General features: G+C 46.9%; 1 long non-coding RNA gene across 1 annotated transcript; it reads right to left on the bottom strand.

The window, feature by feature from the left end:
* Positions 1–16,145: 16,145 nt before the first annotated feature.
* LOC140214203 (uncharacterized) lies at positions 16,146–68,066 on the bottom strand. Its single transcript, XR_011891125.1, has 3 exons — positions 67,910–68,066; positions 31,318–31,715; positions 16,146–16,308 (listed from the first exon to the last, which is right to left on the bottom strand). It is a non-coding gene; the product is annotated as an uncharacterized lncRNA (long non-coding RNA).
* Positions 68,067–72,089: the final 4,023 nt, after the last annotated feature.

The following is a 72,089-nucleotide window of genomic DNA, read 5'->3' as shown; positions in this document are numbered from 1 at the left end:
GGATCGTTCAACGACTAGGCGACGTCGCATACGAAGTGATTCTTGAAGGAGAAGACACCACTGGCCGTTCCCTACGCCCACGTCTGTCCGATGTCGTTAATGTCTGTAGGTTGAAGCCATACTACTCTCGCTGACCGCAAAGCTCTACGCCTCTCTCCATATTTACGTCGTCCTTGACAGTATCACCGTGGCAATTTTCAGCGCATCAGTGTTCCGCATCGAGACGATGCTTCTAGGGAGGGGGTAATGCCACGACCTTGACACAACTGACAGCCACTCGGTGCAATTCGGCGCCAATTCGGCATGTTGGGTGGCTCCCAGAAGAAGAAGACGACGAAGGTGCCAAGACAGCTTTATAACATACCTATAGTGTCGACCGAAGTCTTTTCTGGCTTTGTCTGTTACAATATCAACAACCTCCGCACGATTTTGCTCACTTCGTATACCGAAAAGCTGATGGAGAAAGTAGTACTTGCCAGGCTTACAGCCTATTTGAAGGAACACGATTACATTCCACACACCATGTTTGGCTTCAGGGAGCACCTATCCGTGCAAGACGTCGGTTGCAGCTGAAGATGGAAGTCATTGACCCACCCAAAAAACGCAGTAGTCATCTTATCCCTGGAAGTCAAAGGCGCTTTCCATAATGTGTAGACATCAAAGATCCTGGACAATCTTCGGAAGGCGCCATACGGAAGAAAGACTTTTGAATACGTCAGGGACTTTCTAAAGGAGAGAAAAGCTCATGTAAAAATTGAAGAGGTTAGGTCCCAACCTGTCCCTGCGGGCACTACGGGTGCGCCACAAGGAGCTTTCCTCTGCCCTCTGCTCTTCAATAGTGACTCTGTGAATTTGCGAGAACCACTCGATCGCAGACAGGGAGTTCGACATGCCCTCTGTGCTGATGACATCACTGTCTGGGTAAGGAAGGGCTGGGTAAGGAAGATGGAAGAGGTGCTCCAAGAGGCTGCTTCGACAGTCGAAAATTATGCCGAGGAGTGCGGAGTGTGTGGCTCTCCGAAAAAAATGGGTGCTTCTAATCATGCGCAGTCGAGAAGATAAAGCCGCGGTCAAAATTAGGGTGCACGACGCCGCAACCTCTGAAGTGGAGACAGTTCGTATCCTGGTACTTTTCTCAAGGGCGTCAACGCACCAATGACTAATAAGCTCCGTATCGCATGCGAACAAGTAATGCGAATGATCACTCGTACGAACAATAATAGAGGAATTATGGAGAACGTCACTCTTCGGCTGGTCCAAGCTTGTATACTCAGCTGTATCGTGTACGTGGCTCCGTACTTTCATACGAAGAGGTGCGATCTAAACAATTTTGAAGCCATGCTTAGAACAGCATATAAGAAGACGCTAGATGTGTCCGTCAAAACATCTACAGAGCGTTTGTTGCAGTTGGGGGTGCGCAATACAACAGATAAGATAATTGAGGCCCACCTCATAAGTCAATATGCCACAGTTGCAAGAACGAAGACGGGACGCAAGGTGCTGGAGGACCAAAATATCAGCTGTCCATAGCAGACAGCATCAAGACATCCTGAAGGAGTGGAGGAGAAAATTTCCGGCACTGCCCCTTGCTAAACACATGCACCCAGAGCATCAGCAAGCAAGGAGGAGGGCATGAGCCACGAAGATGGACGGGATCTATTCTAAATTAGAGGGAGCCTTCTTCGTGGATGCTGTGGGTCCGGTAGGAGGAGTCGCCACAATATTTGGCCGGCATCAAGAGCAGGCGGTAAGTGGACTTCCTGTTCAGCATGGAGAGACAGCAGAATTTGAAGAGTTGACGATTGCCCTGGCAGCTTAGCATCCTAATTCCGGATACGTCATTATAGACTCGCAAACTGCACATAGAAATTACACTCGGTACCGAATTGCTCCGCAAGCATTAAGGACTCCGAAAGAACCTGTGGTCATCGCTTCGCGCAGAGCTCATTTGGTTGCCAGATCATGGGGATGTAGAGGGAAATGCGCATGCACACGCTGCCGCCCCAGCTTTTCTCCCCCGGGGTCCCTCCTTCTCCCTCCTCGAAGACTCAGACTTCCCGTTGTCATTAGTAACATAGGCAGATGCATTAAAGCACTTGCCCTTATCGCGACGAAAATACCGAGCACGGCCAAGTGCACGGCCAAGTACATAAGGCAGAGAAATGTCATTTATAGCGATTGCAAATCGTGTTTTTAATATTCCAGTCAAGCTACGTTCTATCGAGCCACAATTCTTTTCAGCCGAATGTAAATTCTGCGGCCAGAAAGGAGAGCTGTACCGTATAGCATGGAGCTGCCTGACTAATAGTGCCTTAAACTCTATGCAACAGCCAATGTGGGAAGCATGGAAGGCAACCCTGTCCCGTTCAACCCTCGAGTACCAGCTAGCCCTCGTGGAAAGAGCCATGGCGGCGGCCTTAGCCAACGGCACTCCGAAAGAAGAATCCCACCGCCATTCTCCTAACTCACCTATCCTTTTCCTCTCAATGAAACGTTTTCATCATCGTCACCTTGGTTGACTGAAGACAAGTGTTGGCCTTATTCTATTGGAAATTATTTTTGTCAATACCTAATACAATACGGAAAATAAGTTATTGAGCCGATATTTTTTTTATTTTTCAACATCGCCTTTTTATTTATTAGATTTATGTTGGCATTCTTCCAGCTCTCTAGAAACCTTGAAGTTGCGAGATATTTCTTCTCAAGGGCCGCAAGTTTTTGAAGCATGAGATTTCCTCCATGTTTGATTAAGTCGACTGTTATTCCATATTCTCCTGCCGCCTTTCCCGGAGTCATGTTTTTGCAAGGCCTTCCTGACTGCGTCGCTAGGCATCGAAGGAGCCTCTGTATCCTGTCCATTACTACTTTGAATGGCTAAAGCGTGGCTGCTCTGGGTGCTGTACACGTTAGTATGGAATTCTTCAGCTGCTTTTACTCTATCTTCAAACTTGCGCATGATACTACTCTGCTTATGTTTCAGTACATACACCTTCGCTTGTCCTATGCCTAATTTTCTACTCACTCATTTCATGCTGCGTTCATCTTTTACTGCTTCCTGAGTCTTTCTAACGTTATAACTTTGGATATCGCTTACTTTCTCCTTGCTGATATATTTTGACAGTTCTGCGAACCCTATCTGATTTCTTGAGTTCGCACTTTCATGCTTTGTCGTTTCTTTATTAGGCCCTTTCTTATTTAAGAGAGCTCACGTACTGGTTGCCTTGGTGCCTTACCTACAACTTAAACTGCTGCTTCTGAAGCCAGCTTAGTTATGCTTTCATTCATTAATTGTTATTAATATTGCTATACCGAAGCAGCTTCCTACAGTAAAAATAATTTCGCACCTAATTTCTTTATCGTGAGGAAACAAATCCTTTTTCTCCTCCACAAGCCAACCCAGAATTCCACGCTGCATTGTACCTGTATGATACTGCAATGATCGCTTTCCTCCTTGAACCACGCGAATGTCTTTCTATAGCATAGTACCACAGCAGGCAAATAAAGAGCGGCCACACGTCCTGGTAGTTTATGTGCACTGTTCTTTTTTAGCGCCTAAATAATGAAAACATTCCATTTAGTTGCAAACGCTCTGTGCGATTTTCGCTGGGAAATTTTTATACCGAGAGCTTATTTGCTAAACATTATTTTCGAACACCCTTTGTGAATTTAAATAGCAGGCAAATTTGTATGACTTACAGATGTTGTGGAGTTTCTATTTACTACTAAACCTTGCGCAACATTCTGTAGAAGAAATTTTGGCGTCAAAAAGTGTTAAGCATCCCTCGGCTGCACATCGGGTACCCTAATTAGTTTCAGATGATGCAGCCATTAAAGCTGCTATCTGAATGGTGCAAGAAACAATGAGCGATAACAACAGTACGACACATAGAAGAACATACCGTATATAGGTAAAACCAGGATAGGGTGCATAAAATGACATTCAAGGATTTATTCAGAACATTCAGTGGCGTTTACAATTTCCCATTCTATTGAAATTGCAAATATTTGTCTTAGATTCACTACTCGAAGGTCGTTTTTCTTGAATATTTGTTTTGAAGAAAGTAATTATTTAAACGCCCTTGATACCTGTGATTAGGCAACCACAATAATTACACAGATATTGTGGTGATATTTGTGGTGTGAAGGTATCAGTTATTTCCAAATATGTCATTGAATGTTTTTTTTCATAATAAAACCACTATAGTCGTCGACAAATTAAAGCCTCAGTACACGCTCCACCCACAAATACACAGCGTAGCTGCCCTTCACTTCGGAAAGAGAAGCCATCTGGCTGTTTTCGCTCAAAGCTTTGCTATTCTAAATGCAAGAACCAATTGCAAAATGAAAGGTGTTTGATTCAACTCAAAATAATACTTTTTGCGAAACACTCATGTTACAATCATCAATCAACAAAAGTTGTCGATAACTGTATGTTACACGCTAATACAAGTGCAACAAATAGAGATCTGTACAGAGAAAATTGTCGTTTTCAGTACAGTTCATTCGACGTCACAGCAATGTAGGAGGCTAATTGGCCTTCAGAAATACACAATTTGAGTATGATTTGAACCGCGTACATATATCGTCTTATTATAAGGTCCACTGACTATAGAAGTGCCAGTATAGGCGTAACACACTGACAGTTCTGTAGGACGCGTGGTAAAAAAACATTGAGGCCACTTGTGCTTACCGCAATGCCAGTTGTAAACTCATACTGTATTGCACTTATCCGTCGGATCAGAGGTGGTAGGAATGCAAAAAAGATCACCATAAAGAGGTCGAGCTGGTATGAATCTTCAAAGCCCTTAAACACCCAGCCAGGCATGACGTCAATGCTAACCTGTGAAGAGAGAAAGAATCAAAAGTCAGAGCGGTATTGGAAACAGGGTTGTCGCTGACTATAACATGTTGGTGCAATTGTCGTTGTTATAATAGTAGGACGTATTATGAGTGTTCGAACGAAATCTACGTCTGTCCCCAAATGTAGTTGTGACAGCAAATGGGTACATTATATCAGGTTATTTTCCCTACATAATAAGGCCTACTGTTTTATCAAAATAGAATTGAGCATACATTAGATACGGTTCAAAGGACTCTGAAACACCTGTTCTTTAGCAGTCACAAATGACTTTAACCGCGGGGGGGGGGGGGGGGGGGGTTGCCTCCAGGGGAATACTTTAACGAAGAACTTTTTTACAGCAATATCTAGTGCGAGTAGTGGGAGTAGCAATACTACGAGCAGAAAGTTTATCTCTCTCGTTCCCCTGACCATGCTACGTTCCGAAAGAGCGGATCAATGATGATGGTGATGCCGTTCCTCTGGCCCTACGTGAGAGTTTTGTTTCCATAAACGTGTCAAGTCCAGAATTCGAAACGGGGTGAATTTGGAGAGGAACATAATGCCCACACGGGTACTTTTCATTTCAACATTGTTTATAAGGTAAGGAAATTCTTCGTTGAAACGCCGGCTCACAAAAAGCAGTTACCAATAAAAATTAGGTAAATGCTGTATCTGTTTGAATCCAAGTAAGCCGGATCAACTTAACCAATAGGTGTACTCCATGAAGACCTCGTCAGAAACCTTGAACAAACCCGAACACCAAGAAAACGCTGCCGACTGTCCAGAAGTGTACCCCTACGGGTGAGAAGAAACACCCGTTCTACAAATTTAGCCTTTGTCATCTCTACGTACGATCGCCACTCTTCTCATGCAAGAGAGGACTGTGCCAAAGGAAGAAAATTTAGGGTGTTTAATCTGTCCCACAGTATTGCCAAATCGTCAGTGCAATGTCATTTGTACTTTGCCTGGTTAGCCAAGGAAGGCACTGCAAGAAATGCTCAAATCAAGATAAGCAAAATACTGCCTGACATGTATGCCAATGCCAAATCTAAATTTTACTCCTGAATGCCGGCTGTGATAGGTTATATACATTTTAACTGCAACGCAGCGTTGAAATGCTTTGACGACAAGAGAACACTGACAAAACGTCTCCTGCAGTAGGCTTGACCATGCTGTCACCAGCAAGCAATTGCTAATTTATTCATCCTGCCTAAATTGAATTTATCTCATTACAAAAAAATCCTAATATGGCTTGGATATTTTTTTTCCGAGCCAACTGAAAGGCGCTGTTTTCTATCCATACCTTCGGTCGCCCGTAATATAGTAATGTTTACTCTCATCAATTACACAGGCACTGCTAGCTTTTGTCGCATCGACTGGAATTCTGTGGCACAATAATTATACCCTAATATCTGTGGCAGTCTCTGATGGTAGCTGGATAGAGAGAAGCGTTGTCGTATGCTCGTTTGGGCAATTACGTCAACAGCGCACACATTGCTCTCCGTGCATGCGCTGAAAGAATTAATAATGTCATGTGCTTAAGTCATGATGGACCCAAGAAACACAGAAGACTTAAGCGCATTTGTTGCCGCCGTTCGCGCATTTCGTACTAAGCTCCATTGCTGTCATTGCTCACATTAACCCATGTTGTGGAGTATTTGGACTGCGAACCTGTTGCTACGTTCGTACGGTGTGACAGCTGGAAAATTTCTTGCCTGACCGCCAAGGAAGTAGCTAGTGGGCTTAAAATTGCCTTATTCATTCATTTGAATATTGTTTACTGTATCACGGATTCTCTCCGTGTAGTGGGCAGAGGTAAAGGGAAAATGCCTGACATAGCCTCTGCGCCCCTACAGTTCAAGGCAGCATGACATATCATTCACATACATATTTGCCAAACATATCTTTAACACACTGCACACAGCAACGAAAAATTCAATTATTCAGAACGCATGTCTCCAAAGCAATACTTTTGATTCAACGTGATAGATTTCGAAAAAGCAGAAGATGCATAAGCAATAAGTATTATATAACAATAAAATTGGCTTACATCAGAAATCAACAAAGAAAAGAAAGCCATAGAATCACTGGCCCGAAAATAAATAGCATATACAGTAAATAGATCAGTACAGAGAAACATTTCAGAAAAGAAAGAAGGTTTAGACTGATGTACAATGTAAATGCCGAAATAATGAAAAATATAATTCCCAAGCGCTGAGAAAAATCTGTAACATAACTAAGGTTACATGTGTTATCAGTGATGAGCGCAAGTTACTGAACATGAAAATGCGATGTCACTGCCCACTTATAGGTTTTTACAGTCATTTTTGAAGATGTGGAAGGATTGTGTGTATCGAACATTAAAGAGATCACTGCTTAATATATTAATCGTTCGATAAATCAGTGTTTACCTTCCGTAATTAGTTCTTGTGGCGGGCTTTAGATGGTGTGGCTTACGTATTTGGTATGAGGTGCAACTGTCGACAGGCATTGTGTGCAACCTATTTTTATAAATCAACTGGAGTAGTTTGAAATAATAAACTTCATCTGCTTTAAGCGTGCTATATTCAATGAAGAGCGCTTTTGTTCGGAGTCCGCGTTTGTCACCCGCATAGTTTTCACACATTCTCTACATTTTCTTTTGTACAATGATTAGTGTGTTGTAGTTTGAAGCTGTCGTAGTTCCCCATACTAAAATGCCGTAACTGAGTTTTGAATAGAAAAGTGAGTAGTATAATGTTTGTTTCAACGAGGTGGGTAGTATATTTTGTATTTTATACATGCAGCCAGTAACTCCAGATAGCTCACTTTTTAATTTGTTAACGTGAGTATTCCGTGTAAGGTCCTCTGTAAACCACACGCCAAATACATTTTGCTCTGTAACTTGTTCCAGTAACGTGTCCTCAAAGTTCAGATGGACACAGTAGGGGTCTCTTTTATTTGCTGGATTAAAAATTATATATTTGGTTTTGCATTGGTTTAAACTCAGCCGGTTTCTTTTAAGCCAGCTGGAGAGGTGTAAGAGGTAACTGTTAGCAGATAATTCTATGACCTCTTTTGTAGTGCCAGTGAAGAAGATATTAGTGTCGTCAGCATACATTATTATTTCAGGGGAGTTTGGTATTGACGATATATCATTTATGTATAGAAGAAATAAGATGGGTCCTCAGATTGATGCTTGAAGGACGCCATATACGACTATCAATTTTTATGATACCATATTGTCGGTGCATACATACTGATACCGATTTGAGAGATATGGTGTAATCAAGTTCTGTGCTACACCTAGAACGCCATATGCAGCAAGCTTCTGAAGAAGGATATCATATTGCATAGTGTCGGATACCTTTTTCAGATCCAAAATATTCTCAGAGTGAGTAGTTTGTTCTCAATATTATAAATTATTTTGTCCTTTATGGTTTGTTAAAGCTATTTCTGCAGACTAATCCTTTTGAAAGCCATACTGCAACTTCGTAATTATTTCGTGTTTATGAAAAAATGGCGTAAGTCTATCATTAATAACGCGCTCGAATATCTTGGAAAACACCAGCAAAACAGATATCGGCCTGTAGTTGGTAAGCTTTTTCTCATTGCCACCTTTTAAACCGGGGTGACCTTAGCTATATTTAATTCATCTGGGAACTGACCACGTGTAAGCATCCCGTTTATTATATGGGTGAATATAGGACTAATAAGATGAGCGACATACTTGACAGGTAAGGCCTTTATTTCGTCTTCCCTACCAGCAGCTTTGTTTTCTAGGGCCATGATAATTCTTTCGATTTCAGTATGGGTTGCTGGTATAAGAACAATGGATCAACCTGCCCTGTAGTCATAAAACTGTCCGCTTCTGGGTCTTGTCCACTATATACCCCTGTGCTAACAAAGTGTCGATTCATTTCATCAACAAGCTCTTTCCCAACTACACTGGCATTATCGATTACAATTTTATTCACGATATGCGTTTCTCGCCCTCCTCCAGTTAAATCGTTCACAGTATTCCACAGTCTACGTTGATCGTTTTGAATTTTGTAACATTTTCTTTCGTAACAATCATCCCTTGAATTTTTCAAATCGAAGTTTAACTTATTTCTGAATTTTTTAAACTCAGTCAATATGTCACAATTACGAGAGCTAAGGAAACTGTGGTACAATTTATTCTTTTTACCTACTCTTTTGTATAAGTCCGAAGTTACCCATGGTTTTCTAACTTCTTTATTTCTGTTTTTCTTCTTTCACAGAGGGAAGGCTGTATTGTAGCACTGTCTGAATTTGTCCAAGAAGATCTTGCACAAAGATGCGGGGTTATGCATATCATAGACGGTCTGCCAGCTTTCTTGGTTGATAACGCAGCTGAACAAGTTTAACGCAGTTTCGTTTACCATGCGTAGCAAGAGGTTTCATTCATCATTATGTTGTTCCTTGTAGGATGCGTTTCCTAGGCAAAACACGGGCAGGTGATTGCTGATGTCATTCAAGGTAACACCAGCGGAAAGACCATCGCTATCTATGTTTCTGACGCAGATGTCGAGGGATTGGGCCATGACAAGGGTCAGACTAGTGGGCAGTGTTATCACATTGTTGCACGTGTACTGGTGAAGAAAGTCTTGAAATGTGTTAGCATGTAAGTTATCAGATATTATGTCAATATTCATATCTCCAAGGATCATAAACGGCACATTCGCCGAGCTAAAGAGCAAAGTGAATTTTCAAAAAACGACCGAGTTCCGATACGCAGCCAGAAGGTGGTCTGTACACGGCGCAGACAGTGGTGTTAAGCACTTTCACCGATACGCTCTTGACATTTTCATCCATTCTGCACATGCTGCTTAGTATCTTTCGCAGTAAATTATCTTTTAAGTAAATCGTTATCCCACCACCTCTTTTGTTTTTTCTACTTATGCTTTCCCATTTGTAACCTTGAAGGTAAGGAGGTTTGTTTTCATCTGACAACCAAGTTTCCGTAAGTACTCTAACGGTAAATGTAAGCTAAATAACTGCTGAAACATTTCAAGATCTTGAACCTTATTTTTAAGGCTTCTCATATTTAGATGAATTGCTGAAAACGTTCGTTCGCCTTTTTTGTATTTTTCGTTGAAATGATCACATTCATAATAGTGGCATTCCTGTGGTATGTCTTCCATTAGAGCGGTTTTACACTGTACAGCTTGTACAGTTTTTCTATACAATTATCTGATCGATGTCAGCCGCGCTGCTAATTTTGTGGCTTGTGGTTTGCTCGTCCTTGCGGGCAAAAATATGCCCACCAGTTACCCCACAAAAACTTCCATCCTGCTACTTTTTCTGAGCGATCGCAACAGCCAGAATTATCTTGTTTGAACAGGTCAGGTGCTCGTTCACATAGATGGGTGTGCCGTCTCCAGCATAATCAAGATCTTTTGTAATCATCCTCTGCTTTCTCGCTTTTTGCAGAATTTTTGTCCCGTTTTGTCCCACTACGTTTCATACGCTCACGACTTTACTTACGTCACCACCCATCTTCGCCCAATTTGATCCGTCAGCCCCCACTGAACTTCGCACCGGTGCCTATGGACATGGCATCGGCGCTGTTCTCGCCCAGCAGCAACAAGGACGAGACCGCTTCTTCGCCTAAGCCAGTCGCCTTCTTTCCTCTTCAAAGTGCAAATTTTCAATCACTGAGCGCAGCGCGTCGCACTACATTGGCGGTCAGCAAGCTTCGATCATACTTGTTTGGCCGCACCTTTTCGGTCATCACGAGCTTTGCTGGTTGTCCTCCCTCAAAGATCCGACTAGACGACTGTGTCTCTGGACACTGAAGCTGCAAGAATACAGCTTTGACGTCACTTACAAGTGTGGCAAACTGCACCAGGATGCGGAATGCCTATCGCGTCATCCAGTGGATCCTCCCGACTTGTTAGCACGCGATTCAGACGGCTGTGTATTCGCGATATTCGATTTAACCGACAAACGCAGCGAACAGCTCCGCGATGGCAATTTGTGGTCATTTGTCCACCGTCCACGCTGTCACCACTCTGCCCCATCTCTACAATCCTTCGCACTTCGTGACGGAATCTTATACAGACGCAACACCAGCTCCGATTGCCCAGAACTTCTACTGGCTGTTCCCGAAACATGCCGTGCCACTGTTCTCGAACAGTTTTATGACGCCCCAACCACTGGACATCTCGGAGCAAATGGCACCCACGATCGCGTTCGGCGTCGGTACCTATTTTTCCAGCACATCACATCTGGACAAGCTTATATCATGCATACAACGCGAATCCAATATTTGCCATGACTTAAAAATACCGTAATCCACCTCTTTACAATCAATAAATCTGTGGAATTCATTGCCATCTAGCATTGCCACTATCAACGACTCTCAATCTTTTTAGTCAGCGGTTCACTCGCTTTTTGAACGTAAAGGCATTCTATAATAGCTATCATTTTGGATTCGCTATGGCATGAGGTGGGGGGGGGGGGGGTGTCTTCGCATATTTATTAGGAATTAAACAAAGTACAAAACTTATCCACATGATGCTCTCATCGTCTTATTAAGTGTTGCCTAGATTGTGCTTCGAAAAAGAATATTGGTATTGAACTGTCCACGTGTCTATTAAATCGCCGTATTTGCCTCAATTGTTACTATTTTTTATTCCCTTTTTAACCCCCCCTCCTAAGTAATGCCCTTGCGGGCGTTTGGTGTGTCCAACTAAAGCCTTCAAGATACGAGTGGGTTATAAAGGCACCGGAGCCTTTCGATACGTGACAATATATCTACATTTACAATTTAATCTTATGTGCAATTATATCTTACTTCCTCGCTTGCTTCCTTTCTATGTTGTATTGCGGGTGCATGTTTATTGGGAAGCTTGTTGATGTCAATTTTCTCTCAGGGGTCTTCAGTTATTCACGGTCATTCGTCTTCAAGTGCATAGCCCAGTAGCCTTAGAGTGAGCCTGCCCTTGCTGGTAAGCCTTGGTCACTCGACCTTAGTCTTCTTGTGGGCACCTGCTAGTTCCTCCTAAATATTGTGGATTCACCGCTTCAATACCTTCTCCATCGACTTGGTCGGGGTAAGCGCCAGTGCCGGCTTTTATATATTTCGCACGAGATTGCTTTGCTTGATGCTGTCGCTGTTCTTGAGACCCAAGTAGAGGATGCGATAGGTGAATCCGCTGATGATCAACGGTTTTATTAGTCTGAGCTTGTCCTGCGCTTTCAGTCGGGCTTTCTTTTGGTGCCTCTTCGCATCAGGTGCTTTACTTGGGTAACTCTTCTTTGGCGGTTTTGAACTGTGCCGAGAACGTCAGCGCGCTTCTGAACATAGAGGACGAGGACACAGAGTGTGCCGAAATTGTTTATGGTAACTCTGTTGTAATTGCTTAATTTATTGTCTCCTGAGGAGGCCGCACAGTAGCCCTCTATTTCAGGATTAGGAGCTCGAAGTTTTCCTAGGTGCGCGAGAGACCCGTGTAGGTGTAAGTGTGTAGGTGTAGAGACCGGTGTAGGTAAAACAGTCATGTCGATGGTTTCTTGCAATGCGTCTTGCAGTTCGCCCGCGTATCCCGTACACGTTTACACGATCACTACGTCCGCGTATATAGGTTCAGTAGCCCCCTCATTGCTATAATTAACATTAACGGGGAGATGACTGACCTCTGAGGTATTCCTTTCTGCAGTATTTGTATCGTTTCGGTACTGAGGTTCCCAGGCCTATGGTCACCGTTCGACCTGCCGGCAAGCCCCGGGCGTAGTTGTACATCCTTCGTCCACAGTTATATATCCTTCACCCCATGCAGTGGTGCTTCGTGGGAGACGTCCAACACCACCTTCATGTCGAGCGTCACGATAACCCCCTTATGGCAAGCGCTAAGGCCAGCAATGAAGTGTCCGGGGTGGAAATATGGGGCCGAAAACCGAACATACTGTTTGGTAGGTTTCAGTTTGTTCTAGGCAGAAAGAGAGCGATTTGTGGGCCATGCGGTCGAAGAGTTTACCCGACCCGTGCACGACGTCACGGAGATCGGGCGTGGTCTTATTCGATTTCTGAATTATCGTCACGTCCGCGTGCTTCCACTAGCCCGGTATACTGACGCTTTCCCAACTCTTGCTTTCTGTAATTCAGTAAGCACGCCGTCGCGCCGTTGTCCAGCTTGCGGAAGGTGTTAATTGTGCCCCGTTCTGTGGTCTCTACACTCGTGAGGATTCTTAAGGCTGCCACGATCTCTGCTTTGGTGAAAGGTTGCACAACAACCGGTCAGGGTTCCTCCCCGTAATCCTAGTGAACGACGGGCTGCGCCTTCCGTTGCAGCTCGGCTGCGAGGTAATTCTCAGTCACGACTTTGAGTAGTTCTTCCTCACTAACCTGAAAGCTGTTTACGAGCACTTGGATGTTTGGCCAGTGACTGTCCTTAACTCCGTCTACGCAACAAGTGTGCTTAGGATAGCGCAAGCCTTTCTGTTGATTACGGTTCCGTGTAATTGGTCGCACACTTGATTCCAATTTCTTCGTCGGAGTTTTTCGGCGTGCACTTCCGCTTGCCGAGAAACTGCGGCAATGCGGTTCTTACGTTTGCAATTTATATTCTGCATTTTCCATCTGTTCAGGCGTCCTCATCTGGCCTCCCAAAGTTGGAGTAAATCTTGCGCTAACATTGGTCTGTGTAAAATGATGGTCGCGTCCCAATGCCTCGTCCAGCCTAGATCATTCGACTAGGCTAGTGAAGAATGTCCGAATAGGGCTGGCGTCTCTGGATACGGTGTTGCCAAACGCAGTTGATATTTGAGGATCGGCCCACACAATCAGCTCGTGGTGCTGTGTAGGTTTGTGCATATAGGGGCCCTTGTTCTTGGCTTAGTAGGTCCAAGTGATGGGTGGGAGGTAAAATCACCCACGACTAGAGCGCCAAGTGCCAAATCTTCAGGGCATTAAGATTTCAGAAAAAACAATACGTGCACTACAGTTTTTTTCGCCCCCTTGATCTTCCAGCTGTAGTTCCGAGGACACAGAGTATTCGATTTACGTAGCTGCGCAAGCTTGCAATATCCAGCACCAACTAGCTTTGCCTACATTGAATGAACGTTAAAGAACGCACGATGCATAGTAAAAACCCCAGCCCCATGGTGTGGATCATAAAATGATAGTGGCTTAGGCACATAAAACCCCAGAATTTATTTCATTTTAAAAGGCGGAAATCAGCACTAAATAAAACATAGAGCAGCTCTTCCCGCCCAAGTGGGCCGCACGACGGAAGCGCAGTGCAGTTTCGCAGCGGTGAATATGCCCATAGTCCCCGCTTCGGGACTGAGTGGGGCCAGGAAAATAAGGGTTTTAAAGTTAGTCAACACTCGGTAATCTCTAAGGCACACAAGCCTGCTCACACAAGCCTGATAATAAAGATAGTCTAATTAGATGCTCAACGTTTCACGACTGTTGCAGTCGACTTTGTATTAGATAAGGTCGTCGCCAGAGCACGCGGAGGATAGCGAAATACCCAATTTTGAAGCGAGACAAAATACTGCCCACTTTCTTCACTCACCTGGTGATCCATTGGTGTCTCTGGGTAGTGTTTACTTTGCAGCTTTAAATATTCCTGTTCTATTATCTGCTGATAAGTCACGGCGTTATCTGAAATTATATACAGTTCATAATTATAAACATGTATGGACGTCAGAATCATCTTCTACTGCACTTCCAGCCGACTTAATGGCATCCAACAAAAAATATATATTTACTAACATTTCGCCAGTGGTCATTTTTTTGCCAAAGAACCTTTTCCTTTGACACAGGCGTGACTTCCACGCGGAAACCTTATTAAAGTTGTACTTCGTGTGTTTCTTCCTTTCTTGAACTGCATATTTCCCCGGATCCATTCCTCTTGACTCATTACACGCGGTATAATGCTCCAACGCAAAATTCAAGCCTTAATCTCTTTACTGTTCGCGAACCACCATAACCTTCATAAGTGTTTTCTCTCTTTTTCACAGTTTTGATCGTCGTCGTCGGCAAGTCTGCCGCATCACTACATCCTCCTGGCCTTTAATTACCATCTATTTGGAGATAGTAGTAAAAAGACGCTTGAGATCGACGCCTCTTTAATTTTTCCACGTGATCTCCGATGGCATGCCGTCTTTGAAATATCTTGGTTCTTGCTGCTTCACTAGATATAAACCTTGAAATGACCTACTACCTGCTGCTTAACAACCAGTTAGCCACCTTTGGATTGAGACTTCACTCCTAAGAAAATTTCGTAAAAACTTCTACGTTGATTCAAGCACCAGTGGAGGTGCTGCATCCAAAGATAAAGTAAATGCTAAATGTATGCCAGATCTTTTAACCAGCATTGCCATGAAAACGCGACTGAAAAGTAATACATTACGCTCTTTCTGCCCGAATAAAGTGTCGCAATTTCAAGCATGTGAGCAAAACAGCGTCAGTATAGTCTTGGACAAATTTTAGTTGACTCTAGATTTCTTGTTGTCTTTATCATTATCCAGTTATTGTACCCAATTGATAGATCATATACAACTGTGTCAATTGTGCTATGTTGAAGTCACACAAGGTCGTCGTCCACGTGTTTTCCAAGTAGTGGGAAAGCGATATCTAACATGCAATCATTGCACCGTTGGACCATACTCTGCGTGCAGTCCCCTTCACTACCTGAAACCTCATGTTCTGCACACATTTCAAATAATTATACGACCAGAAATAGTATGTCTGTCAGCGACGTCACAAAAACCTTCTCGGTCTGAACCGCTCAAGGAGGGACAACCTGGCCACCAAGCTGCTCAGACCTTTGCTGCCCGTTAATCGGCGATTCCTCAAGTAGGAATGCTTGTTTGCGACATCCTGATGAAGACCTTGTCATTGCTTACAAAGTCACGAGTGAAATATACAAGCGCAGCTTTGAGGTGGAACGGCGCAATATGTGGGACAAGTCAGAGCACAAACAGAATCCTGATTGGTCGGCAGGAAAAAATATCTAGCCATTCCGGATGCTCAACATGTCGTTATAGCGGGGGCGCATGACCAGTAGCAAAAAAGGCACTCGCGCACAGAGGTCTTTGTGACTACGGGCCCTTGTTTCCACAGTGGTGCGAAAACCATACAACAGCGCCACGAAGACCGTTTGTGACCGTAGCCATCGACTCACCAAAGGACCGTTCAGCCTTCCGGAATGAGCCGAGTCCGAAGTCCGCCCTATGTGCAGTGACGAATAGGACGGGAGCATACAGTGTCATAGCGAGACTTGCCGATTGATTTTCCGGGCCGGACAGAGTCACGCACAATGGTCTGAATAAAACATTGGTGTCGCTCATTAGCTTCTTGCATTTATTAATTACGGCATCTGCGCTGTTCGACGGGTGCAGTTTTACTTGTTCAACTTTCTTGGGCCCATCATTCCTGGCAAGAGAGCCGACATCGGGAGCGCCACGTTCCATCTTATCAAACGAAAGATTTCCCAAGCTGCCGTTGGAGCCACCTAGAGAGAGGGAGAACCAAATGTTGATTTTAAAAAAAAATATTAGGTAACCCATGTGGTAACTCTCGCGAGGTGCCTCTATTGATTTATTTACCGAGATATAGCAGCATTCAAAAGAACTGTGCTATTAATATTTATACAACTTTATGGCTGTACAAAGTGGCGTTTGGTACACGTATTGAGATATTCGCGTTTAATGGGCAAGATCCCATCCTTGGTGAGGACCAATGAAGTTTTATTGTTTGCCGAGCTTTGTGGAAGTAAAGACAATAATAGCGGCGACAAATGACACCAAAAAGTACATTAGACAAACTTTCAAAAGTGTTGTAAAATGCTATTCTAAGATTTTTCTCGGCACCACAGGTGGTCGACCCAGTTCCAACTAAGCTTTCCCTCATCCTACGTGTAGTTGGAGCTAGCTGTCGTGCCCAATTAACATCTTTATAGCCCTCAATTAAAGGCTGTCATGCATGGTACAAAGAATGCATATTTTTAGGGTGTAAAAATTCGTACAGTGTACATAGTCGGTCATACAAAAATTACGCAACAGCTGCAGATTGGCAATCAAAAGCTAAACTTTTCTCAATTCTACTTTGTCCTTTTATTTTGATTTTTTTCTGTGCTATGATGGCGCCGTGAAAGCGAGATGTACACACGTACCCAGCAGCCACGGTCAGGAATGTCCTGAGACGGTTCACAAAAAACATCCACTTTAGAAATTCAATCACAATCTGTTGGCACGGCCCACTCAGGGTCTGTAGGTTTGCAACGGACAGCTGATCATACAGCAACAACGAGGGAACACTGTCAGGAAGCATGCAATAAGAATAGGCGAAACGATGTCGGGGGCGTTCGTGCCGCCAGTTACCGCAGCCCCTGCACCAAATAGCGGCCAACTCCTACTTCACTGTCTAGTCAACCAGGATCTGCCGCATTCTGTTGCATGCGCATTATTGTTGTCAGTGACTGGCTGAGCCTTGCGGGTGCCAAAAACAGCTTGAAGCAAATTATCGTGCTAGCCGATGTCGTCCATTATCAGGGCAAAACGCTGCAGGTCGTGTGGAACATCCGCAATCGCTATCTTACCACCTGGGAAACACATTCTGCGGCAACCCCCTTCGTTATGAGCTAGCCGAGAAATTGTAATTTGATAACTGCGTACAGACTTCAAACCGAAGGTAACTTATGGTATCCTCAGCTAGCCGGATCTGTAGTCGGTCTCTCTCCGCAACAGGGGCACAGTGCCTCAGCCTAACGCATCTGAGAACAATGTCCGCAAGCAACTTCGACAGTTATGCCAATGTGGCGCCACTCAAGCACAGACCTGAAAAAACTGGCGACTCCTGCTTTCGCCGCTCCACAAACCGAAGTGGCGGTGTCACGTGATCGCAGCTCAGTGAAATCGCGGAGCCGCTGTACATGTTTTGTTTTGCCTGGCAGTTACCAGCTTATCTTGCCTTTGTTTTGCCGCGCGCTGAGAAGGTGAGCAACTTCGGAGTCGCCACATTCTACATACTCTTGCAGTTCAAGTAGAAGAATTCTATGAATACTAGAAACATCGCAGAGAGTTTTCTCAGTGTACTGAAATGTCTAAATGGTCAACGGAAATGAAATTTCAAAACCACATACGGGCATCTTTTCGACGGTGTGCGGGTATCGTGTCAAGAATGTCAATTGCAAAATTAGCAAAAAAAAAAAAAAAAAATTCCTAAACTAGCTTACGGCAGCATTACACGCCCGGTAATTGCAGTCTCTCTTTTTCAGAACCGTAGGTGCCACGGAGCTTAAATTCATTTAACGCAGGCAAATATATTAGGGTGGACGCGTGAACAACATTTTAACGCTTCCGTATCATGTAGCAGTTTTGCACATAATCACTGAATACCCACCTCCTGTCCATATTAACGAATTCCGCGAGGCGCGCAACGCATATCCGGGTCTGCTCCGTGAACTAAATGAGAGACGTTTTATGTATTTCATGAAAATGATGTACCAACAGCGCAAACTCCACACAATAAGCCGACGAAGCGCTGCGCACTACCAGAATGTCAATGAGGGTGCTGCAAAAGCTGAAGAGTAGTGCATGGATCACATCCGAAAGCCCACTTAAGAGGCTCACGCAAGTGCTGGTTAACTCAAGGCTCCTCCACCGTCTACCTTTCTTGCCGACCTCACAGATCCAGCTGCACAAACGTGAGTGTTGATCAGACGTGATTTCGCATCGCTACAGGGCTGTCGACGTCCGCCTATACATAAGAACTCTGCAGAACAAGTATACTGGTTCCAATAGGTGGCTTCGCTGAACCTGCACTGCAAACCCAAAATGAGCGCCTCAGTCTCTCATGTGGGAAGATATATAAGAAAATAAATGGCGCTTTGACCCGGTGGCCTTCCGGAAATCCTACCCGCTTCTCCGCCATAGCAAGATATCATAGCGAGACACTACAGCGCTTTTCCAAAAGGGGCGGATGCACCCTCAAAGCGTCAGAATATGATCAGTGGCGAACAAAATAACTGAACTGCTTACCCCGAGAACTTGTCTACATGGACGCTTTGTGCACGCGAGAACGTTCCGACACAGTGGCGCTTTTCGAACTTCAGAACCGGAGAGCCCTTCCTCACTAACAATCACAGAAACATGCTGGCAAGCTGAAACAATTGAGGGGTGCGCCACCTCGGAAGCGTAAACCCACTAAGCACAAAGAGAAAGGTAAAAAATAAAGCTGCTCACGTCTCCACAGACTTTCAGCAAGTTATCTGAATGCTCCGATAATGCTTTAGACATTCGCCAGCTGTATCTTTAGCGAAGTCTCGCAACTTAAACAACAATCCCTCTAGGTAAGAATTCATTTGATTCCGGGACCAACCGACATGGCTGGATATGAGCTAGCTCGAAGCAAACCGCAAGTTTATCGGCCCACACCTACGAAGTCAACTATGAAGCCAAGCTTCGGCACAAGCGAAATCAAAAACCTACTATAAAGCAAGCAGAAAGACAGTGCGCGACCACCAAGATCAACCCAATTCTAAGAGGTCCTACTCAGAAAATTTCAAACGAGCAGCTTTGCCGAAATTCCAGTGCCTCACAAGATCTACGTGACCCGATTTTCTGGCCTCGGTTGCATCCCTGCCACACTCAAGCAACCACGACAGATACCCTCAGCATGAGCCAAATTTTTTTGACAAGCCCAGAAGCTTTTATAAGGTGAACTCAACATACTCTAACCCACTTACAACAAAATATGGTCGAAACAGCCCACTCAATGTTAAAAATCCTATAATAGAGCCCGACTCACCATCTAGCGCAACCTTTGCGTTCAACCGCCATGCCCTCCCCGGCAGCAACGGGTCTTTCAATCTAGCCCGTTATAACGAAAGTATTTTTTACACAGTGGTGAAGCTAGCTGATAAGGGATAGCACGTGGAAGACTGCCAATAAGAGTATTGTTTACTCATTCATCCATTCATTCGTCCATTGAAGTAGTAGCTTAGCGCAAATAAAACCACGGACACAAGGAAGACAGACAAGGACAAGCGCTAAGCTACTACTTCAAGTATGGACAACCAACTAGCCCAACAGTCCAATTCGTCCAAAAAGGCCAAGTGTGAATGTACCCGAACTGTCACTCCGGCCTCATTCTTTTGCTTGCACTTCTTCTTGCTGGTCTGCTGTGGCCCGTCAGACGGCGTTTTGCGTTTGCATTATATGACCTTCATCTACAAGGGTAAAAATTTGGTTATCAGGCAGCGCATCTCTCCCGTCCTTTCCCTCCAAATTTTATTTGCGCTGTTCCCCGTTTCAGTGTTTGGCGCTCAGGGTGATGATCAGGCAGACGTGAAGGTATGGCAAGTTATTAAACTGTGGCCAGGTGACCTCTTCATCAACAGTGGCTTCAGAGAACAGGCCGACTTAAGGGTACATTATCACAACGAACACAAGCAGATGTTGTGAGCGAATGGACTCGTATCGTAAATGGTACGGAAAAGTGAAATCTTTTATGTGGAATTGATCATAAATAAATATATATACCTATCATAATTTATCATACATACACGCATATCGGCCTGCTCATGGGAGTGTTCGCGCCTATTCCAGTGTCAGCCAATATCTTCTGGGGGTTACAACTGCGAACTCCTCGGCTTACGTCTTGAAATGATAAGAAAATTTAATGTTATTATTACTGCAGTAAAAGTAGGTTAGCTTTACAAATCCCTCTTTCCGAAAACGACGGCGATATTTCAACGCCAGCAGCAAACATATTAAATAATAATGTTGTAGTTTAAAGTTATCTGTGCACCACCTTTAATGGGCCTGAGTTGCAAGTCACCCTTTAAAAAAGTTAACTTCGTAAGAAAATGGAGAATGTAGCATGCTTATCTGTGCAGAGCAGAAAACTCTCCTTCCGCTCAATTTACAAAATGTCATTAATCCCAATGGCAGTCGTGAACCCTGTTAGGCCGTAACCTCCCTTGACCTCAGTTGTACCCAGCAATTAGGCAACTGGAAACTTCGTGTTTCTGGAACTGTTGTACACTTCAAGACGTTGCGTATATTGTGAAGTGATCGTAGAATGCCCTCGTTCTGCCCGGCCCTCGCTATCGCTCCACTATTCTACAGCAAAGCTGTATATAGCTAGGATCCCGATATTTTCGCGTCCGTCGGCAAAAAACTATCATCGTCAATGGCTCAAGCACCATCAGCCTTAAGTACTCATACCCATTTAGGCGAGTAAAAAATATGCAATGGCTCATAGCCCCGTAAGGCCGAGGCAACAAGCCCTGAGCAAAGCGAAGCGAGTGGTGCTTACATGCTTTGGAATCGTGCATAAAACATACGGACAGCATGCGTTTCAATAAAGTCACAAAGCAAGCAACCGAACCAGTTAATTGATGATGATGATGCGCTCGTGATAGCCACGCAAAGCACGTAGCGTTCCCCCTACACGTTTCCCGGTAAGGATTTCGGTTACCGAAGCTGACAATGTGACGGCAGCTTGCGACGGGAGGTATGACGTCCATAGCTTTTACTACACAGGGTGTCCCAGTTAACACGGACCAAGATTTAAGATAAACACAATACCTCTAGAGAAATTGCACTGACTGTTAGTGGCAGCAGCGTGTACTTACAGCCAGTATTTTTTTTCCGTCACGAAGTATTATTAATAATTGCTTTTAATTATTAACTGTTTAATTATTGCTTGAATCGCAAACATGTCCATTAGAATGTTGTAGGGCGCCTTGAATACCCTCTGAGTCAAGCATTTATTTCGTGCGGAAGTGTGCCTGCTTCTTTTGTTCCGAGAAATAACAAAAGCCCTTGAAATACGCGAAATATGAAATAGATGCGCACTCACGCGCCCCTGCTTAAGCGCCTCCAAGCAACTTTTGAAACATATGCGGCTACATTCGTTTATCACAGCATTTTACAAGCCTTCGTCATGTAGGATGGCTCGAGGGGTTTCGCGACCTACTTAGCGTGGTGCGATAAGCGTCAGCATCTGCCGACGCAAGAAAGTTGTAACCCATAATGAGGCACTCGGTATAGCCTTAACGTTCGCTTGTCATGTAACAAAGCTACAAAATAAATACAACCAATTTTAAGGAAAGGGCGCGCCAAAGAGCACGGAGAAAAAAGGCAGCTCTCGGAGGAGCAGGAAAGAACTACTAATGAGTTTATTTCAATAAAAAATAAACCAAAAGCACGTAGAGAGTCTCAGTCGCTCACAAAGAAAGATCCAAAGGTGCAACTGGTTTAGCCATTTACCCTTCCTGTCTCTTCAACTCCGGAAAATAGGCGAAACGTAGCAGTTTTCTACCTATTTCTACCTTGATCGTAAGCTATCTTTATACAAGGATAGCGTGACATGAAGATGCGTTAAACAGTCCAGTTTTACACCAGTTTTGAGCGGTTACTTTGCACGGCCACTTATAGCATGTGCTCAAACATGTCACCGTCTGAAGCCAATGCAGTACTTACTTCTTTCCAACACTTGTGCTGTTGCAGCTTTGACCGACGACGTTGGAATATCGCGGCAGACTCTGCTTATTCTTACCTTTAGGGCGTCCGGTGTGGTAGTTTCGCTGCTTTACACGCGATCTTTCACTTGTCGCCGTAAGAGGAAGTCCAGCGGTGGCATGAGCGGCGACCTTGCAGGCCAGGGTTCAGGTACGTGCCCACCAATCCACTCTCAAGGAAAAAGTTTGTCAAGCCACGCTCGAGGCCGACTACTATTATGCGCAGGAGAATCATCGTGTTGAAACCACATGTTCCAAAGTTGCGCAAGTGGAACGTTCCAACAGATGTCGTTGACCGGGACCTCGACGATGTCGTTGACGCAGTCTTGCGTCGTTAGTGTACTGTCAAAAAAGACGGGTTCGATAATGTTGCCCCAAAAAATACCACACCACACATTAAACGACCACTGGTATTGGTGCCGTGTTTGTGCCAGCCAGTGGGGATTCCTATTACTCGAGTAGTGCACGCTGTGAAGATTTACTTGTGCGTCTCTGGAGAAATTAGCCTCATCGGTTTCTTCTTCACCTTTCGTGAAAATTCAATTGGCAGTCAAGTCTGTTTTCCAAACCTCGGTCAACTTTTCAATAAAGATGTACATGGTACGGTTGCATATGACCTTTTTTTTAATATTCGCATATGACCTTTTTTAGCTTCGCACTGACGTCGCGTACACTACCGTGAGGGTTAGCAGCAAAGAATGCCAAAACACACGTTTCCTCTTCTTGAGATACGGTCGCAGTACTGTGTCGCTTTCTTCTGAAGCTACCCATCTCGGAAAGCACTTCGTACGTTCCAAGTATTGTAGACGGACTAGGGCGCCCTCCACAGTGCCACATACGGAATATCTCGGCTGTCTTCCCCTTATCGCTTCAGCGTGAATTCTCGTGATGGCTGCGCTTTCACTCGCGTCGATCGCCAGTAACCATTGTAATGAGTTTACGCTTTCTCAAAATTCACCTGAAAGGTTAGTTATGAGCGCATAGCACGTTTATTTTCTGTGATGGTTCGGCGATTCTCGCACCCGTACGCCTAACGAGACGCGTCCGCGTAGCAACAGCCGGATGGTTGCTAATGGAGCGTCTTGGCTTGGAAACGTTTGGCACGAGGCGCCAGACGGCGCCCTGTTTGATAACGTTTTCTTAATATTTGTGCTTCCGTAAGGTAAACTAGAAGACTTGAAACGGCATGCACCGTAACGTCCCGCAAAGGTGCTTACGTTTACCGTACGTAAGACGACAAAGGCTATTCTAAAACTGTCTATTATCTACGCACTGGCATGCTGTCCATACAAATCATCAAAGCGCGTTAGATGGACATAGCCTGCGCAAGGTTTGCTTCTATTGCTAATGGAAACAAAAGGAACATATGTTCCTGGTAGCCCTGTCCAGAGAACAAGGTGAGTACCCAAAATTAGTCCCAAGTACGCCGTCATGGTTTCGAGGCTTCAAAATCCCCCCTCCCCCACTACGCATCCACTACGTTTATCAATGCGTCAGCGGAGCGTTCTCATGATGCCGCGACGATCCTGTAGCGTTAAGCCCTATATCAAGCTGCTGCCGCTAGTAAAGCCGTGTATCCGTGCCTATTCGCTTGGGAGCGCTTGAGTAGCGGCGTGCGAGCGCGTATCTATTTGGTACTTTGTATTTCTCACGCATTTTTTTTTTCTCCGAAAAACCAATGAGCCAAAGCTGGGCACAAAAAATGCGTTATTCGGAGGTTATTTGAGATGACCTACAACTTTGTAATAGGTACGTTTGCGATTGAAGCAATACTTCATATTTTCACTAATTAAAAGCAAAAATATAACTACTGCTTCGTCATGAAAAAATACTTGCTGTAAGTGCACACGACTGCAACTACCATGAAGTCGGTACGATTTCTCTAGAGCTCTGTGGCTTTTTTTTATTACTCTTGGTCCAAGTAAACTGGGACAGCCGGTTCAACATGACCGGCCTACCAACTGATTTCAATGCTCTTCTAGCACCACTTTGGGCGGCGGCGTGCTGTCAAAATTATCATTACTCCCATTCCCCACCATTACTCATGTTTGGCATTACTACCATTACTCTAAAGCCATGAAACATGGCGTAATCCCCCCAGCAGTTGTAGTGGTGGTTTTCAATAGCCTCGATAGACGTTCACTTTCACAGGGCCGGGATGGCAAGTTTCATGCATGCTCTCAGCGCGCTCGCCTGCCAGAGATTGCCACCAGCACATCTCCTGTTTGTGAAAGCTTATTTCCCACGAACCTTAACTGTTCGCTCTGTAATTGTACGCGTGAATTTATAAGCCAGTTGGTACACATTTAAAACAGAAAAAGCGAGCAATAACCAAAACTCCAAGTTCCGAACGCCCCCTCGAAGCTGTGATCCAAGCCCGAACCACGAAGACAACACCAACGTCGCCTAGAGTCAGCGAGCTAGCCGCAGGCTAAAACAACTGCTACTGTAGTACGGGCCTACCACTACTGCTAGCGTAGTACGGGCCCGAGAAGGCCACAGTAAATAAGGCCAAGCCAACAACCGCAATGGCAACCCAGGCGTCCCCCATCGTGCTGCTTGCAGGGGGAACGTATGTTCCCCTCTGCGCCCGTGCCAGGGCATCGCAACACTGCAAGCCCCAGGGAGCCACCGATCTGCCGCGGATCGTCATTCGAAGACCCGAACAGTTGGATGGAAACGTGAGAAAAGGTCGCTGCGTTGAACAACGGGAACTACGAGGACCAGCTGTGCCATGTCTGGTTTTCCATGGAGGACGCTGCTCGAACGTTATATTAGAATCGAGAGTCAGCCCTCATGACACGGGACCTATTATGCCGCACCTCCTTGAGCACCTCAAGGAGCGTCGTGCGAAGAGAAAAAGCCGAAGCTCTGTTAGAAGCCTGCATGCAACTGCTCAACGAAAAAAATCGCAATTTTCACGCCGGACATAACTCGCCTGTTCAGACACACCAGCCGCGACGTGCCACAAGAGAAAAAGTTCGCTTTTGAATTAGGGGTCTCGAGCAAGAGCGCTTTGTTGGATTGATGCGTGAGCCACCCAAAATTGTCGCTGAACTTGTTTCCGAGGCCAAAGCCATTAAGGAGACGATCGATATACGGAGGAGGTAATACAAACACCGAACGCAAACCGCAAACTGTAGTGACGTTCAAGCACCCGGCCCCGGCGACCAGCACAAGATCATCAGAGCGATCGTTCGTCAGGGAGTGCCTAGGCTCTTTCCAAAGTCACAGCCTCAAGTAGCCTCAGTCGCCGACATGATCAAAGAAGTTCAGCGGTCAGTTGGAGTTCCTGAGTTGCAACCACTATCACGGCAGCCCCCACTGGAAGCGATTACATACGCCGCCAGGGTCACCCGCCGCCAGGTTCCCCCTGGGCGCCAATACCAGGACTCCGAAACACTGCACGTCCGTCACCACCACCAGCACGCCACCATTGGCACGCCAAACAGTCGGTCATCATAGCTTTCCTGGGAAGACCGGCGCATGGCAAGCTCCGGACCACATCCCCCTCTGCTACCATCGTGGACAAGCCGGCCACATCTACCACCGATTACCATATCGTCCGATGGGATTGCGAGCATTCAGCATGAACCCTGAATGTTTACTCCGATCCATGAAGTGACGTGTACGCGTTAAAGATGGATTAGTATGCCGAACAAAACTGAATTTTTTTCTGAATAGCCTCAGGTTGCCCCATTCCGAAAGGAATAAAAGATGGCTGCTGCCGATCGCCCAGGCACTGGTTACTCGCACCTGCCGGAGAGCATCGGCTTATTTTCGTATAATGAAACTTTCAGTGTGGCGGTGTAAAGTTTTCGAGCCCTTTCAGCACGTTTACGACCTCGCTCTGCTAGCTCTTCTTTGCTAAGAATCCGCTTTAGTGGTATATTAAACTTCCGTTGCACGCACCCGCGATTTTCGACCAGCCACCACAACCTAAGTAAAGAAAAGTGGACCAATCGCAGGCGGCGCCACAACCCTTTTCATCCGGTTATCTATATTCAGTGCGCTGGCTCGGCCCCATCGAAGCCCTCTCCACTTGAGCGCGCTCCTCACCCCCTAGAAGCCAATTACAAACGAAGAACCACTCAATGTAGGCAATTTTTTTCGTTTTGAAAGCTAAGAAAAGTTACCTTTAAACTAATAAAGCATTTGAGTGGGCTGTTGAGGCAACGTTGCGGGTCAGCGCCCGATGCTTGCATCGGCGGTTACGCAAATTTGACGTCAGGAGATTGGAATAAAAACATATTAGAATAGTTTTACGTTGTAGGGCCCTGGCCCGACTGTCATAGAACCCAACGGGGACGCTCCCGAGTAAGCAACTGCAATTTTGACGTCCCCACTTTCGTCACGCCAGCCTTGGCAACAAAAATTTTGGGCAAGTGAGCAGGCCTTTTGTTAACCAGGTGGTGTTGGCCGGGCCCATGACAATGATAACAACCACGTGACATCAGCGACTCCATTGTAGCTACCCAAACGACTTTCCCATTCGCCGTCGCCTGGTCGCTACCTTTCGCCGCACTGTTCACCTTACACTGGTCGAAGACGTGACCGATCAGTTAGACCGTATCCGGAAAATTAAAAGCAGCAACCGGTGAAGATGCGGCTGCGGTTCATCGAAATGCAGAAGATCCCCTGTTGCCGACGACGAAGCTTCACGATCCAACTCAACGACCAGTCAACGACACGCCGCCTCCCAAAGGAGGCCTCGAAGCCAAGACTACGCCACCTACAGTAGACTTGACTGCCAGACGTAGCAGCAGGACAATGGGACAAACCCTTCACCCGACGCCACGACGTAACGGCAATGCAAAACGGAGAACCACCGACCTCGACATGATTCTCTACAGCCTTTAAGTCAGCTCTTGTAGACACAAGAACCGACTATCCTATCACCACTGGATCATTCGCCCCGAAGTTGAAAGTGAAGACTGCATTGGACAGCCCTCAAACGCCGGCAGCCGGAGAGCAATGCCAAGCAGAATCTGCTCGGCAAGAATTACCGTTCATGACCGGACCTACCCTGAGAGCTTCGTTATTTTCCAGCTGTGCTGGTGCGACGTCACTCTCGGCATGAACGACACGGCGCAATCGTCGACCTGAAGTTAAAGTCGATAACGCTATCTGAAAGCCAAGCGACGCCGTCGAAGAGCTCTGTGGTTCACCATGCCTTGAGTGTGCTCGATGATGAGGTCAACATTCCACCTCGATCCAGTATCAGACTTTCCGTCGAAGACGAAACCACCACAGACCTAGAACGCGTCGTTGAGCGTGATCAGCATCCACTGCTCGGCCGTGAAATTTGCGCAGGAACAGCAAGTGCTCGATTGAATAGACCACAAGCCAAAGTGGTGTGAACAAACTTCAGCCAGGAGTACAAACACATTTCTAAGGACACAACGATCGCTTACATCAAAGAAATTGTGGACACCAGCATAGCATTTGTCCTCTGAGATTATGCCGGATCTACCTCGCCGGTCATAGTTCAGTAACCAGACTTCGGCATACATTCAAGTCTGCCTATGATTAACCAGAAACAACGCAAAAGTCTTCGACGATTAAAGACTGCTTTTTGACGTGATGAAGGATTCTACCAGCACCAGTCCCAAAGCACTTCCTAATAACATAGCAAATCGCTCCACCACTCCGCCAGAGCCCATATAGAGTTTTGACAGGAGAACGTGAAGCTATAAGGTAACGGGTAGATGAAATGCTGCGCGACGACATCATCCAGCCACTGAAAAGCAAGTGGGCATCTCCTGTATTCTTCGTGAAAAAAAGGATGAAACCCTACGTTTCTGCATCGATTATCGCCGATTGGACAAGATCACAAGAAACGCCGTGCACCCCCTCCCACGGATAGATGACCCATTGAATCGGCTTTGCATTGCTAAGTACTTCTCGTCGATGGACCTCAAGACTGGCTGCTGGCCCATAGATGTCGATGAGGGGATCCTGAGAAGACCGCTTTCATTACGCCAGACGACCTCTATGAGTTCAAGGTCGTGCCATTTGGGCTTTGCTCGGCGCCTGCAATGTTACAACGCGTGATGGACACGGTGTTAGTAGGCGTGAAGTAGGAAACCTCTCTCGTCTATTTGGATGACGTCGTCATTATCAATGGAAATTTCGACAATACCTTAGGCGGGTTTAGGCAGTGCTAGAGGCGATCAAGTCATCTGGACTCACCCTGAAGCCGAAAAAGGGCAGTTTCTCTTAGGAAGAACTTCTCTTTCTAGGCCATGCCATCAGAAGTGAGGAGTCCATCCTAACCCACAGAAAATCAATAAAACTTGGTGCTGGGCTAGTTGGTGATGCATTCTTTAAAACTGGTGGTAGCGCTAAAAGGGACAAACACGCGGTGAAACGACGACACGACGAGGAAACGCACTTAACATTACGGGGTTCCCTCGTCGTCGTGTCATCTTTTCACCATGTGTTCGTCCCTTTTAGCATTACCATCACTTTTAAAACAAAGACCACAGAACATAGCTGCCTTCGCTAGGTTCCCGCGATCCCTCGACAGGGCAGTGCACAGATTCCTTGGCCTGTGTGCCTACTACAGGCGTTTTCAAAGGCGTTTTCAAGAATTGCGGAACCCTTAAGCAGATGTCGATTACAAGTAGCAAGCGTCGCAAGCGGAAGCCTTCCAATAGTTTAAACGACTGCAGTAGCACCAGTACTCGCCCACTTCGGCGAAGACACCGACACCGAAATCCACACCGACTCAACTAGCCCAGGCATTGGCGCCATCCTAGTCCAAAGAAAAGAATGATTTGAAAGGGTCATTGCCAACACGTACCGATCGCTTTCGAAAGCGGGAGCCAATTGTTCTACGACGGAAAAAGCAGGTTTTTCCATCATATGGGCTACCGCGAAGTTCAGTACTTAACTGTATGGCAGGACCGTCAAATTCGTAAGCGACAAGCATGCTTTGCGTCGGATGGCAGACTTAAAGGAACCTTCCGGACACCTCGTGTGATGGAGTCTCAGCCTCTATGAATTTGACGGAACCGTCACCTACAAGTCCTGACGGAAGAACTCTCATGCCGACAGCCCATCACGCGGCCCCACTAACCTTTCTCCGCGAAACGACAAGGATGGCGACACTTTCCTGGGTACAATAACAATAGACGACTTCGCCGAACAGCAGCGAACAAACCCGCAGTTAAAGGCCTTGTGGAGTACTTAGAAAGCAAGACCGACGTTGTCCCCAGGGTATTTCAGCGTTGACTGTCATTTCCCTTGTAAAACGACATCCTCGTAAAGAACTTCACCCCGTTCCGCGCAAACTGCCTTCCCCTTGTGCCTTTAGCATTGTGGCCGGAAATTCTGCACTACCTACATGATGATCAAACAGCCGGGTACCTCCGGTTTCCTCGTACGCTCACAAGGAGACAAGTATTATCGGAAGCGCCACGCCCGCGTCTCACTGTCGATGCCGTAATCAAGACATGCGGAAACTACTAGCGACGGGAGACACCCCAAGCAAGGCCAGCAGGATTGCTACAACCAATCGAACCTACTCGTCAACCGTTCCGACAAATCGGAATGGATTTATTGGGCCCTTTCTGTCATCAACATCGGGCAATAAATGGGTCAACGTGGCTACCGACTACCCTACCACTACGCCGAAACAAAAGCTCTGCCTGAAGGTAGTGTGGCCGTGGTAGCGGAATTTTTCGTCGGAAATATCTTGCTACGACACGGTGCCCCGCAAGTGCTGATTACGGACCGAGCAGCGGCTTTTACAGCGGAGCTCACCCAAGCGATTCTGCAACAGAGCCGAACAAGCCACAGGAGGGCAACTGTGTACCACTCGCCAACGCGTTCCATTACGGAGAGGCTGAACAAGAGCCTCGTCAACATATCCGTAATGTACGTCGACGTTGAACACAGGATGTGGCATGCCGCCCTTCCATACGTAATCTTCGCTTACAACACCGCGGTGCAGGAAACAACGCATATGACTCCGTTCAAGCTGGTTTATGGAAGGAATCCGTCGACAACTCGCGACGCAATCCTACCACACGTCACTGACGAAGGAATCTTCGATGTTGCTACCAATATACAGCATTCCAAACAAGCCCGACAGCTCGCCCGCCTGCTGCACAAAGAACCAGCAGAGGATTGAAAGCCAGCTTTAATATTTTCCACGACGCTACGTAGAATACCCGCAGTATACAAGTGGCTATTTCCGGAGCTGTAGCAGCTGGGAGGGCCGCAATCTCTGCAAGCGTAGTTGGTGGCTGACGGCAACCGGTTGACGTCGGTGGAGCACAGCCTCTATGCTCGAGCATCTGCGGTACGCGATGCTGTTGGCAATCCTCCCACGTCCAGGCATTCTTCATTACAGTGTGTGTGTGTGTGTGTGTGCGTGTGCGTGTGCGTGTGCGTGTGCGTGTGCGTGTGTGTGTGTGTGTGTGTGTGCGTGCGTGCGTGCGTGCGTGCGTGTGTGTGTGCGCGTGCGTGTGTGTGTGCGTGTGTGCGTGTGTTATGTGCGCGTGCGCGCGTGCGTGCGTGTGTGCGCGCCTGCGTGCGTGATCGTTCGTCCACGTATTTGTGGGCAGCCGGGCTCCCCTGTAAGTTTCGGTGGCGGCCCCCGGACTCGTTAAGCTCTTCCGCGAGTTTAAGCCGTGCATAGCAGCTCACGCGAGTTCACGGGGCCAAGAAATCAGGCTCAAAACAAAACAAGGACGACCGGGTTAGCGCTACGACTCCGAAATGAAAGTTTATTTGCTAATAGTTCGTTACAGCGATTTTAATTCTGGCAATAACCTTTCAGTCGGACGTCCGCGTTTGTGCGTAGTCGTGCTTGCTTTCTGTTAAGCTTGACTTCTCTATGGCGCACTAACTTCTAATCTATTCAATTCCACCTCGCTATTGACCCATGCAAGGCATCCGCTTAGGCGACCGTGTCTAGAGTTTGGTTGCGTGCGGTTGGACGCGGCCGCATGCCCTCACAACGGAAGAGGATCGTGCGCCACTTACCGAAGATATGGTGCAATAGCTTCCTTGCCCAGCGGCTGGAGATCTCGTCGGCCACGGCAAGCATCAGCCTTTCGTTGTAGTCATTCTTCGGCGCATACACAATATCCGTCACTATATTGGGCATGAAAGCAGAACTGGCGTCCACCTCCTCAGAATCCCTGCTTAGTGGCTCAGCCGGTTTATGGCCAATCGTCAGGAATAGAAAAATCAAACCCACTAGTAAGATCTCTATCGCTGTGGCAAAGTAGTGGCGACGTATGCCTTGGAGGTACAGCGTGCGCCATAAAAACATCTTCACGTTGCCCAACATCGTTGCCCAACGTCGGCTCCGGGGGCGACTGAAGACTGACACTGCTGCTGACGACAAATAGGTTGGCCAGGTCTAAGGCTGGGATGTCCTGAAAAGAAGCAGTGAAGGCGTTCAAATCACAAGTATAAGCCCCTTGTCACATTTCGCATTTTCATTTGCCCTTGAACGTGTTCTGATCAACGCACAAAAATTCAAATCAAACACGATAAACATTTGCTGCTATATTGGATCTCGGAGTTTGCAGCGCTCTACCTTTTCTGGGCCGCAGTTTGCTTAGATCAGCTTCAGAGCGCCAAGACAAGAGATGCTCACGGCTCAGTGTTCGCAACCCTTGGAGCATTACTCTGCAGCAACGTCCCGATTAAGCCCTATAGTTCAACTCAAGCAAGCCCGTAATGTTCGGACTCACACTGTCAAGGCATTGCGGGACGAGAAAAAAGCAGAACGTTTCCTCAGAAAGTAAGTTATATTTAGCATGTTTACTTACATGCAACATGCTACTAGGGCATTCACAAAATAAAGGATGCTACAGAATTTCTGAGAATCCTCTACTAATGCGCAGCATCCTTTAGCTCGTCTGCTACTTCAATTTTGCTTGCTTATTCACCTATTTTATGCATGTCCACGCAACACTAACAATTATCTATTATAACACTATTCTAGCGAGTCAATGTAAAATTGAGCAATTTTGCATTTGTTTTGCAACATAAGGTATCAGCTGAGCTAACACGCCGTCACAACCCGTCTTTTTTGCAACATCACAGCTTTATCTTTGTTGTCCTTTTGTTTACTTTCGTTCTTCATCTTCCTTTTGTTACGATCTTGGCGCCACGAAGGTGACGTCACCAGTTTTTTTCTTTTTCTAGGGCTGTCACAATCATCTACCACTACACTATTATAACAATTACACGTGTTCCTTATTTTCTTTTTTCGTTACGACTTTGACGCGGTGACAACTACCTCGGGCGTTATAACGTAAAGCTATTCCAAATTTTTCTTTTCCAATTATGCAATCAGCCCAGCACGCTTGGTAAAAACATTCTCGGACCACCCCCACTTCGCCTGTCTTCCATGCGACGTCACGAAAACCGCGAAAACGCCCCGTTTGATATATGTGCACACTGATTATGCATAAATATACCAAACTAAAAAAAGAAATTATTTCTGATTTGATGCTTTCTTTAGCCATTCGCCATCTGCTATTGGTCAAGCAATTTCAGCCTGCACTCACTTCTTCTGTCTGTCACGCGACGTCCTAAAAGCACGAGAACTCACCCGTTGAAAGTGACGTATACACGTCAAAGCCACGTTAAGGTGCCGAAATAAACTGTTTTTTTTTTAATAGTCGTGCAGTACCCCGTTCCAAAAATTATAGAAGAGGGATGCCCGTCGATCGCTCGGGCAATGGCAAGTCGGCACTACTGCGGAGCACGGATTTATTTGCGTATAATGAAACTTTTACCTTGCAGCATAACATTATCGAGTGCTTTCGGCGCATATACGGCATTGTTTTGTTCAACTGCATTCAAGTTTATTACACACAGTAGGAATGATACATAGTTGTGCATATGTAGAAGGTATTAAGGTTTAAACACCGCTGGCAGGACCTCCTGTGAAACAAAGCGTGTAACACTACAAACTAAAAAACAAAGCGAACGAAAGAGAGAACATATGTTGCAAAATAATATTGGCACGCACTAGTTACGCTAGAATTCGAGGACGAAGAAGTGTGCGTTGTAGCGGCTGCAAAAACGAACTGTAAACGGCCGTTCGCTTAGAACTGACTGACTGGCTTTTTCTCTCGTGACAAACTGGTGGAGGCGCTGGGTACGCATCCATCGTATGCCTACGGGTCCTGAACCAGAAGCTACTGGCGCCAGTACCTCGGGGACGGCAGAAATCTATCGAAGCAGCCGTCGCCTCCAAGGTCTTCCACCGCAATACAGTCCCCTGGCAAGCTCCGGGAGGAAGATGTCATCAACTACCGCAAGCCAAACCGAGGGGATCCCAAACGCTCCCGTACCATGCATTCTCAACGCGCCTCGCACGCCTAACCCATTCCATGGCGACGCCTTTGAGGACGTTGAAGACTGGTTGGACCATTTCGACCGGGTCGCCGCCTTTAACGACTGGGACGATCGCCGTAAGTTGAAGAACGTCTACTTTTCCCTTTTAGACGCGGCGAGAGTATGGTACGAGAACCACGAAGCCTCATTTACCAGCTGGCAGGAGTTTTACCGACTGCTTTGCGAAGCCTTCTGCACTCCCGAAAGGAAGGAAAGAGCCGAACAGGCACTGTCTTCGAGGTTCCAAATGCCAAACGAAACCGTCGCCATGTTCGTCGAAGACATGACGCGATTGTTCCGTCGGGCCGATCCACTAATGCCAGAAGATAAGAAGGTGCGTCTGTTAATGCGAGGCGTAAAGGAACAGCTTTTTGCGGGCCTCGTGCGCAATCCTCCTACAACAGTCTCTCAGTTCGTTCGTGAGGCAACAGTGATGGAACGTATGCTTCGGCTGCGGCTCTCGCAGTATGAACGCCAGACCACCATGACTGCTGCATGTTCTCTCGTACCTGCAAATGATGACAGGGAGTCACTTACCGAGCTAATACGACAAATTGTTCGAGAACTGCAGAAGTCCTATGCATCGACTCCGGCACCTCCCAGTGCCGCGGTTCTTACGGATGTCATTCGGGAAGAAATCGGCAAAGTGGTTCATCCCTCGCCACCAACACGACCCGAACCTCCCACGTTCTCGTACGCGGATGCTCTTCGGGCTTGCGCACCGTCGACGGGCCGTTTTTCGCAGCCGCCTGCCGGGATTTCTCGACGCTCCCCAAGTCCGATCCACCGCACGAATCCACAAGCACCATTTCATCCTGGTCCGCGCAAATCTACAATATGGCGCGCCCCCGACAACAGTCCGTTGTGCTATCACTGCGGGGAGGCTGGTCACATGTATCGCGATTGCCAGTACCGACGGATCGGTCTGCGGGGATACCATCCGGACGCCCGTTGCCCGCGCTATGGCGAACGCCCGCACGAAATCGAGCAATACTTAGAAAGTAACCGGCTTCCTCCTGCCCAACAGCGAAGACAGTCACGGTCGCCTTCACCTCGTCGGTACGCGTCACCGAACCGTGCTCGACCCGCCTTTGATTCCGCTGGAGTCAACGGTGGAAGCCCGCGCCGGGGAAACTGAAAACGGCGACCTCCGGGGGTGAGGCCGCTGTCATGCGAACCGTCAAATATCCTCCGCCGACGCCATCCCCTCGCGACGTACCGCTGACGCCTTCATTCGAAACTGCAAGAAGAACTTCTGCTGCTATTACTGCTTCAATCGACGGTTATCCGGTAACTGCACTTGTAGATACGGGAGCTGACTACTCGGTTATGAGTGCCTCACTGGCGACTCGGCTACGCAAGGTGCTGACAGCGTGGGACGGCCCACATCTGATTACGGCTGGAGGACACCTCGTGTCACCCATTGGACGATGCACCGCCAGACTTGAAATTTCTACTTCGACTTTCGTAGCGTCTTTCCTTGTGCTGCCCAAGTGTTCTCGGCTAGTTATACTGGGCATGGATTTTCTCCAGGAATATGGGGCGATCATTAACCTTCGTGACTTGTTCGTGACTTTTTCTAACTATGTTTCGTCGGATTCGAGTGTGGAGGATGAACATCACCGCGCGGCTTTACGCGTGGTCGATGACTGCGTGACGTTACCGCCTCGAAGTAGCATCTTCGTCCTCGTTGAATGCCCCCAAGAACAACTAGGAATAGGCATCGCCGAAGGTAACCTCACCATATTGCTGGATCGCGAAGTTGGCGTCGCACGAGGTCTCGTAGAGCTCCAACATAGGCAAACCACGATTCTAGTTACCAACTTCAGTGGCGAATACAAGCACTTTGCGAGACATACCACCATGGCCTACTTTGAAACGGTGGCCGAGTCCAACGCCTGTGCTTCGGTAACGACAATCTCGATTCCGGAACCCAGCGATGTGGACTTGACCAGTCACATCAACGTCAACCCACAGCTCGACCAAAACGAGAAGGAGAGGCTCCTTACTCTGCTATCGTCATTTAGCGACTGTTTCGCCACCACGTCGAAGGTCAAACAGACTCCTTTAATCAAACACAGAATCATCACTGAACCGACCGTCCAACCTGTTCGCCAACACGCTTATCGCGTGTCGCAAAGAGAACAGGATGCTATTCGTCGTCAAGTGAAACAAATGCTCGACGATGATGTGATTCAACCATCGACAAGTCCTTGGGCTTCACCTGTTGTATTAGTTAAAAAGAAAGACGGTTCACTAAGATTCTGTGTCGATTATCGCAAACTGAACAAGGTCACGAAAAAAGACGTTTACCCACTTCCTCGAATTGACGACTCCTTGGATCGCCTGCGACATGCCCGTTACTTTTCTTCAATGGATCTGCGTAGTGGGTACTGGCAAATTGAAGTTGACGAACGGGACCAGGAAAAAACGGCGTTTATAACACCCGACGGTCTCTATCAATTTAAGGTCCTCCCTTTTGGATTGTGTTCCGCTCCGGCCACATTTCAACGCATGATGGACACAGTTTTATCTGACCTCAAGTGGAACTCCTGTTTAGTCTACTTAGACGACGTAGTTGTTTTTTCCACCACGTTTGAACAACACATCCAGCGGCTTGAGGCGGTTCTTCAAGCTATCCGCACCGCCGGCCTCTCCCTGAAGCCCGAAAAATGTCACTTTGGCTACGAGGAGCTCAAATTTCTAGGTCATATTGTCAGCAGCACCGGTGTGCGCCCTGACCCTGACAAAGCCCTGGCAGTTGCTCTGTTCCCGATACCGAAGACAAAACACGATGTCCGCCGATTTTTAGGGCTTTGCGCGTATTACCGCCGTTTTGTACCCAATTTTTGTGAAATTGCCGAACCTTTGCAACGACTCATCAAGAACGACGTCACATTCGTTTGGGGCCCGGCACAATCCGACGCCTTCCACGACCTTCAGCGACGTCTACAGACACCACCGATCCTTGGTCACTTTGACGCCGAGGCGGACACAGAAGTGCATACTGATGCTAGTAACGTTGGTCTCGGAGCGACACTCGTACAGTTTCAAGCTGGTGTTGAGCGCGTTATTGCGTATGCCAGCCGAACCTTGTCTGCTGCTGAAAAAAACTACTCAGCAACTGAAAAAGAATGTCTGGCAGTCATATGGGCTATCCAGAAGTTCCGCCCATACCTGTACGGACGCCCCTTCCGTGTCGTCAGCGACCACCACTCTCTCTGCTGGCTGGCGAATCTCAAAGATCCTTCAGGCCGTCTCGCAAGATGGAGCCTTCGGTTGCAGGAATTTGATGTGACCATCGTCTATAAGTCTGGCCAGAAACACACTGACGCCGACTGTCTCTCCCACGCCCCCGTCGAACCCGCACCACTAGATACTGACGACGATTCTGGTTTTCTTTGTACTCTCCCGTCTTTAAACCTTGCTCAACAGCAACGCCAAGATTCCGAGCTCCAGCCCTTGATTGAATACCTTGAAGGAAGCCGCCCACAACCCCCACGGCAGTTCGTGCGTCACTTGTCCTCTTTCTGCCTACGTGGCGACATCCTGTACAAGCGGAACTTTCACCCTACGGCAACCGTTTTCCTGCTCGTTGTTCCCACTACTCTCCGCGACGACGTTCTACGTGCATGCCACGACGAACCAACGTCCGGGCATCTTGGTTTCACGCGTACTCTCGCGAGGATCAAGCAGAAGTACTATTGGCGAAAACTCACAAAAACCGTGAAGCAGTACGTCAGAAGTTGTCGAGATTGCCAGCGCCGCAAAGTTCCACCACTGAAACCAGCCGGTCTGCTTCAGCCTGTCCGACCTCCTTGCTCACCTTTTGAACAAGTCGGGATGGATTTACTCGGCCCATTTCCCAAGTCTTCGGCTGATAACCGCTGGATCGTTGTCGCCACCGATTATCTCACTCGATACTGCGAAACACAAGCCGTTCAGCGAGCTACTGCTTCAGATGTTGCTAACTTCTTTATCAAAAATATCGTCCTTCGACATGGTGCTCCCGCTGTCGTCATCACAGACCGTGGTACGGCCTTCACTGCCCAGTTGGTCCGAGATATTCTGCAGCTGAGCGGAACAACGCACCGTACGGCAACTGCGTATCACCCGCAGACTAACGGTTTAACTGAGCGTCTCAACAAAACGATTGCGGACATGCTTTCCATGTATGTTGCCACGGATCATAAAAATTGGGACGAACTGCTCCCGTATGTGACATTCGCGTACAACACTGCCCTACAAGAAACCACCGGGTTTCCTCCTTTTCGTCTGGTCTACAGACGCGACGTCACCACTATGCTCGACGTGATGCTCCTACCAACTTCGTCTCAACCTACCGCACCAGATACCCACGCCTTTGTTCAGCGTGCCGAAGCGGCGCGGCACCTTGCACGGCAACGAATTCTATCCCGACAAAGTCAAGATGCTCGTCGATACAACATATGCCATCGAGACGTCACATACAACCCGGGAGATCTTGTATGGGTTTGGACCCCTATACGTCAACGAGGCCGGTCAGAAAAATTATTGCGCCGATACTTTGGACCCTACATAGTATTGCGTCATCTAAGTCCTGTCAACTACGAAGTTATTCCAGCCGACACTTCGCACCACTCCCGTAGACCACGTTCCTCTGACATTGTTCACGTTACCAGGATGAAGCCCTACCATTCGCGCTGACTCTCATCCACAAACTTTGAGATGCGGCCCCTGTCGTCACGTCCGTTGTCTTTCTCATTTCTTTTATTTTTTCCGTGTGGCATTTAACATCTCCCCAACTTTATTTATTTATTTATTTATTTTTTTTGGGGGGAGGGGTAATGGCACGCACTAGTTACGCTAGAAGTCGAGGAAGAAGAAGTGTGCGTTGTAGCGGCTGCAAAAACGAACTGTAAACGGCCGTTCGCTTAGAACTGACTGACTGGCTTTTTCTCTCGTGACAATATGCATATACAAATGCATCAATAGCGTTCATTGGTAGATTGATTACTTATAGTTAAAAAAACATAATTTGTTTTGGGTTTTTCTTAAACATATGCAAGCATTATACAGATTCCATATGAGTGCGTCAAATATTCCAAAATGTTACTGAAGAAAGCACAGTGGATCTACCACAGTTAGTACAAATAGCAGGTAAGATCAACTTCCGTTGGCTAGCGAAGCGAGTATAATTGGGATGAGAGAGCACATGTTGGGGGAAAATGTCTAAAGGGAGGTCATTGTTAAACATTTTAAAGAATATAATGCCTATATGAGGGAAATAAAGGCTAGGCAAATGCGACGTATTAAGATCAACAAAAATGAAAAAGAAGGTAAGAACTGTGGAGCGAATTTAATATTGCGAACTGCTTGTTTCTAGAGTATAATTAATAGGGAGAGGTAAACGAAGTATGTATGGCCCTATCAAGAGATGCAGTAGTTTATATTGCTGTGTATAGAGGCATATTCTATACAGGAATTCTATAGCATTAACGAGAGGGTGGCAGGTCTTGTTGTGAAACTTTATAAGCGGTACAAATTGAAGGTCGTACAGGTCTACGCCCCTACATCCAGTCATGATGACCAGGAAGTAAAAGCTTCTATGAAGACGTGGAACCAGCGATGGGTAAAGTAAAAACTAAATACACTATACTGATGGGCGACTTCAATGCCAGGGCAGGCAAGAAGCAGGCTGCAGACAAGTCAGTGGGGGAATATGGAATAGGCTCTAGGAATTGCAGGGGAGAGTTATTAGTAGAGTTTGAAGAACAGAATAGTATGCGGATGATGACTACCTCCTTCCGCAAGCGGGATAGCCGAAAGTGGACGTGGAGGCGCCTGAATGGCGAGAGTAGAAATGAAATAGACTTTATACTCTGCGCTAACCTTGGCATCATACAAGATGTGGACGTGCTCGGCAAGGTGCGCTGCAGTGACCATAGGATGGTAAGAACTCGAAGTATCCTAGACTTGAGCTGGATACGGAAGAAATTGGTACATAAGAAGCCGATCAATGAGTTAGCGGTAACAGGGAAAAGAGAGGAATTCCGGATCAAGCTACAGAACAGGTATTCGGCCTTAACTCAGAAAAAGGACCTTAGTGTTGAAGATATGAACGACAATCTTATGGGCATCATTAAGGAATGTGCAATAGAAGTCGGAGGTAACTCCCTTAGACAGGATGCCAGTAAGCTATCAAAGGAGACGAAAGATCTGATCAAGAAATGCCAATGTATGAAAGCCTCTAACCCTACAGCTCGAATAGAACTGGTGGAACTTTCGAAGTTAATCAACAAGCGTAAGACAGCTGACATAAGGAAGTATAATATGGATAGAATTTAACATGCTCTCAGGAACGGAGGAAGTCTAAAAGCTGTTAAGAAGAAATTAGGAATATGAAAGAATCAGATGTATGCGTTAAGAGACAAAGCCGGCAATATCATGGATGACATCCTTCAAGTGGCTGAGGAGTTCTATACAGATTTATACAATACCAGTGGCACCCATCACGATAATGGAAGAGAGAATAGCCTAGAGGAATTTGAAATCCCACAAGTAACGCCGGAAGAAGTAAAGAAAGGCTTGGCAGCTATGCAAAGGGGGAAGGCAGCTGGGGAGGATCAGGTAACAGTAGATTTGTTGAAGGATGGTGCGCAGATTGTTCTAGAAAAACTGGCCAGCCTGTATACGCAACGCCTCATGACTTCGAGCGTACCCGAATCTTCTAAGAACGCTAACATACTAATCCATAAGAAAGGAGACGCCAAAGACTTGAAAAATTATAGACCAATCAGCTTACTGGCCGTTGCCTACAAATTATTTACTAAGGTATTTGCAAATAGAATCAGGAACACCTTAGACTTTCGTCAACCAACGAAACAGGCAGGATTCCGTAAAGGCTACTCAACAATAGACCATATTCACACTATCAATCGGGCGATAAAAAAATGTGCGGAATATAACCAACCCTTATATATAGCTTTCAATGATTACGAGAAAGCATTCGATTCAGTCGAAACCTCAGCAGTCATTGAGGCATTATGGAATCAGGGTGTAGACGAGCCGTATGTAAAAATACTGAACGATATCTATAGCGGCTCCACAGCCACCGTAGTCCTCCATAAAGAAAGCAACAAAATCCCAATAAAGAAAGGCGTCAGACAGGGAGATACGATCCCTCCAATGGCATTCACAGCGTGTTCACAACAGGTATTCCGAGACCTGGATTGGGAATAATTGGGGATAATAGTTGTTGGAGAATACCTTAGTAACTTACCATTCGCTGTTGATATTGCCTTGCTTAGTAACTCAAGGGGCCAACTGCAATGCATGCTCACTGACCTGGAGAGGCAAAGCAGACGGGTGGTTCTAAAAATTAATCTGCAGAAAACTAAAGTATTATTTACCAGTCTCGGAAGAGAACAGCAGTTTACGATAGGTAGCGAGGCACTGGAAGTGGTAAGGGAATACATCTACTTAGGACAGGAACTGTGGATCTGGATCATGAGACTGAAATAATCAGAAGAATAAGAAAGGGCTATGGTGCATTTGGCAGGCTTTCTCAGATCATGAACAGCAGGTTACCATTATCCCTCAAGAGAAAAGTGTATAACAGCTGTGTCTTACCAGTACTCACGTACAGGGCAGAAACCTGGAGGTTTACGAAAAGTGTTCTACTTAAATTGAGGACGACGCAACGAGCTATGGAAAGAAGAATGATGGTTGTAACGTTAAGGGATAAGAAAAGACCAGATTGGGTGAGGGAACAAACGCGAGTTAATGACATCTTAGTTGAAATCAAGAAAAAGAAATGGGCATGGGCTGGACATGTAATGAGGAGGGAAGATAACCGATGGTCATTAAGGGCTACGGACTGGGTTCCAAGGGAAGGGAAGCGTAGAAGGGGGCGGCAGAAAGTTAGGTGGGCGGATGAGATGAAGAAGTTTGCAGGGACAACATGGCGACAATTAGTACATGGCCGCGGTAGTTGGAGAACTATGGGAGAGGCCTTTGCCCTGCAGTGGGCGCAACCAGGCTGATGATGATGATAATGGTGATGATAAAGGCATATTATAGTGTTGTAAGTACATGAAGGCGGAAACAAAACCTGGTTTCAAGGAGGGCACGTATGCGAAAAGGTATTCTAAGGCAGGCAGACGAAATGCGACAAGAAGCCCTTAAAGCTATCGCGTTAACATACAGTAAAGGTGCCTAGCGGAATGTTTATGGCGGAACGCTGGCCTAAATTTTCTTGTTAAGCGATACCATCGATCTTGTGAGAGGTCATAGCAGGAACGTGAATGAAACAAAGTATATTTTAAAAAGCAGTTGGTGTAAACAGTGCGTACGAATTGACACATGTACTTGTTTATAGGGTGACCACGTTTCACCGTTTTACAAATCTTATCGGTAAGCGCAGGGCGCACCTGCTTGTATCGGAGGTTTCGCAAATGCTTTCGGTGATCTATCCGCTGTCAGCTGTCATCGAACCTTGTTTGATCGGATTACACGTATGTGCGACGTGAAATGTGTAGTACTCTCTGGAAGACACACGGGCACCAGCGACTACTGTGGCACCTTCGATGGCCCTCGTATAAAAGCCGACGTGCTTCACCCACTGATCAGATTTTCGACGACCGTCGACTGTGTTCGTCACTATCGCTCTTTGAGTGTAGCCTGTTGTTGAAGGCACAGGTTCGCCCAATAAAACGCTAGTTTCGTCATTCACAGTTTTGCTGTCTTCACCGTCACTGCTCGTGACATCTGGTGGAGGCGCTGGGTACGTACATGCACCAAACGCCCCCGCAAATCTGTGACCCAATGCGGAACCCGAAAACAGCACCAACGTCACCCCGTACCATCGAGCAAGCTACACTTGCCCCCGGAGCACGGTCTTCTACCCATGTAGAGTAGATGGATCAACACCAAATCAACGAAATGGGGACAACAGCATCGCCATGAATGGTAGTGCTTTAGGAACCCAGGGAGCCACCTACTTTCCGCGGAGCTTCAACAGAAGACCTAGAAATTTTGCTGAAGATATTCGAGAGGCTGTCAGCGTACAACAAGGGGAACCCTGAACGTAAGTTGCGTGATGTCTATTTCTCATTGGAAGGCTCGGCCATTACTCGTTTCAAAAACCGAGAGTCCTCGTTAACAGCATGGCAGCTGCTCTGCAGCGAGTTCCTCAAGACTTTCACAAGCGTCGTCACAAGAGAAAGGGCCGAAGTTCTACTACAAGCCTAAGCGCAGCTCCCTTAACGAGAACGTCGTGGTGTTCACGGAAAATATGACTCGTGTTTTCGGTAACGCCGACCTACAAATGTCTGAGCAGAAGAAAGTACGTCTTCTCTTGCATGGTGTAAAACAAGAACTCTTCATCGAACTTATGCGCAACCCACCCACAATCACAGCCGAATTGCTGTTAGAAGCAACGACGATAGAGAAGACGTTAGAACGGCGCACCAGGCAATTCAATCGCCGCTCAATGCCGGACTTTACAGAAGTTCAAGCAGTCTCTTCCGATGACTGGCGACACACAATCAAACAAGTTTTGCGTGAAGAACTCCAGAAGATGTTCCCAGCATCGCAGTCCCAAGTTAAGAGGTAGCTTTAGCTCGGGTGTAAATACATGTAAAAGGAGAATTCATTTTCCTCGGTAACCACTGCACCAACTTTGACGAGGTTTGTTGCGTTTAAAAGAAAAACTTAGTCTAGTGACAGTTTGTTTTGAATTTTTTATTTAGCTTCTAAATTTTTTATTAAAAATTGGCGAAAATCAAACTTTTTCAAAAAACAGCACTATCAAGTTTACAACTCTGTAACTCAAAAACAAGAAGGGCTAATACAATTCTGTGAATTGCATCTAATAGTACATAGAAAGAGGGCAAATTTAATATCCTACACATGAATCTAAAAAAATTAAGTAATATGGAAATACAGCTTTTGCAGAACCTTTGTAAACAACGTAACAAATTCACGTAAGATATAAAATGACATGTCTCATTTGACCGCTATCAGTGGTCTAATCGATGCCGTTTACAGAACTGCGACATCTCTTTTTGATGCAGAGTTATGAATTTGTAAACTTCGTTCTATTTCTTTGAACTTTCAAATTTTTGAACATTCTTTTAAGAAAATTCAGAACCTAAATCGAAATTCCGCTTCCAACAGTCACTAGAATTTAACTTTCTCTCTCTAATGCAACAAATTTAATTAAAATCGGTCCAAAGTAAAACGTTTTTGCGCTTTACATGTATTTGAATAGGCCGCGTTGAAGTTAGGCCCGAGCTAAAGCTTTTTCTTAATTTGACTTCAGACGTAGTTCGGGATGAAATCCAGTGATCATTGGGAGTTCCCAAAGTACAGCCGGAATCGCAACATTGTCAGCCGGAAGCAATGACATACGTCGCCGTCGCGCTCCACCAGGCTCCCCCTCCACGTCCCCCCAGGGCCCTGTGATGCCGCAATACCGTAGCCAAGCGCACCCCCCCCCCCCCCCCCCCCCCGAACCGTCGGCCAGCTCGGGACACTTCATAACGCCCACGGAAATGTAAAGGTCGTTGCCCTCCAACAGTGCTCGCGACATTCCATTCTCGGCATAGACTTCCTGAACCCACACGGCGCAATCATCGACCTTAGGTCGAAATCGATGCCGCCATCCCCAAATCGAGCGATACCAACGAAGAGGCCTTACAGTCAGTGTGCCTTGAGTGTACTTGAAGACCAAGTTCGCTTCCCGTCTCATACCACCTCAGCGAAACACCCGCAGCCGCAGAAAGCTTCATCGAGGGCGACGAACGCATAGTGCTAGATCGAGAAATTCTCGTAGCAATATGGATTGCACGACTGCGCGGAGGAAAAGGGGCGGTGATGCTAGCCGCAACCAGGACTTCAAGCACGTCAACAAGGGCACGACCATCGAATAGCTCGAGGAAATTTCGGAAACCAGCAATGCGTTTGCCCTCTCAGATTCTGCCAAATCTACCGCGACGGCGATAGTTCCCGAACCGGTTTTCGACACCAATCTGAATAAGCACCAACCACTCGAAAGCCTTCTTCGACAATACAAAGACTGTTTTTCAAAGTCATCAAAAATTCCGCAAGGACAAATTTCAAATCATCGAATAATAACTAAAGAATTCACTCGACTACTAGAGCCCTTATCAAATGTAAACCCGATAGCAAAAAACTATAAAACAGCAAGTTGACGAAATGATGCGCGACCATATTACTCAGCCGCCGAAAAGCTGTGGTGTTAGTGAAGAGGGATGTAACTCTGTGCTTCTGCGTCAATTATCACCGCTTTCACAAAATAACGAAGAAGGACGTGTACCCCCTCCCCCAGATAGACGACGCATTAGACCGAATGTGCGATGCAAAGTACTTTTCATCTCAAGGCTGAACTTGAGGATCTCAAGACTGCTCATTGAAAAATTGAAGTCGACCAAAGGGATCGGGAGAATACCGCATTTGCACGTCAGACGGCGCCTTCGATTTCAAAGGGATGCACTTGAGAATTTGCTCTGCGCCTGCAACGTTCCAGCGCATGATTGGCACAATCTTGGCACGACTGCAGTGCCAGACTTGTCTCTCTACTTGGAGAACGTTGTAGTCATGGCCTTAAATTTCGAAGATCATGTGAGCTTGTGACAGTACAATAGGCCATCAAGTCATCAAGTAACCCTGTGAAGCCGGAAAGTGCCGCTTCGCTTACAATAAGTTTCAGTTCCTGGGCCACGTCATCGGCAAATCTAGTGCCCGCCCCGACTCGCAAAAGACATTTGCCATCGCAATGTTCCAGCAGCCGATCGATAATAAGGTGGTGCGTAGATTCCTTGGTATGTGTACCTAGTACATGCACTTTCTCAAGGACTTTTCGCACATCGCTGAGCCACTGGCACAACTAACTAAATGTTATGTAGAGTTCAAGTGGGAAACGCCTGAGGCCAACTTATTTCAAGAACTCAAACGACGCATGCAGTCACCACCGGTACTTGCGCACTTCGACAAGGAGGGCGATACAGAAATTCGCATTGACGCCAGTAGCCTAACCCTCGGTACCGTCCTAGTTCAGAGGAAAGATGGACTTCAACGGGATACATGTTACAGTGGCAGGTCGATATCAAAAGCGGAACGCAATTATTCTACGACTGAGAAGGAAGAGTTCACTATCAATTGGGCTGCAGCGAAATACCACCCTTACTTATGTGGCAGGCCGCTTAATTTCGCCAATGACCATCATGCGTTGTGTTGGCTAGCAATTTAAAGGACCCTTCAGGAAGCCTGGCGCAGTGAAAACTGAGACTGCAAGAATATGAAATACCTCTAATCTACAAGTCTGCAGTATAACACGTTGTTAGGCTAGTTGGTTCATAGTTTTCAAAAGATGAAGCGCCAACAGAGACAGTACACTAATGAAGCAAGAATGATGACTGGACAAGGCGCTTTGTCCTGTCATTTTTTTCCTGTATCAGTGAGCTGTTTCTGCTGGCATTTCATTTTTTTGAAAGCTACAAGTCCGGACGAAAACACTCTGATGCCGACTGCCTGCCTCGTGCTCCCGTGGACCCGCCGCCCTATGGTGACGAAGTTGAGGACGCGTTTCTCGCTACAATAAAGCAGACGACTTTTCCAAGCAGCAGCGACCGGACCCGGTGCTCAGAAGCCTTGCTGAGTACTTGCAAGGGAAGACCGCCTTTGTCCCGAGACTATTTACGCGAGGATTGCCTTCGTTGTTCTTAAGAAGTGAAGTCCTGGTGAAGTACTTTTTGTCAGCATGCACAAACTGCCTTTTCATTGTGCCCGAAGCACTCCGCTTAGAAGTCCTGCACGCCCTGCGCGATGATAAGACAGCCTAGAATTTCGGGTTTTCCCGTACGCTCGCAAAACTCCAAGTACTGTTGGCCACGCCTGACCACCGCCGTCACCCGTTACGTCATGTCGAGACTTCCAGAGGCGCAAGACACCACAGACAAGGCCTATACAATACGGTATACTAACGATTGAATGTCCATAGCAAGATTACAATAGAGGGACGGCCAAGGAATGCCACCGGTGGAGTGACCAAGGCGCCATGGCGATGATGGCATCGCACCAGTGGAATGACGAAGTTGTGACGACGATGGAGCAAACACAACGGCTTCATGACGAGGAAGTGACGACGACGACATGACCTAGTAAAAGTACAATTGGATGGCGGTGATTGTATGACGGCATAATTATGAAGGCCACGACAGCATAACGACGACCTAATGACGATAGTCGGATGACAAAGCTCGAGTGATGAGCATGTAATGACCATGAGGAAAAACGGCTTTGCGGCCCAAGCTACTACACTAGTTCACTAGTTAGGCGTAGAAGATGTGAGGATGACTTCATGACAAGATTCGGGGGACGAAGCTAGAATGATGAGGATGCAACGACCACGATGACATCACGACCACATGCGTAGTGACCCAAGCTTGCAGACAACTTAAGCCGCTGGGTCGACGTAAGAGGATGGATGGATGGATGGGGGGATGGATAGATGGATGGATGGATGGATGGATGGATGGATGGATGGATGGATGGATGGATGGATGGATGGATGGATGGATGGATGGATGGATGGATGGATGGACGGATGGATGGATGGACGGATGGACGGACGGACGGACGGACGGTTGGGTGCGTGGGTGGATGCGCTGGAAATGTCTGAAGTAGGCAAAGAATGCTGTGAAGTTTGCTCGTGTATGAACCTGAAATTTGGGGTGGGTTTGGTCCACTTAAATGTGAGAGTGGGCCAACTTCAAATTTCGAAGGTGCCAACTAGCAATTTGTGGTTAGGCCAACTTGAAATGCTGGTTGGGCAAACCTAATTTAGGGGTTGCACGAACGTGAAAATTGGACATGGGCCGAAATAAATTCGGGGATGGGCAAACTTGAAATTTGTGGGTGGGCAAACTTGGGGGTGCACTAACTTCAACTTTCAGGGTGGATCAACCTAATTTTCATAGTGGGCCAACTGATATTTGAGGAGGACCCAGCTTAAATTAAAGGATGGGCCAACTTAAAATTTGCAAGTGTACCAACCTAATTATGTGGGTGGGCAAATTTGAAATGCAGGGTGGGACAACTTAAATTTAGGTGGTGGGCCAATTTGAAGTTTAATGTGGGTAAACCTCAAATTTCTCAACGGGCAAATTTGAAATGTGTGGGAAGCCAACTTGAATTAGCAAGTGGACCAAGTTGAAACAAGGACATGAACGAAATTGAATTTGTTCGTGGGCGAATATGAAATTTGAATGCGGGCATACTGAAATTTGGCGATGGGCCATGTACAAATCTGGGGGATGGCTAACTAAAATTTATTGGTGGCCACTTGAACTTCGGGCGTCGGCCAACCTAAATTTGGGGTGGGCCAACTTGAGATTTTATGGTGGCCCAATGTCAAATAGAATTCGAGTTATGGACACCTCGCGAGCAAGCCAGTGCCTTGAGACGCTTGGCGCGTTTTCATTTAGGCCATACCGAGATACAGTCAGAATGCAGGCGAGGGCTTGAGTGGACCGGGAACGCGCGAATAATTTTGTCGCGATGCGTTTTCTCGATGCTAATGCCTTTTGTCGCTTTTCGCATTTCTGAGTGGCTATGTTCGACGCTCCGCCCGGCGTGCAGAGTCTAACGTAGCCGCTCACGAATACGAAAAGCACGTAAAGGCATTAGAATCGGGAAAAGGCATCGCTATGAAATCGCGGCACAGACTTGCGAGAGTGATTGTGAAGATGAAGAGGCGCTATCTTATGCAACCCATTAAGGAGCACGACTCAGTGCCTTAGCAAAGGACAAGGGGACATCAAGACGTAAGCAAGCAGAGAACGTCGAGGCGATTGCAGAGCCCAGTACCGTTAGGTACTGCTGTCAGTGGTACCCAAGTGGAGCATTCACAATTTACACGACAGCATGGCTTCGCAATGGTGCACTCTCCTCTCAGGCGACGTGTCATGTGCTACTGCGGCAGCTGGTGTTCCTTTTTGACCGCACTGCTCAATCGAGCACCAGGCACTGCTCCGCCACTTGTGCCTGGCGTTCCGGCTCATTTGGTACGATTTTTTGAAGGGGCTAGATGGGTCGTGAAATTCTGACAATTTTCTGCTATTACCTAGGCATCCTATGCCACCAGTGAGACCATGGGTAGACACGCATTAGCTAGGAAAAGAAAGTAAGCAAAACTAATCAAGAAAGAAGGCACAGAGAAGCAAAACAATTCTGGTGCATTGGCAGACAACTTGGAATTTTTGTGCCTTTTTGAACAGTGTTTCCCATAATGTCGATGGCGGTCGTAGCACATGCTGTGTGACAGATGCAGCGAGTTGAGCGTCCACGTATCAAGCAAGCATAGGTATTTTATCGGCACACGTACGCCATGTGAGCATGCTGGTGTGAGGAACTGTAGCATACACGCTCACTAGGCTCTCCGTCTGGCGCGAGTGCGCTATTGAGCTAATTCAATTTGTCAAAGTAATATTGTAACGTAGATTGAAGACGAAGTCTTACCAAATAGACGCTTCTGTTTAATGGCGGCCCAGGAGAGGAACGTGCGGCTCACGCTGTTCATCGTCTTTCACGGCGCCGACCTCTGCGCGCGCCGTCCCGTGGTGCGGCATCCCCACATCATTGTGTCAATTGCCCCCCATGCGAAAAGCGACCGTATCGGTCGCGTCAAAAAGTTCTTTCGGCGACAAGAAATGGGAGCTCCTCAGGTGCATCTCGGCGTTCACGTACGCGCATAGTAGCGTTTCATGCGCACTACATGAACAACTTCCGCACAAGGACGACGACGGAGCGAACAGGGTTAAGACTGCAAAGGACAACTTCGTAGGTCACGTCACTGAGGCGGCGTGCAAGCTTGTAGGGACCAAAATACCGGCGGAGCAACTTTTCCGAGAGTCCACGGCGACGGATGGGAGTCCAGACCCACAAGAAGGCGCCGGTATTGTAATGGCCGTCGCGTCGACCCTGGTTGTAGCGAAGGCTGTCGGTATGCTGTTGGCTCCGGATACGATGCCGAGCAAGCGGGCGTGCTTCTTCGGCTCTTTGTACGAATTGTTCCACGTGTTCGCTGGGCGGGCTATTATCAACCAGAGGTAGCATGGCGTCAAGAGTTGACGTGACGTGACGTCCATATACAAATTCGAATGGCGTAAGCTGTGTAGTCTCCTGTAGAGCAGTATTATAGACGAAGTTTGCATAGCGTAAAATCTCATCCCACGTCTTGTGCCCTACGTCGCTATACGTTCTGTTCAGACGTTCAGGTAATTCATTGGTTTGAGGGTGATACGCAGTGCTCTTGAGGTGAGAGCAATGCGTCAGCTGCAGAACGTCCTCCATAAGTTCGGCCGTAAATGCTGCACCGCGGTCGGTGATGAGAACCGACGGTGCATTATATCGTAGGACGATGTGGCGTACAAGGAACTTGGCCACTTCATACGAGTTTACTTGCGGAATAGCTTCGGTTTCGGCGTACTGAGTCAAGTAGTGAGTAGCAACGACTATCCATTTGTTGCGCGAAGAGGTCAATGGGAATGGCCCAAGTAGATCCATTCCTATTTGTTGAAACGGTGCTTGAGGAGGGTCCACACGGTGGAGAAAGCCAGCTGGTTTAACAAGTGGTTTCTTGCGGCGCTGACAATCACAGCACGTCTTGACGTACCGTTGCACCGAAGAAAAAAGCCGGGGCCAATGATACTTCTGGCGTATCCTTGGTATCCAGGTGTCCCGCGCGTGGCTCATCATGGTAGGCTTGCAAAATGTCGGCGCAGCGCCGACGGCACAACAAGGTGGTACGTATTTGGACCGCTTCCGCAGTTTTTCGTCTAAATGACCTTATTGTGCAAAGAGTACGATGATAAGCCGCCCACGAACGAAGCGGATTAAAACGCCTTCAACTCCTTAAAAGTGCTCGATCAGCGGCAGCAGCTCAGGGTCAGCACACTGGTGCTCAGCCATCTTTATGGCGTCAATCATGCCGACAAATGGCAAGTCATGGTCAGGGTCCGATGACGTCGTAGGGAGTGGTGCACGTGACAAACAGTCAGCGTCACTGTGCTTCCTTCTAGATTGGTAGGCAACTGTAATGTCGTACTCTTGTAAGCGCAGGCTTCAACGGGCTAGTCTGCCTGAAGGGTCTTTGAGTTTGGCAAGCCAGCACAGGGCATGGTGATCGCTGACAGCCTTAAAGGGTCTACCGTACAAGTAGGGTCGGAATTTACGAATTGCCCACAGAACAGCTAAGCTTTCTTTTTCAGCGGTTAAGTAGTTTTTCTCAGCCTTGGTGAGACTGCGGCTTGCATAAGCAATCGGGCGTTTTGCACCAGCTTGCCACTGCACAAGAACTGCGCCGAGACCCGTATTGCTGGCGTCAGTATAAATTTCAGTGTCGGCATCTTCGTGGAAATGAGCAAGTACTGGAGCTGCTTGCAAGCGCTTGCGCAATTCATTGAACGACTGCTGCTGCTCGTCCGACCAAATGAAAGGCACATCGTCGCGTGTTTGCCGTACCAGAAGCTCAGCAATTATTCAGAATCCCTCGACGAAGCGCCTATAATATGCGCAAAAATCAAGGAAGCATTGGACAGCCTTCTTGTCTGTGGTGGCGAAAATTCGGCTACGGGAGCTAACTTGTCGGGGTCTGGTCGGACGCCTTTAGGACCAACGACATGGCCAAGAAATTTGAGCTCTTGGAACCCGAAGTAGCATTTTTCAGGCTTGATGGTGAGGCCGGCAGTACGGATCGCCGCGAGGACACTCTCGAGTTGTGTGAGAGGTTCGTCAAACGTGCTCGAAAATACGACGACGTCGTCCAAGTATACGAGGCAGGTTTGTCATTTGAGTTCAGCAAGCACGGTATCCATCATCCCCTGAAAGGTGGCAGGTGCAGAACAGAGGCCGAAGGGGAGAACTTTGAACTCATAAAGCCCGTCAGGTCTCAGAAACGCTGTTTTTTCAAGATCCTGTTCATGGACTTCGATTTGCCAATACCCTGTTTTAAGATCCAACGAAGAGAAAAATTTGCATGTTGCAGACCATCCAATGCGTCGTCGATGCGTGGCAATGGATAAACATCGCGCTTGGTGACACGGTTCAACTTTCTTTAATCTACACAGAAGCGTAGTGTGCTGTCTTTCTTTCTGACTAACACTACAGGTGTGGCCCACGGGCTTGTGGACGGCTGGATCACGTGGTCTTGGAGCATCTCTTTCACCTGATGCTTGATCGCTTCCCTTTCCACTGGGGACACTCTGTAAGGACGCTGACGAACAGGACGTGCGGACTCGTCCGTTTTAATGCGGTGCTTTGTGATGGACTTGCGCCGTACTTTGGACGACGTTGAAAAACAGTCTGCAAATTCATTCACGAGACTCAGTAGACGGTCTTTCTGATGGTCTGGCAGAGCAGCGTTAACGTGAATCCGTATTTTAGGCTCGGTACCTCAGATTTTTGAGACGATGTGATTTCCAATGTGGGAATGTCAGTAACATCAATGATTTCGCGAAGAAATGCGATTGTCGTTCCTCGCGGTACATGCCGATATTCTTTGCTAAAGTTTGTTAGCAAGACGACTGAACATTTGTTGTGCACCTGAAGAATCCCTCTGGTTATGCAAATGTGGCGCTCAAGAAGTGGAGGGATGTTTGCCTCCGCAATTCCTTCGGCATCGTCTTCCATGTCGCACCGGACAAGGGTAATCACGCTGCTCTTGGGTGGTAACGTGACGTGATCGTCTGCTACGTGAAGCGCGATATCACGGTCGTTGCCATTGCTGTTCGCTATGGCTTGCGCAGTAGCGAAGCTGACTCTGGACTCTTGCAAGTCGATGATGGCACCGTTCGCCTGAAGGAAATCCATGCCGAGTATAAGGTCCTTGGAACAGTCAGGAAGAATGACGAAGTCGCCGATGTACGTGAAGCCCCGAATGTTGACTCGTGCCGTGCACCGGCCCATTGGAGTTCTGAGGTGCCCTCCTGCAGTACGAATCCCTGTCCCGGTCCATTCTGGCTCATAACAGACGTGTCCGCACCCGTGTCGATTAACGCGGTGACTTCATGGTCATCTATGGTAACTGGTACGTCGCAAAATACTGACACCGAACTACACTGCTTTCTCTGCGTCTCAAATACGTCATCTCGCGGTCGTCTTAGTGGAGGGTCTTCAGCGTTCGCAACATCAATGACCTCAGCTCAGCAGGTTGCTAGACTCAGTTTTCCAGGGAGGCTGGACTGGGTGAGCGACGCCTTGTTGCGCTCGGAGTGAAGATGGGGCTGGAAGACCTGCTTCGGGCGGGTGACCGTGACCGGTGGACACGGAGTCGTGGGGCAAACGAGGCCCTGGCGTCCGCGAGGTAGGTTTCAATCTCCAGGGGGCGTTCACCATTGCGCGGGCACGGCGCATTCAGTAAAAATCCACGGAGCCCAGCTTGGCGGTAAGGACACGCCCTGTAGAGGTGATTGGCTTCACCACAAGGAAAACACAAGGGCCTCCGGTCTGCAGTGCGCCATACGTCGCTATTGCGGGGTGGTCGTGTTTCAGACATGAATGGCGTGCGGCGAGTCCTGAAGTCGCCAGTTGCTTGTCCAACGGCGCGCACAACATGAAAGTCCGGGACGTCGCGCACATCGTAAAAAGTCGGGGACAACGAACTTCTCGCAGCCTCCGCATACGATATGCGATGCTGCGGCTTCCGTACTTCGTGCCGTGGTGTCTCGCTTCGCTCCGGGACTTGTACTGCCTGCCTGATTTCCTCCCGGACAACCTCAGCCAGAACTAGTCGCGGTACCGATACCGGAGCCACCTGAATCTTTCGAAGCTCTTCTCGGGCAACAAGCCTAATGAGTTCCCGCAAGGCGTCGATATTGTCCAAGGGTATAGCGAGAGGGTCACGCGATAGGCTCGACACGTCGCTGTTGTACTGCCTTGTTCACTGCTGCAGTGTCTTTTCCATTGATTTGGCTTCCGCGAGAAACTCCGTAACGGTCTTTGGTGGGTTGCGTATTAGTCCACCGAATAACTCTTGCTTGACGCCACGCATCAAATTCCTGAGCTTCTTTTCTTCCGGCATGGATGGATCCGCGCGTCGGAAAAGTCGGCACATATCTTCCACAAACATTGCGACGCTGCCGTTCGGCCGCTGCACTCTCGCCTTAATTACAGATTCAGCTCGATCCTTGCGATCGAGGCTGGCGTATGTGCTGATTAGCTACCGTCGGAATTCGTCCCATGTCGATAGGGCCGCCTCACGGTTCTCAAACCATGTTCGCGCATAGTCCTCGAGGGCAAAGTAGGCGTTGCGTAGCTTGCGCTCTGGAGTCCAGCCGTTGAATTCTGCGACATGCTCAAAGTGATCCAGCCAGTCCTCAACATCTTCGAAGGTGTCCTCGTGGAAGGATGTGGGGATTCGCGGCTGGTTAAGGACGACCTCGGTCGGTGCGGTTGAGGAAGAAAATGGAACTGAGGTACTCATCCTTAGGACTCGATTGGGTAGAGGCTCGTGCTCAGGTGGCAGTCCTTGAAGTCGACGGCTTATCCGTACATGAACTGGAGTCAGCTCGACCGGACTTCGTACTGGGCTTGTAAGCGGTGTTCGATCTGGGAGTGGTAGCATGTACCCCGCATCTCCACCAGAAAATTGCAACGTAGATTGAAGACCGAGTCTTACAAAATAGACGCTTCTGTGTAATGGCGGGCCACGAGAGGAACGCGCGGCTCACGCTCTTGATCGCCTTTCATGGCGCCGTCCTTTGCGGGCGCCGTGCCGTGGTGCGAGAACCCCACATCATTATGTCAATATGTTTCACAAAACTTGTAAATTATGAATTACACACAACTTGCAGACTTGATAGCATTGCATTGTCAATCGAATATACGAGAAAACATAATTGTGTTATGCTGAAACTTAAACACAAAGCCTTCCGGCTGCCATTTGTTTTTCTGCGAGCAAAACTTTACACGCGGACACGAAAAAATCTGACGAACTATACTTCATCTCACCCGTACCATTCAGTACTGCTTACGGTACGAGAGGTACACAGACGATATCGTTGCTCAGCGGTTTATAGTTCCGGGAGTAACTGGCTGATTATTGGTTGCACTAGAGAGTTTTATTTTTTGTAGCTACATGTTACGATGCAGCGGTACGTGGCATCTTATGACCTTTGCAAATGCATGTCGTATACCAAAAATTACTATGGCAGTTACCACTGGTAACCGTAATGGCCACTCTAACCGTGATCTTCCACAGTAACCTGGCAGCGCCCATACAGCACCGATCACCGCTTCGATCCAAATTCGCGCTTGCTACGTGTTCTCCATCCTGTAAGCAAGAAGCAAATGGTCAACTGTGTTACAATGTTGTAAGAACCGAAGTTCAGTGCCCCCCAAGGCGCTGGTTGTTCCTGTTTAGTTGTGCTTCACCTGGCTGCAGAGGCAAGAGGCCGTGTGAGAGAATAAAGTCAGTTCGTTCTGGGTTGACAGTTCGGAATGTTCCTTTCTTCATTCACGGGCCTGGTGGCCTACCATTTTTGCCAGTAGTAATCGTCTACCCCGGGCCATCCGTACTTGTACCAAATTGCGTCATCTCAAATGTCATTTCAAGCTGCGATCAAAGCATTAGGTATGTTTGTCGTAATTATAGAGATCGGCAGTCTCTTTTCACGCTGCTATGACTACATACACAGCGCCGAGCTTTAAAGCTGGCTTGATTTCTAGTTAGAAGACGGCGCCAGAGTGTTAGAACTGGTGATGCCTTGACGATGCGAAATGCACTTAAGGGCCAGATTGTTCATTACATATTTTAATAGCCGTTGTAACGTTGTGCCTAATGACGGTAACGAGCCAACTCCAACTAGACGCCTAGCAGGCGCCGTAGCGCAGGTGAAGATTGATGAGGGCGTTCGTCCTTACTACTTCCTAAGGAGGCATCAAACTGAATGCAGGGAAAGTGTAAAGGTGAAGCGGAGCCCCGCTGTTGCAGGCATGTAAACAAAGGGTATGGCTTTGGCGTTAAAACATTTTTTCAACTTCAATCCACCAGTGATGGAGCACGAACCGACAGGATAGCAAGCAGACGCTGAGAACATGACGCGGCATGCAATAACAAATCTCGAGAGGCACTCGCCCTTCACAATGGTTAAGACTACGTGCAGGTTGGATAGTGCTGCAAGGTACTGAGATAGAGTATAGAAAATAACTGCTTTGCTGTAAAAAATGCAAGCCACGATTCACTATCCTCCGTGCAGGCCCACTACCACAACAAACGATAGACCTTGAGCGATCCTGTTCGCAAGTTAAGGGCTGGCCAACTCAGCCGATCAGAACCCTAGACTTTTCTGTGAGCGGGCGATGGTATAAGTCAAGGCGAATATGGCGCTACTGTGCTGAACTACTGCAAAAACCACAGCACAGTTATTCGGAAAATCCCACGGGAAAGATAAAAAAACTGTATGGCGAATGATTTACGAAGCAGGAGAGCAGACATTTGGGCAGGTTGGTTGAGCTTTGTCTTAAAACAGCGCCACAACACATGGACTGGACTCAATATGACCAGACGGGCGCTGACTCGCCACTGTGAAGTTTATTGAAGCAAACATTATTTACACACCATCATGTCAGGTGCACTCCAAAAACCTTTACACAACAAGCGTGACCTGCAACCTTTATCATGCTCATATAGCGCGGACGTCATGGTTGTGGGCGCGTGAATACAAATTCTGTCAGTTTGCTGAAGAAACTTCAACACACACTGTGATAATGACAATGTAGGGTGCCTGATACACACATATTTTGTCTTACAAGTAAGGCACGCTTTTACTATTTTCCTTATGAGTTTATTACTATGGCGCTGAATGACAGCGCATTGTTCAAAACAGGGTTTATAGCTACATGTTCCGCAATGCACCCCGATGTGCCACATCCTATCATTTATGCTGGCACTTTCATGCTCGTTCAGGTGTAGTTGCGCTGTACTTAATATGAATTAGTAATATAGAAAGTAACTTGCCGGGAACACTCAATAAACGCATAGTTTTATTTCCAGAAATGTATATTATGTCAACGAAATCGTGCCGTAAAATCGAATTATTGCGACAGTACGTCATGCGCATACATACACCGTCATAAAAATCAACATCACCATTGCCTTGCACGTAATCTGACATGAATAAAGAAGGCGTGCTGCCAACAGGGTTAGCTTCGCAATACACGAAAGACACTCTAAACATTTCGCTATGCCAAACTACAAGATTGAATCAGCACTTGTATGCTCTCCATGTTACCAGAAACCAGCAATGTTACCCATAAGCAAGTAATTTGCTACAGAAACTGAAGGCGGCCATGTACTGAAGCTACACAGATATAATATGCCTTCCTCTACGGTAATTTCTACGCTATGGCTTCAGCAAGACCATAGGAACGTTACAGAAATCTGTGCAGGCTTCCCTTCGGAGCGGAGCAAGAGCTACTCAGGCTAAACGAAGTCGAAATATGCCAACTTACGGCTATTTTCCGACTACACGGTGATGGAGCCACTTTTTGCTTGCTTGCTTCTCACGTGTGGCGCATACCCACTACGGGGGTTGCCGAAGCAACCGACGCTTAGAGGTTAAAGGGAAGGGAACAGAGAAAAGCTTAAGCGTAAATGAAATCAGGGTGAAGTACAAGGGTTATAATAATTAGCAAATAGATTTTACTGGCAGATACAGAAATAAAAATATTTGTAATTATATACAAACAGGACATTTTCTGTCTGTGTGTTTTGTTTAGGGGGTGTTAGAATAATTTTGAACAGACAATCAGTAATCGAATGAGCTATCCAGGAATCGATTTTGAGAATGAACATGATAGCCTCCTTGTGTCACAGAGATAGTCTCAAATATCCACACAGGTTTGCCTGTGGCTAAAGCCTATTGAGAAAGTGCCGAAGGAGAAGATAGTTTGGGTAGTTAAAGCAATACCAAACTTTGGCATGAAAATTCGAATTTTTTCATCCGATTTCTAAATTGAGGTCATGCTAATGGAAAGTTATCAATGTTTTCGGATTCTTAGCAGGTAGGATACAAGGGTAGTGGGGCCAGGCCAGACCTGTATAAGTAAATAATTTATGGTGAGATGCGGCATCGCAATTTGGTTATGTAGATTTCTAATTTACGTGTGGGACACCATTTCTTGCCCAATTAAATGTACAAATGATTAAATTCTGAAGTTCGCATTTTCAGTTTTGTTGAATTTTGGAATAAGAAACTTTTCTGTACCTAGCCGCAGCAACATAGGTCTAAGTAGACATAACGGACATAACAGGTCCTTCAAGCAACATCCTATCAAGTGTGTCTGTCATTTCATTTAAAATATACCACTATGGCCTGGAACCCATACCAACCGCACCAGGCTTGAATTTGGAGGGAATAATAATGTAAATATCTTGCCTTCGATAGCGTCTGAAGATGACAGTGATGTGCGCACTGACACTGAATCAGTCGCTATTTTCACTTTTGAATAATTTGAAGGAAGTTTTCGAAGTTACTAAGATAACGGCTGATAGTGCTGCCAGAACTATGGGAAATCTGGTAGGCGTAACGTATATATATATATATATATATATATATATATATATATATATATATATATATATGTGTGTGTGTGTGTGACCAGGAAAGTGACTAAGAGAAAATACCCACACCAACTTTCTTCCCATTCATTGACGCGTCAGTCGCATTCACATGATCTATTCCCAATTGCATTAAATGGTCTAGTATCCTGCCATTTAAATACGTAGTTGGCAGGACTTTGGCATTTGGGAGGAACATGTCGTGAAACTCAGGGTGCATATACGCGTGGGCTTGTTTAGGCAAATGATCTATCGTACATTAACGTTTAGTGGGTCTACCTCAGCTTGCACAAACACAACTAGAAGTCTATCTACGCTGGACCAGTGCTCACCGAAATATGCCCTCATTTTACTAATAAATACAGATTGAGACCGTCCCAATGAAGACTCATAAATGTTTAAATACGCTTTTTCTGTTAGAATGCCGAATCGGCAAGGAAGAGTAGGCTGTCGTGCTTCTTGATTGTTGGCAACATTGTTGGCAACAAGTTTAGTAAACCAAGACAATTGCGAAGAGCCTCCCTATCTAAATGAACCAGTACGTTGCGCTGGCCCACCAGACAATATCACGCACCCAAATTCCAGTATCGGTTGAACGTACATGCGATAAATCACTATTAGCATTTTCCTACGTATCCCAAGTGACGTCCGTCAAGTTTGCGTATCATACCGACAGCGCGTGCTGCCCTAGATTTACGATCATCAATGTGGTTTCGCGAGCTAAATTTCGCGTCGTATATTACACCTAGATATTTGATAAAGTGAACTTACCGAATTATTTCCTGACGCTAGTGGAGAGAGATGTTGACTGGTACATTCAGTGAAAACACAGTCAAGGAACTTTTTTATGATTAGGTGGCATTCCAATATCTGAAAACTGAGCTCCAAGCGTTCATGAGTATGACTGCAGTATTCTTTGTAATGAGCGAATGTCACTCGTAGACGCAAAGAATGCTATGACGTCTGTATAGACATATACTTGTACGCTACGGCACAATAGAAACAAGCTTGATAAATCATAAAACAAAATAAAAACAATGACTGATCCAGGGGAACTCCTCCTCATTTATTATATTTTTGCGCGATAGAGCCGCATTGGGAACAACAAAATTTCTTACCCTTTAAAAATTCGCATATCCCATTTATAATATGCCGAGAAAAACTCATGCTAGATAAAGTTGCATACCACCGCCAGTGTCGAGCCGGCTTAATGCCTCTCTTAAATCGATATGTGCCCACTATATCGAGCATCCGCATCTAAAGCGAATCTGACATGGCGTCAAGAATGTATCACCCGTTCAAAATTTCATTATACCGATAAGCAATAGCTTTTCTATTATTTCACAACATTCGAAGTTAGTGCGATTGGCCATATACTATCTATATTCATTCCCGCTCCTTGCTTTTTAAGCAGGGGGATCTATTTTGCGAGTTTCCATTGTCCTAGTGGTTCTTAGTCTTCCTTACATTTACTCAGCTGACCTCACACGGCCATGATTCCAGGTGCTAATAACAAAGTCCTCGTCCGGAGTAAAGGAAATGAAAATAGTTCTAATAAAATGACGCTGCAATGTATATCCTTTTTTGTCTTTTACACTTCGATAACTCTTTGCGGCGTGCTGAAGCAAAAACATTTACTCAAGCGGTGTTCCATAAAAAGACAGCCATTACCACTGGGTGCTAAAATACTTCCCTCGTCGCTTACAAACTCTGAAGAACGAAGCAATGCCAAATCCCTTTTAATGCGCATTCGCTGCGTTCCTGTCACTTTTATATGCGCACAAAAAAGTACTGCGACTGGAATGATCTCGCACGAAAAATGGTATCACGACTGATATCTGATACAATTGCGTGTGGATCAGTGAATGTGAACCATGTCGGCCCGCGAAACGCAGCCACCGAAGAAACAGGCGAAGAAACTTGGAATGCAAAGCGCAGCCACGATAGGGTTGTCCACGGCACAGCTACTTCCAGATACACTTCCCGGCGATTTTTCCTCATGTAGCACGTCAGGTGCAGCTGGGAGATGTATGGCTGGTTCTTTCTCATGAAGCACACCCGGGACATCTGGAGAATGGATGGGCGGCTGCTCCAGTTGAGGAGAAACTTCTGCTCCAACAGAACGAAATAGCGCTGTCTGCGCAACACGCAAGTGGTCATTGTGTCGGCTCCATGTCCAACCGTCTTGACAAAGGACATGGGCCGACGGTGGATTAAAATCCGAAACACTGGCAGGTACCCATGATGCACCTGTTGCGGAAGTTTCTCGCATACGCTCTACCTCCTGGTTGGAGTAATCGAGCCTGCCGTGACCCTCTGTCAGCATTCAACTTCGGTTTCATTTGTTTTAAAAGCACCGATGCTTGTAGGCTAGAGCGCAGGACATCCAGAGGAGTCTAACATTCTGCCCATTAGGAGCTCACATGGCGGCCGACCAGTTCCTTCATTTGGGGTTGTCCGATAATGAAATAAGAACCTAGAAATCTGTGTTTTGAAGTCGCCAGAGCCAGACTTCTTGAGTTTGTTCTTTACTGTCTGTACCACTGGTTCTGCCGCACCGTTGGAGGCTGGATGATACGGTGGTACAAGCATGTGGCGTATTCCGTTTCGAGTTAAGAACTGAAGCTACTGCGCACTGGTAAAAACAGGGCCATTGTCAGAAACTATTACGTCAGGGAGGCGGTGCTGAGCGAATGCAATTCTCAGACATGTTAGCTTCTGCAGATATGGATGACACAGGGAAAACTTCTGTGCACTTAGAGAAAGCATCCAGGATGACTGAAAACGTGTGTGCTAGAAATGATCCTCCATAATCAATGTGAAGCCGTGACGAGGGTCGGTGCGGAAACGGCCATGACATCTGTGGGACCGGCTGCGCAGCCCCTTGATTCTCCTGGCACGTGGCGCAGCTTTTCACACTGTTGGCGATGTCATTGTCTATGCCTGGCCACCAGACATGGCTCCTGGTAATCATTTTGCTTTTGTCAATACCTGGGCGACTGGCGATAAGTACTCGAAGTACTTGGGCCTGCCTTGATTTGGGAGCCACGACTCAGGACCCCCATAGTAGGTAGCCTTCATAGAGACTGCTTTCTGAGCTTCATGTATTGAAAAGTTTTCGCTCTCGCCCAGCTAGGAGGCTCTCTCATTTCAATATAAAATGCACAAGGTGACCAAGAATTTGATCGTTCCTGGTGGCTCGGACCATTACAGCAGGTGAAAGAAGCGGTCGATAGGCCTCCTCCAACATGAAAATCTCGGCAGGGTCAGGCAGTGCGGTGCTGTCGTTAGGTAGTGGCAGTCTGCTAAGAGCATCAGCAGGGCGAAGCTCTCTTACAGGCTTGTATACAAGTGCGTACTTGTACGCAGATAGCTTGAGAGCCCACCTGACTAATCTTTGTGATGCACGCACAGGGACAGGCTTGTTGGCACCCAGCAGTCCGAGAAGTGGCTTGTGGTCAGTGTATGCTTCAAACGGTATGTCCCACAAAGACTGGTGGAACCAATCTACACCAAACACAATTGCGAGGGCCTCCCTGTCAAGTTGATTATAATTTCGTTCTGCTTTTGACAAGCTCCGTGATGCAAAAGCAATCGGACGTTCTCGGCCATCAGCATCTTTGTGGGCGAGAACTTCACCTAGGCCATAAGGTGATGGGTCACAGCTGAGACACACTGGCCTGTTAGTGCGGAAATGTACGACAACTAGAGCTGAGATAACCAGGTGCTTGCGGGATGTGAAAGCACCTTGCTGATCCTGCCCCACTGCCATTTCTTTCGATCAAATTGAAGAGAGTGCGGGACAGAAGAAGTGCAGAAATGTTAAGCAAAAACGCCGATAAAGATTGACAATTCCCAGGAAACTCTGAAATTCTTTGACGTCTTTTGGCACAGGCGCATGCAGAACGGCAGCCACCTTGTCAGCGTTCAGGGAAAGGCATTCCATGCTTATGATGTGCCCAAGATACTCCACTTGTGGCACGAAGAAATGACACATTTCGAGTTTCACTTTGAGGACAGATTCTTGAAGCTTGCGAAGCAGAGCGCGAAGGTTGTTAAAACGCTCAGCACCATTAGCAGCTGTGACAAGAATGTCGCCGAAATAGACGGCCACATGTGGTAGTCTTCTCAGCAAGTTCTCCATATCACGTTGAAATATAGCAGGAGCTGACGACAGTCCCAAGGGCAAGCAAGTGTACTGAAACCACCCCATGTGTGTCGAAACTGTGACGCACTCTCTGGAGGCCTCATCAAGGACTACTTGCGGATACGCGTCACGCTAATCCAATTTTGTGAATGTCTCACCCACTGCAAGGACAGTCCACAGGTCCTCAATCCTTGGAATTGGATATTTTTCCACTGTCGCTCCTGGGTTGTCTTTGACTCTAAAATCTCCACAGATTCTGATGCATCCATCCTTTTTTACCACAGCAACAATACGTGCAGCCCACCTTGATGTTTTCACTGGAACAAGGATGGCATCTTTTATTAATCGTTGTATTTCTTGTGTGACTATCTGTCAAGGCAGATGGCAGAAGGCGTGGCTTCAAGAAGCGGGGTGGGGCATCTGAAGGAATATGTAATGACGCTTTAGCAACTTTGAACCCACGAAGACCTTCTTCAAACACCTCTGCGAAGTGTTTGATGTCAGAAAGTGCATGTATATTTACTTCAACATTGGAGATGCCGATGCCCAGCTCGTGCACCCAGTTGCGTCCTAGCAGAGTAGGTGAACTGTCCAGGGTCAGAAAAATGGGTAGATTCACCTCCTTGCCATGAAACTTCACAAGGAGATCAGCCTTGACTTCAACTGTCTTTAGTTCCCCGGAAGAGCTTCGCAGAAACACTTGCCACGGCTGCACATTAACCGAGGGCAGAAGCTGTAGGAGTCGCAACTTGGAAATGACGGAGACGCTTGCCCCCTTGTCCACTTCCATGCGGAGCGGCTTGCTGCAAACGTCAACGGTGATGGTGAAAGGCGGAGGTGGTTCGGCGTAGTTAATTTGCCACATGTAGACTTCTGAAGGCGAAGGTGTAGCGGCATGTTGATATTTTACAGTGTGCACGCGAAAGCAGTTGCTTGACGACTGCGAAATCGCGCAGTGGACGAATGCTGCTCGTGAGGACTGCTGCTTCGGGCTTGGCTGTCCCTTGTTTTCGAGTTCCATCCCATCGCTTGAGCCATCCCTTGAGAACAATAGGTGGTCTATGGGGGCCACGAGTCGTGGTTCCCAAATCACTGCAGGCCCAAGTAATTGGAGTACTTCAAGCCAGCCACCCTGGTATTCAAAAAAGCAAAATGATTGCCAGGAGCCATGTCTGGTGGCCAGGCATAGACAATGGCATTGCAAACAGTGTGAAAAGCTGCGCCACGTGCCACGATCATCAAGGGGCTGCGCAGCCGGTCCCACCGATGCCATGGCCGTTCCCGCACCGACTCTTGCCACGTCTTCACATTGATTTTGAGGTACCATTTCTAGGACACGCGTTCTTAGCCATCGTGGATGCTTTCTCGAAGTGGATATAAGTTTTCCCTGTGTCATCCGCATCTGCAGAAGCTACCATTTCTGCCCTGAGAATTGCATTCGCTCAGCACGGCCTCCCTGACGTAGTAGTTTCTGACAATGGCCCTGCGTTTACCAGTGCACAGTACCTTGAGTTCCTAACTCGAAACAGAATACGCCGCATGCTTGTACCACCGTATCACCCCGCCTCCAACGGTGCAGCAGAACGAGTGGTACAGAGCGTAAAGAACAAACTAAAAAAGACTGGCTCTGGCGACTTCAAAACACGGATTTCTAGGTTCTTATTTCATTATCGGACTTTCACATGAAGTCACTGGTCGGCCACCATGTGAGCTCCTAATGGGGAGAATGTTAAAGACTCCTCTGTATATCCTGCGGCCTAGCCTACAAACATCGGTGCTTTCAAAACAAATGAAACCGAATTTGAATGCTGACAGAGGGTCCCGGCAGGCTCCTATACTACACCCAGGAGATAAAGTCTATGCGAAAAACTTCCGCAACGGGTGCACCATGGGTACCTGCCAGTGTTTCGGATGACAGTCCACCGTCAGCCAATGTCCTTTGTCAAGACGGTTGGACATGGAGCCGACACAATGACCACTTGCGCCTTGCGCAGACAGCGCCATTTCGTTCTGTTGGAGCAGAAGCTTCTCCTCAACTGGAGCAGCCGCCCATCTATTCTCCAGCCGTCCCGGATGTGCTTCAAGAGAAAGAACCAGCCATCTCCCAGCAGCACCCGACGTGCTACCTAAGGAACAATCGCCGGCAAGTGTGTCTGGAAGTAGCTACCGTGCACAACCCTGTCATGGCTGCACCTTGCACTCCAAGGTTGCACCGTAGCACAAGAACTCGAAAACCAGTGATCAAGTACTCCCCGTACCATATATCTTAAGAGGGGAGGAGCGATACAATGTTAAAGTTGCTGAAATGCAGCGCCCCCAAGCAGTGCTGCCTTTTTTATGTTGCTGCTGCGCCATGCCTAGCGGGCAATATATAAGTGGCCGCAGTAATCGCGTTCGACGTTGATAAAAAAGATGTGAGTTTGTTACTACTAGGCGTGCTTCGCCTGTTTCTTCGGTGGCAGCGTTTCGCGGGCCGACATAGTTCACATTCACTTAGCCATATGCAATTGTATCAATATTCAACTACTTCATTAATTTATTGCCATTTTATCACTTCTTCCTTCTAATAAATCGCGCTACTAAATATCTCATATTGATTGGTTTAATCATTTCGTACTCAGAAATTTTTAATTTATACATGAATGACGAAAAGAGGAGACAGCTCGCTGCAAGACAACAAGGCGTCTTGCGGAATACGAGGGAGGGTGATGAGCCATGCATTTACGTAGCAGCAACAGCAATGCAACGCACGTACCCTCTGGAGCCATAGATCTTACGAGAATATATCTACGGGTAGAAAAAAATCGAGGATATTCAGAATGTGCACCACTCATGACGGCACAGCGTAACTACGCACTTCCAGAGCTCATCGCAGTTAATCATTGAGGGAAGTCTCTCGTTGGAATATCAGATGAGCCTTCAACATCTCGCACTAAACTAACTTTCAATTCAGACTTTGCAGCGTTCTCGCAAAACGTACATCCATTGCAGAAGCACACTAACTCCCGTACTCTCAAAGAAGTCCTCCCCATTCACTCAACGGAGCTGAGTTCAGCGCTGCCCCTTGACTGCCACAGACGCTAAGGTTCTCTAGCATTGCCGTGGAGCGCCTACAACGAAACGGGACCAGTCCTGTCGAGGAGTGGTCCCGTTTGCAATATATTGCAATATCGAGCTGCAATATGTTAGCAGAGGCAGGAATAGGCCTGGACAGTAGGAGGGAGTCAAAAGGCGATAGTTACTGCGGAATGAAATCTGACTAGGTGCTCAGAGGCGATTGTGTAGCGGGTGAGAGACGACAAAAAGTTGCGGTAGGGACATTTCCTCAGTAGACATTGGGCTTTCTCATGGAGCAAGTTAGAAAAAAGCTTACACATAGCGCACAGGGATGCAACCTTGCAGTAGTAGCAGGTAGGCTAAATGAAAACGTGCTAAACATAAAAATGGTCGGGAATAGTGCAGCGTTTGACGAAGGGTGTAGATTTGATCGAGATGTCCCGTAGGGTGCTGATTGGCACACAGCATAGTGCCAGAGGTACGTTTACATGACGCTAACGTACAATTACCGGGTGTATCCTCTAATTAGCTTATATGGCGTAACAGCAGAGAGAACGATATCGATGTTGTGGAAATAAATAGGGAAGTGAGATGATGGGGTGTTTTCAACGAGACAGAATCCAGTTCAATTGCACGCTTGAAGTGAACTGGGCTGACGACTTGCTAGTCGTTTAATTGTTTTTCTAAGGTGCCAGTGGCGCTCACGAGGCCAGAGGAAAGAGTAATGAAGAAAGTACCCAGGGGAACCTCAGAATGGCGTAACTGTCAATAACAGAAACGGGAAAAGAAGAAGAAGAGAGCTCACCGAGCAATAGATTGACATGGGTGACATTGGCCAAAACGTGTAGCAGAACGCGCTGAAGTGTGCCGTGTTTACGAAACGCTTTTTTTTTTCTGTCGCGTTTTTCTTGAAAGCTTCTGTTCATATTTTAAAGCCCTGGGGTAGCGCTCGTACACACCAGTGCCAAACGAGTATAATGAAAAATATTTATTTAGCAAGCCGTCGTTAAGGAACAATATTCGCAGGCAATATATTGCATTTGGTCATTTCGTGAAACTAGTCGCTTTGAAATTCCTAACACGTGGTTAAATTCAGAGCTACAGTTCAACTAGTGCAAATTTATAGGGAGGGAGGGGGGGTAGTATGAATAAAATAACTTCCTGGCACCATCAATCGTAAATTTTGTTAGCGTGTTGGGAAGTGGACCAACTAAAGCTGGCCGATTTCTCAGTCACCCAAAACTCAACACAAGTAAAAGTTTAAGGTTATTGTTTTTATGCACATATTCCGTACTGGAAAAAGGCTGACCTACGTACAGTGCGAAATCGTCAATCTGCAGAAGCAATTTTCATTCACAACTGAAACTTGTACATAATCAGCGAACATCGATTCCAGAAGATCCAAACCAATGCGAAAATTAGCCAACACGGGCTCGTCACACGGAACTTGACTATCACATATGTCATGACGTCGGCACATTTTGTGGCGTACAGAAAGAAGGTAAAGTACGATAAATGTGTTTCATTGACAGTATCACACGTATGGACCCACATAATTTTAAACTGGCCACATGCGTCTGCACGAACAGGAAGTAGCCTATAATTGCTCTAATTATTTGAACTACATGCTGAATGAGGGAGCATATTTCCATAGCGCTTAGATGCGAATATAATCTCCCTGTCGTTATACTTTGCATCATATTCATATATACAGAAAAGCACGGCTAGTATTAGCACTATATTTTGACAGAACCGCAACGCAAGGCACCAACAATTCAGAAAAAGAAACTTAATAGAACTCTACGTTTCAAAGGGTATTACCACTTCGCACCTAATGAGCATTAAATACTCTATACCTGTATTACTGATATTATTAAATACATTTTTGCCGGCAAAACGTATAACATTGCGTCTCGTTTGTAATAGAGGAGCTCGAAAACTTCCGCACAGCCAAGCTGTACCTAAAGCAACAAGGTAACAGATCATAAGGTACCGTCCACGCTCCAAAGTTCAGATGAAATAGCTTTAACCTTCTTCAGCACGATCTCTTAATAACGGTGCATCAAAACGCAACAAGAAACTACATGCGCCCATCATTTTGCCATCATTGCTCTTGAAATTTGATCAAATGTCACAGCTGTCTTTTTTTTCTTTACTTAGCCTTGGTTGTATGTATTAACAAAGAGTGCACAAAATGTATAGCCCAACAACCACGCCCTCAAGCCCTTGAGTAAAATTATTTTACCGACAGCGTGCAGATGGGCTGCCGTCATGACCAATGGAACAAGCGACACTGCTTCTATATCAGTCAACTGAGGCTTGCACAGGACTGGTCTATCTCTGCCAAATTGATACATGCTCAGAAAATAAAGTCAAATACTTGTGCTTACCGGCTGTCATTAATAAATCTGAAAAACATCGCAGAACTGGGATTCCCGGTGTTAGAATACCACACAGCCGTGCAACACGTGCGAGGCCTCGCTTTAGCCATCCTTGTCTAATGTTCTAAATGCTTGGCTGACCTGGGCCGCTATCTTGTACACGTTCGAAAAGCCGACGTTCGATTTCGCCTCGCGCTATTGTCCAGGCTGCGCCGATATCGCGGCCTAGGCCTATCTAGTGCAATCACGTGAGGCGAAATCGAACGTCGGCTTTTCGAACGTGTACAAGATAGCGGCCCAGATGACGAAGTGCGATCCGACGTTTTATGTCGCTGAGCGAGTGGCTAGGGTGAGCGGAGGTGAGCTCAACGGACGCACGAAGGCATCGACTTCGCGTGCTTCGCGCGATTTAAAATTCACAAAAAGAGGAATAAAAAATGTTAGGATGTCCGGCGACCGCTTGAAGCGCGCATGTTCCTTGAAACCGAAACTAGCAATTGCCTTACGGGGGTTGGTGGTAGTTTCAGACCACGATAAACAGACTATCGTGCATCGGCTGTTCAAGCGCGAGCAATTTCGTGATGCCTTTTTTTCCAGCAAGGAAAAAGCAGAGATGATTGTTGCCGTAGGACTAGCAGGGGGGCAGAGACGGCACGCTGCAAGAAAATTTCGAAGCTGGCACCCGGGTACGCGACCGAGACCGATGACAATATTCAATACCTACGAGTGGCTGAAGCAAGCCGCAGCTTCACAAGAAAGAGGCAGAGAGCTTGAGTCATAAATAATGAGGTTCACTATAACGTTTTGTCTTGAATGGCGGCTAATCCGTATGCTAGCACGCGTAGTGTGAGTGCACAGCTCGGTGTGTCCAACCCAACTACCTGGAGGATCTTGAAAACAGCTGAACTGCACCCCTATCATCTGAGGTTGCATCAATGCCTGGAGTCCAAGTACCTCCAAAAGAGATTCGACATTGCGAATTGGATTTTGATTCGGGAGGAGCACAATTCTCACGTTCTCACCAAGGTACTCTGGACTGACAAGGCAAGTAAATATCCACAACGCAGACTATTGGAGTGAGTAAAATCCCTACTGGCTAGGAAGATCCCACCATCAATATCAGTGGTCTTTTAAAGATTGCTGCGGAATATATCACTGCACAGTCATTGGCCCAGTATTTTTCAACAGCACTCTGACCGGCAAGAAGTATGTAACTGAGTTCCTCAAAGGGCCGGTTGAAGACTTCTGCTGCAACACGCCACTAGCCCAGATTGACCCAATGTCGCAACCTTTCCAGGGCAAAGGATAGGGAAGAACTCACCTGTCATTTGGCCGGCAAGGTCACCTGACGTCAACCCTCTTGACTTTTTCTTGTGGGGCTTTATTGCACATCACCTGCGCACGACAGAAACGACAACTCCAGAAGTCTTCCAGGAGAAGATAGCTGAAGCCTGCCGCAGCATTTAACCGACGTTGCTCAAGGTAGCGACAGCAAGCCTTTTCAGAAGATCCCAGTGTTTTATTGCTGCAGAAGGTGACCTATATATACGGTTAGGTGAACAATATACGGTTAGCTAAGCGAGACATGAAAGTTCCGACTGTCCCTCATTGTTATGTCGCTTGAAAATACGCTTTCTTTGCTCAACACCAATCCCTGCACTTTTTCATTCCACGTTATGTCAAATAGATTGGGTTCTTGTGGGTACTTGAACCGTTTAAGTAATTTGCTTAACAAGATATTACACATAGTTTGGCAAGGAAAGCACTTTGTGCTCCTGTAGGCTTATTTTTACCAAACTGTGCCCTGATGGTCATGAAAATCTTTCGAAAACAATTTATTGGTCGCGAAAATGCTTGCCTGCGGCTGCACATTTCCATACATTTAGCGTTCCGCTGCAATGTTGCACGAAAAGCCAGTATATTGCGGTCTTTCTTGGACAAAACTACTGGGTCCAGAGTTCGGGACATTGCTTCTCCGTCGTATCAGACAAGCAACGGCCGGAACTCTGAACCACGCCGGCTCTTCGAATAAAGTCAGCTACAACCTCGGATAGCAGCATTGCTGTAAACACTGCTGCACCAGGCGGCACTCCCAAGTTTTGCGATTTGCACACGCGCCCACAGCTGCTAAGGTCGAGAACGTCAGCTCTCTGTCGCAATATGTGTCTTTCAGAATAAAGGAAACCGACGTGTTATCTATCCGTGTTACCTATAATGATGCTGACATTGCCGCTGCTGCAGTTGCTGCCTGTAAACATGTTCGCGCCACCGCTGGAGATGACTAATCGGCGCTGGAGCTACGACTGCAGGGGTCCGATGGCACTCGCCGTAAATTGTAGCGATTGCGAGCTGTCAAAAATGCGAGCGCTCTGCGTAAACATTAATTTGAGGTCGCTATCACCTCAACGTGGCATCCGAGATCGGAGCGGTCCTTTCGTACGATGTTGGTTCATACGATGTCATACGATGAGACAAACTATGCCTCAAAGAGACGTCGGAACACACTCGGTTCGAATACATCGGAAGTATAAAACACTCGCGTCACCTCACGACCTTTTGCACGAAGAAGGCGTGACGTACCCATGGCCGCACAAAATGAAAGTTGAGGTTTCAGGTTTGAGAGAGCAGTAATGTTTATTCACCTGCAACTCTTTTAATAGATCACGCTAACATTATTTTCTTGCTAGAAATCATTCTCTGAGTGACACTCCTTATATCTAGGCTGTATTCAGTAGGGCAAGAACCATTTACGAATTCCTTTTGACAAACATTAACCTAACTGCAATTCCTCACATGTACCCCTTTAGTTTTAGAATATACTTGCAAGAAGTTTTTTTTTATCTAAGAGTCAACGACAAGTGGACGAAACTTGACCCGTTCCTATTGTTTTCTGCAGAATATAAATGTTTTTATCGTACAAAAATGACCCAGATTGCTGCAGCCCTCCAGTATCCCAGCAACATCGCATCCAAGATGTCGCACTCACGCTGGTTATTATTACAGGCTACGATAACGTTGATGGTATCGTCCATGTGTCTTCGCCCGGATCGACAACCGCCTGCCGACCTGCTGCTGCCGCCTGCCAATCCGCATCGACGATTGCTGACTCCAGCTCATCACTCGCCAGTTACAGATGATTCCAAGTGGTCCACCTGGCAACCTAGGATTACATCATGTGCGTTCACGGCGGCCGAGGCAGGATACAAAGGACAGGTGGCTGGCTACCACTTCGGGAACGATATCGCATCCAAGATGTCGCACTCACGCTGGTTATTATTACAGGTTAGTTACCTGAAAGCTGGGCATTGTTTTAGAAGTAGTAATTGCTCTTTGTTGGCGGTGTCGTGCCCACCACAGTCTGTAGAAAAATTGAAGTTTTTGATGACTCTGTTTACTTGCAAATTTCGTTCCTTGTCTGCTATTTTGCTATTGCTTTCGGGAGATGTAGAATCTAATCCTGGCCCCATGAGAAAAGGTGAAGCAGATTCACTTGCCCAAGCTATAGATGCTATCCACCGGCTTGAAGAGGGTCAAGCTTCCCTGATAGCCGATTTGAAGTCTGCCAGGGAGAAGCAAGTGGAAGCTGACAACGAAATTAAAATTTTCAGTGACAGGATTGTGTCTTTGGAAAAAGCAATGTAGTTAAATTGCACAATTAAAGCTGGGACAGATTCCGACGCTGTACGCATGGTGTCTGAGCAGGTGGTGGTTATTAAGGCACGCTGTAACGAATCTGAGAATAGGCTGCGACGTTCAAATCTCCTTTTCTTTGGTTTGGAAGATAATGCTAGAGAAGACTGGACAAAGTCGGAGCAAAATATAATTGACATCTGTGGGGATAAGCTGGGCATAAAAATAAGTGAACAACAATTTGAGCGGGTGCATTCCTTGGGAAGATATAGCGAGAACAAACGGAGACCAATCATAGCCAAGCTGACCGTCTTTAAGGACAAAGATCGCATTCTCTCTTCAGCACACAAACTGAAGGGAACGCCATATTCCTTTCGCGAAGATTTTTCACCGGAAACTCAACGTGCCAGACAAAAGCTAATTGAATTTGCGAAAACCCAGAATAAAACTTTCAAGCTTTCAGTGGACAAGCTGCGTATTGAATCGAGAACTCATATCTACGATGGTTCTGCAAGTGCAGTTGTCCCGCTGAATAGATAGCTATGGTTTGGAGCATGCG

Source organism: Dermacentor andersoni, chromosome 11 (genome assembly GCF_023375885.2).
Source record: "Dermacentor andersoni chromosome 11, qqDerAnde1_hic_scaffold, whole genome shotgun sequence".
In the NCBI taxonomy this organism is placed as follows: Eukaryota; Metazoa; Arthropoda; class Arachnida; order Ixodida; family Ixodidae; genus Dermacentor; species Dermacentor andersoni.
The sequence above is the reverse complement of the archived record's forward strand: the minus strand, read 5'-3'. Positions and strand labels throughout refer to the sequence as shown.